At 47.5% G+C, this 72,089-nt stretch overlaps 2 protein-coding genes across 2 annotated transcripts in view; both read left to right on the top strand.

Moving 5' to 3' along the window:
- Positions 1-46,790: 46,790 nt before the first annotated feature.
- LOC139269194 (dentin sialophosphoprotein-like) lies at positions 46,791-55,255 on the top strand. Its single transcript, XM_070888286.1, has 4 exons — positions 46,791-47,507; positions 51,949-52,875; positions 53,790-54,129; positions 54,711-55,255. The coding sequence occupies exons 1-4, from the start codon at positions 46,791-46,793 to the stop codon at positions 55,253-55,255; spliced, it is 2,529 nt and encodes an 842-aa protein (XP_070744387.1).
- Positions 55,256-71,353: 16,098 nt separating this feature from the next.
- The window catches only part of LOC139269193 (dentin sialophosphoprotein-like), an 8,465-nt gene continuing 7,729 nt past the window's right edge, over positions 71,354-72,089 (top strand). The window contains exon 1 of the mRNA XM_070888285.1: positions 71,354-72,070. Within this exon, the coding sequence (XP_070744386.1) occupies positions 71,354-72,070 (717 nt within the window). The remainder of the gene's footprint in view (positions 72,071-72,089) is intronic.

Raw genomic sequence — 72,089 nt, 5'->3', positions numbered from 1 at the left:
CAATACCGACACACTATTCAGTAATTCCGTCACCCGGCGGTGTAATCCCGACACCCAGAGGAGTAATACCATCATCTAGAGGAGTAATACCGTCACCCAGAGGAATAATACCGTCACCCAGGGGAGTAATACTGATATCCACAACAGTAATACCGATACACAGAGGAGCAATGCCGACATCCAGAGGAGTAATACCAACACCCGGAGGAGAAATATCAACACCCAGAGGAGTAAAACCGACATCCAGAGGAGTAATTTCGTCACACAAAGGAGTAATACCGAACAGCAGAGGAGTGATATCGATATCCAGGCGAGTAATGCTGACATCCAGAGAAGTAAAACCGAAACAAGAGGAGTAATACCGACATCCAGGTGTGTAATACCGACACCCAGAGGAGTAATATCGACACCCAGAGGAGTAATACCGACAAGCAGCGGACAAATTTCGACACCCCGACGAGTAATACCAACCCAGAGGAGTAATACTGATAACCAGAGCTGCAATGCCGACAACCAGAGGAGTAATACTTTCACCCATAGGTGTAATATCTTCAACCAGAGGAGTAATACCGTAACGCAGAGGAGTAACACCGACAACCAGAGTAGTAATACCGACATCCAGTTGAGTAATATTGTCACCAAGAGGAGTAATACCGCTATCCAGAGGAGCAATACCGACACCAGAGGAGTAATACCGACACCCAGAGGAGTAATACAGACATCCAGAGGAGTAATACCGTCACAAAGTGGAGTAATACCGACACCCATAGGAGTAATACCGACATGCAGAGGAGTAATACCAACACCAAAGGAGTAATACCGTCACCCAGATGAGTAATACCGAAACCCAAACGAGTAATACCGACACCCTGAGGAGTAATACCGACATGCAGCGGAGCAATGCAGAGACCCAGAGGAGCAATACCGACAACCAGTTGAGTAATTCCGTCACCCGCCGGTGTAATCACGACACCCTGAGGAGTAATACCAACCCAGAGGAGTAATACCAACACCCAGATGAGTAATATCGACACACAGAGGATTCATACCGACATCCAGACGAGTAAGACCAAACCAGAGGAGTAATACCGCCACCCACAGGAATAATAGCTTCACCCCGAGTAGTAGTACCTAAATCGAGAGGACTAATACTGTCACCCAGAGGAGTACTACCGATATCCAGAGGGGTAATACGGACACCCAAGGGAGTTATACTGACAACAAGAGGAGTAACACTAACACCCAAAGGAATAATACCGATATCCAGAGGAGTAATACCATCACCCAGAGGAGTAATATCGTCACCCAGTGGAGTAATACCTTCACCTAGAGAAGTAATACTTTCACCCAGAGGATTAATACCGAAAAACAGAGGAGTAAAACCGTCGCGAAGAGGAGTAATACCGTCACCCAGAGGAGCAACAGCGACATCCAGAGAAGTATAACTGACATGCAGAGGAGTAATACCGACACCCAGACGAGTAATACCGTCACCCAGAGGACGAATACCGACATCCAGAGAAGCAATACCGACATCCAGGTGAGTAATACTTTCACCCATAGGATTAATAGCGAAAAGCAGAGGAGTAAAACCGGCGCGAAGAGGAGTAATACCGACACCCAGAGGAGTAAGACCGACACCAGAGGAGTAATACCGACACCGAGAGGAGTAAAACTGACATCCAGAGGAGTAATACCGTCACAACGTGGAGTAATACCGACACCCATAGGAGTAATACCGACATGCAAAGGAGTAATACCAACACCAAAGGAGTAATACCGTCACCCAGAGGAGTAATACCGAATCCCAAAAGAGTAATACCGACACCCTGAGGATTAATACCGACACGCAGCGGAGCAATGCAGAGACCCAGAGGAGCAATACCGAGACCCAGTTGAGTAATTCCATCACCCGGCGGTGTAATCCCGACACCCAGAGGAGTAATATTGTCACCCAGAGGAGTACTACCGAAACAGTGAGGAGTAATACTGTGACCCAGAGGAGTAATACTGTCAACCAGTGGAGTAATATCGAGACCCAGAGGAATAATACTGTCACGCAGAGAGTAATACCGACAGCCACAGGAGTACAATCGACATCTAGAGGAGTAGTACTGACACTGAGAGGAGCGAATCCATCACCCAGAGGAGTAATGTCGTCACCCAGAGGAGTAACACCGGTACCCAGAGGAGTAATGCCGTCACCGAGATGAGTAATCCCGACAACCAGAGGAGCAATATCAATACCAGAGGAGTAATACTGTCGACCAGATAAGTAATACCGAAACCCAGATGAGTAATGTCATCAGCCAGAGGAGTAATACCTACACCTAGAGCTGCAATAATGACACCCAGAGGGGCAAAACCGTCAGCCGTAGGAACAATAACGACACCGAGAGGAGTAATACCGACATCCAGAGGAGGAATAGCGACACCCAGAGGAGTAATAGCGACACCCAGAGGCGTAATACAGAAATCCATAAGGGTGATGCCCTCACCCAGAGAACTAATACTGTCATCCAGAGGAATAATATCGTCCAGCAGTGGAGCAAAACGGTCACGAAGAGGAGTAATACCTTCACCCAGAGGAGCAATATCGACACCCAGAGGAGTTATACCGACACCGAGAGGAGAAATACCGACACCCAGGGGAGTAATACCGATACCAAGATGAGTAATACCTATACCCAGGCGAGTAATACCAAACCAGAGGAATAATACAGCTACCCAGAGGAGTAATAGCGTCACCACGAGTAGTAATACCTTCATCCAGAGCAATACTACACCGAGAGGAATAATACCGACACACAGAGCAGTAATACCGACACCCAGATATGTAGTACCGAAACCCAGAGGTCTAATACCCTCAGCCAAAGGAGTAATACTGACATTTAGAGGAGGATTACCTACATCCAGAGGAGTAATGCCGACACCCAATGGAGTAATACCGACACCCAGATGATGAATACCGACATCCAGAGGAGTAATACCGACACGCAGTGGAGTAATATCGACAACCAAGCGAGTAATATCAACCCAGAGGAGTAATACCGTCAACCAGAGATGCAATATCGACACCCAGAGAAGTAATGCCGACACCCAGAGGACTAATGCCGTCACCCAGAGGAGTAATACCGACATGCAGAGAAGTAATACCAACACCCAGAGGTGTAATACCGTCATCCAGAGGAGCAATAACGAAACATAGAAGAGTCAATCCCACACCCAGAGGATTAATACCGACACCCACCGGAGCAGGACTGAGACGCAGGGGAGCAATACCGAGCAATACCGACGCCCAGTTGTGTAATACGATCACCCGGAAGAGTAATCACGACACCCAGAGGAGTAATATCAACCCAGAGGAGTACTACGGACACCCAAAGGGGTAATATCAAAACAGAGGAGTAATACCGCCACCCAGAGGAATAATAGCGTCACCCCGAGTAGTAATACCTTCATGCAGAATAGTAATACTGTCACCCAGAGGAGTAATACCGATATCCACAGGAGTAATACGGTCACTCATGGGAGTTAATCCGTCACCGAGAGGAGTAATACCGACACCCAGAGGAATAAGACCGACATCTAGAAGTTTAATACCATCACCCAGAGGATTAATACCGTCACTCAGTGGAGTACTACCGACATCCAGAGGAATAATACCGATACACAGATGAGTAATAGCGTCTCCCAGAGGAGTAATATCGAAACCCAGAGGAGTAATATCGACATCGAGATGAATACTACCGACATCCAGAGGAGTAATACCATCAGCCAGAGCAGTAATAACGACAACCAGAGATGTAGTACCTAAACCCAGAGGACTAATACCCTCAGCCAGAGGAGTAATACCGACATTTAGAGGAGGAATACCGACATCCAGAGGAGGAATTCCGACACCCAATGGAGTAATACCGACACCCAGATGATGAATACCAACATCCAGAGGAGTAATACCGACACGCAGTGGAGTAATATCGACAACCAGGCGCGAAATAACAACCCAGAGGAGTAATACCGTCACCCAGAGATGCAATATCGACACCCAAAGGAGTAATACCGACACCCAGAGGACTAATACCGTCACCCAGAGGAGTAATACCGACATTCAAAGAAGTAATGCCGACATCCAGAAGAGTAATACTTTCACCACGACGAATAATACCGACACACAGAGGGGTAATAGGACAACCAGAGGAGTAATACCGACACCCAGAGTAGTAATACCGACATCCAGAGGAGTAATACCGTCACCAAGTGGAGTAATACCGAAACGCAGAGGAATAATACCGAAATGTAGAGGAGTAATACCAACACCAAGACGTGTAATACCTTCACCCAGAGGAGTAATACCGACACCCGGAGGAGTAATACTGTCACGTAGAGGACTATTACCGATATCCAGAGGAGTAATACGATCAACCAGGGGAGTTATACCGTTACCGAGAGGAGTAATACCGACACGCAGAGGAATAATACAGACATTCAGAGGAGTAATACCATCACCCAGATGGGTAATACCGTCACCGAGAGGAGAAGTACTGTCACCCAGGGGAGCAATACCGACATCCAGATCAGTAATACTGATATCCAGATGAGTAATACCGTCATCCAGAGGAGTAATACCGACATCCAGATGAGTAATGCCGGCATCCAGAGTAGTAATACCGTCAGCCAGAGGGGTAATACCGACAGCCAGTGGTGTAGTACCGAGAGCCAGTGGAGTGATACCAAACCCCAGAGGAGTAACATATACATCAAGAGGAGTAATACCGTCACCCAGAGGAGTAATACTGTCATACATGGGAGTAGTTCCGACGTCCAGAGGAGTAAAACCAACACCCAAATGAGTAATACCGACATCCAGAGGAGTACTACCGTCACACAGAGGAGTAATACAAACACCCAGAGGACTAATATCGACACCCAGAAGTGTAATAGCGACACCCAGAGGAGTAATACCGACAACCAGGGCAGTAATTCCGAAATCCAGCGGAGTAATACCGTCACCCAGAGAAGTAATACTTTCACCCAGAGGATTAATACCGAAAAGCAGAGGAGTAAAACCGTCGCGAAGAGGAGTAATGCCGTCACCCAGAGGAGCAATACCGACATCCAGAGAAGTATGACTGACATGCAGATGAGTAATACCGACACCCAGACGAGTAATACCGTCAGCCAGAGGACGAATACCGACATCCAGAGAAGTAATACCGACATCCAGATGAGTAATACTTTCACCAAGAGGAGTAATACCGACACCCAGAGGAGTAAGACCGACACCAGAGGAGTAATACCGACACCCAGAGGAGTAATACCGTCACCCAGACGGCTAATATCGACACCCAGAAGTGTAATACCGACATTTAGAGGAGCAATACCGGCACCGAGAGGAGTAATACCGACACCCAGATGAGTAATAGGGACACCTAGAGGAGTAATAACGACAACCAGGGCAGTAATTCCGAAATCCAGAGGAGTAATACCGTCACCCAGAGAAGTAATACTTTCACCCAGAGGATTAATACCGAAAAGCAGAGGAGTAAAACCGTCGCGAAGAGGAGTAATACCGTCACCAAGAGGAGCTATACCGAGACCCAGAGGAGTGATACCGACACCGAAAGGAGAAATACCGACACCCAGAGGAGTAATACCGAAACCAAGTGTAGTAATAACGATACCCAGACGAGTAATACCAAACCAGAGGAATAATACCGCTACCCAGAGGATTATGAGCGTCACCACGAGTAGTAATACCTTCATCGAAAGGAGTAATACTGTCACCCAGAGGAGAAATACCGATATCCAGAGAAGTAATACGGTTACCCAGGGGAGTTAATCCGTCACTGAGAGGAGTAATACCGACAGCCAGTGGAATAATACCGACATCCAGAGGATTAATACCATCACCCACAAGAGTAATATCGTCACCCAGAGGCGTAATACCTTCACCCAGAGGAGCAATACTGACACCGAGAGGAATAATACCGACACACAGAGCAGTAATAGCGACACCCAGAGGAGTAATACCGACATGCAGAAAAGTAATACCAACACCCAGAGGAGTAATACCATCATCCAGAGGAGTAATAACGAAACCTAGGAGAGTCAATCCCACACCCAGAGGAGTAATAACGACACCCACCGGAGCAGGACCGAGACGCAGGGGAACAATACCGAAGCCCAGTTGTGTAATACGATCACCCGGAAGAGTAATCACGACACCCAGAGGAGTAATGTCAACCCAGAGGAGTACTACGGACACCCAGAGGAGTAATACCAAAACAGAGGTGTAAAACCGCAAACCAGAGGAGTAATAGCGTCACCCCGATTGGAATACTTTCATGCAGAGGAGTAATACTGTCACCCAGAGGAGTAAAACCGATATCCAGAGGAGTAATACGGTCACTCATGGGAGTTAATCTGTCACCGAGAGGAGTAATAGCGACACCCAGAGGAATAAGAACGACATCTAGAGGATTAATACCTTCACCCAGAGGATTAATACCGTCACCCAGTGGAGTAATACCGACACCCAGATGAGTAATACCGTCACCCAGAGGAGTAATATCGTCACCCAGGGGAGTAATACCGACATCCAGAGGCGTCATACCGACACGCAGAGTTGTAATACTGACACCTAGAGGAGCTATACCGACATCCAGACGAGCAATACTACACCGAGAGGAATAATATCGACACACAGAGCAGTAATACCGACACCCAGAGATGTAGTACCGAAACCCAGAGGACTAATACCCTCAGCCAAAGGAGTAATACCGACATTTAGAGGAGGAATACCTACATCCAGAGGAGTAATGCCGACACCCAATGGAGTAATACCGACACCCAGATGATGAATACCGACATCCAGTGGAGTAATACCGACACGCAGTGGAGTAATATCGACAGCCAGGCGAGTAAAAGCAACCCAGAGGAGTAATACCGTCACCCAGCGATGCAATATCGACACCCAGATGAGTAATACCGACACCAGAGGACTAATGCCGTCACCCAGAGGAGTAATACCGACATGCAGATAAGTAATACCAACACCCAGAGGAGTAATACTGTCATCCAGATGAGTAATAACGAAACCCAGAAGAGTCAATCCCACACCCAGAGGAGTAATACCGACACCCACCGGAGCAGGACCGAGACGCAGGGGAACAATACCGTAGCCCAGTTGTGTAATACGATCACCCGGAAGAGTAATCACGACACCCAGAGGAGTAATATCAACCCAGAGGAGTACTACGGACACCCAGAGGAGTAATACCAAAACAGAGGTGTAAAACCGCAAACCAGAGGAGTAATAGCGTCACCCCGATTGGAATACCTTCATGCAGAGGAGTAATGCTGTCACCCAGAGTTGTAAAACCGATATGCAGAGCAGTAATACGGTCAATCATGGGAGTTAATCCGTCACCGAGAGGAGTAATAGCGACACCCAGAGGAATAAGACCGACATCTAGAGGATTAATACCATCACCCAGAGGATTAATACCGTCACCCAGTGGAGTAATACCGACACCCAGATGAGTAATACCGTCAGCCAGAGGAGTAATATCGTCACCCAGGGGAGTAATATCGACATCCAGAGGCGTCATACCGACACGCAGAGTTGTAATACTGACACCTAGAGGAGAAATACCGACATCCAGACGAGCAATACTACACCGAGAGGAATAATATCGACACACAGAGCAGTAATACCGACACCCAGAGATGTAGTACCGAAACCCAGAGGACTAATACCCTCAGCCAAAGGAGCAATACCGACATTTAGAGGAGGAATACCTACATCCAGAGGAGTAATGCCGACACCCAAAGGAGTAATACCGACACCCAGATGATGAATACCGACATCCAGAGGAGTAATACCGACACGCAGTGGAGTAATATCGACAACCAGGCGAGTGATAACAACCCAGAGGAGTAATACCGTCACCCAGAGATGCAATATCGACACCCCGATGAGTAATACCGACACCCAGAGGACTAATGCCGTCACCCAGAGGAGTAATACCGACATGCAGAGAAGTAATACCAACACCCAGAGGAGTAATACTGTCATCCAGAGGAGTAATAACGAAACCCAGAAGAGTCAATCCCACACCCAGAGGAGTAATACTGACACCCATCGAACAGGACTGAGACGCAGGGGAGCAATACCGACACCCAGTTGTGTAATACGATCACCCGGAAGAGTAATCATGACACCCAGAGGAGTAATATCAACTCAGAGGTGTACTACGGACACCCAGAGTAGTAATATCAAAACAGAGGAGTAATACCGCCAACCAGAGGAATAATAGCGTCACCCCGAGTAGTAATACCTTCATGCAGAGGAGTAATACTGTCACTCAGAGGAGTAATGCCGATATCCAGAGGAGTAATACTGTCACTCATGGGAGTTAATCCGTCACGGAGAGGAGTAATACCGACACCCAGAGGAATAAGACCGACATCTAGAGGATTATTACCATCACCCAGAGGATTAATACCGTCACCCAGTGGAGTAATACCGTCACCCAGTGGAGTACTACCGACATCCAGAGGAATAATACCGATACACAGATGAATAATAGCGTCTCCCAGAGGAGTAATACCGAACCCCAGCGGAGTAATATCGACATCCAGATGAATACTACCGACATCCAGAGGAGTAATACCGTCAGCCAGAGCAGTAATACCGACAACCAGAGATGTAGTACCGAAACCCAGAGGACTAATAACCTCAGCCAGAGGAGTAGTACCGACATTTAGAGGAGGAATATCGACATCCAGAGGAGTAATGCCGACACCCAATGGAGTAATGCCGACATCCAGATGATGAATACCAACATCCAGAGGAGTAATACCGACACGCAGTGGAGTAATATCGACAACCAGGCGCGTAATAACAACCCAGAGGAGTAATACCGTCACCCAGAGATGCAATATCGACACCCAGAGGATTAATACCGACTCCCAGACGACTAATGCCGTCACCCAGAGGAGTAATACCGACATTCAGAGAAGTAATGCCGACATCCAGAGGAGTAATACTTTCACCAAGACGAATAATACCGACACACAGACGAGTAATACGACAACCAGAGGAGTAATACCGACAACCAGAGAAGTAATACCGACATCCAGAGGAGTAATACCGTCACCAAGTGGAGTAATACTGACACGCAGAGGAATAATACCGAAATGTAGAGGAGTAATACCAACACCCAGAGGAGTAATACCGTCAGCCAGAGGAGTAATACCGACATCCAGTGAAGCAATACCGAGACACAGAGGAGCAATACCGACACCCAGTTGAGTAGTACCTTCACCCAGAGGAGTACTACCGACACCCAGAGGAGTAATACCGACACCCGGAGGAGTAATACTGTCACGTAGAGGAATATTACCGATATCCAGAGGAGTAATACGATCACCCAGGGGAGTTATACCGTTACCGAGAGGAGTAATACCGACACGCAGAGGAATAATACAGATATTCAGAGGAGTAATACCATCACCCAGATGGGTAATACCGTCACCGAGAGAAGAAGTACCGTCACCACAGGGGAGCAATACCGACATCCAGAGAAGTAATACCGACATGCAGAGGAGTAATACCGACATCCAGAGGAGTAATACCGACACACATAGTAGTAATATAGACACCCTGATCAGTAATACCGACATCCAGATGAGTAATGCCGTCACCCAGATGAGTAATACCGACACCCAGAGGAGTAATGCCGTCACCCAGAGGAGAAATACCGAACATCAGAGGAGTAATATCAACATCCAGATGAGTAATGCCGACATCCAGAGAAGTAATACCGTCAGCCAGAGGAGTAATACAGACAGCCAGTGGTGTAGTACCGAGAGCCAGTGGAGTAATACCGTCATCCAGAGGAGTAATACTATCACACATGGGAGTAATTCCGACGTCCAGAGGAGTAGAACCAACACCCAGATGAGTAATACCGACATCCAGATGAGTAATACCGTCACGCAGATGAGTAAGACAAACACCCAGAGGACTAATATCGACACCCAGAAGTGTAATACCGACACTCAGAGGAGCAATACCGGCACCGAAAGGAGTAATACCGACACCCAGATGAGTATTAGCGACACCCAGAGGAATAATACAAACAACCAGAGGACTAATATCGACACCCAGAAGTATAATACCGACACTCAGAGGAGCAATACCGACACTCAGAGGAGCAATACCGGCACCGAAAGGAGTAATACCGACACCCAGATGAGTATTAGCGACACCCAGAGGAGTAATACAAACACCCAGAGGACTAATATCGACACCCAGAAGTGTAATACCGACACTCAGAGGAGCAAGACCGGCAACGTAAGGAGTAATACCGACACCCAGAGGAGTAATACCGACACCCAGGGCAGTAATTCCGAAATCCAGCGGAGTAATACCGTCACCCAGAGAAGTAATACTTTCACCCAGAGGATTAATACCGAAAAGCAGAGGAGTAAAACCGTCGCGAAGAGGAGTAATACCGTCACCTAGAGGAGCAATACCAACATCCAGAGAAGTATAACTGACATGCAGAGTAGTAATACGGACACCAAGACAAGTAATACCGTCACCCAGAGGACGAATACCGACATCCAGAGGAGTAATACCGACACCGGAGGAATAATATCGACACCCAGAGGAGTAATACCGACATCCAGATGAGTAATACCGTCACAAAGTGAAGTAATACCGACACCCATAATAGTAACACCGACATGCAGAGGAGTAATACCGTCACCCAGAGGAGTAATACCGAACACCAGGGGAGTAATACCGAAACCCAACAGAGTAATACCGACACCCTGAGGAGTAATACCGACACGCAGCGGAGCAATGCAGAGACCCAGAGGAGCAATACCGACAACCTATTGAATAATTCCGTCACCCGGCGGTGTAATCCCGACACCCATAGGAGTAATACCAACCCAGAGGAGTAATACCAACACCCAGATGAGTAATATCGACACACAGAGGAGTCATACCGACACCTAGACGAGTAATACCAAACCAGAGGAGTAATACCGCCACCTACAGGAGTAATAGCTTCACCCCGAGTAGTAGTACCTAAATCGAGAGGAGTAATACTGTGACCCAGAGGAGTAATACTGATATCCAGAGGGGTAATGCGGTCACCCAGGGGAGTTATACTGTCAACAAGAGGAGTAATACCAACACCCAGAGGAATAATGCCGATATCCAGAGGATTAATACCATCACCCACAGGAGTAATACCGTCACCCAGGGGTGCAATACCGACATCCACAACAGTAATACCGACACACAGAGGAGTAATACCGACATCCAGAGGAGTAATACCGACACCCGGAGAAGCAATATCAACACCCAGAGGAGTAAAACCGACATCCAGAGGAGTAATTTCGTCACACAGAGGAGTAATACCGACAATCAGAGGAGTAATGTCGTCACCCAGAGGAGTGATACCGAACAGCAGAGGAGTAATATCGATATCCAGGCGAGTAATGCTGACATCCAGAGAAGTAATACCGACATCCAGAGGAGTAATACCGTCATCCAGGTGTTTAATACCGATACCCAGAGGAGTAATATCGACACCCAGAGGAGTAATACCGACAAGCAGCGGATAAATACCGACACCCCGACGAGTAATACCAACCCAGAGGAGTAATACTGATATCCAGAGCTGCAATGCCGGCACCCAGATGAGTAATACTTTCACCCAGAGGTGTAATATTTTCAACCAGAGGAGTAATACTGTCACCCAGAGGAGGCACACCGACAACCAGTGTAGTAATACCGACATCCAGATGAGTAATAGTGTCACCAAGAGGAGTAATACCGCTATCCAGATGATTAATACCGACACCAGAGGAGTAATACCGGCACCCAGAGGAGTAATACAGACATCCAGAGGAGTAATACCGACAGCCAGAAGAGCAATACGGACACCCATAGGAGCAATACCGACATGCAGAGGAGTAATACCAACACCAAAGGAGTAATACCTTCACCCAGATGAGTAAGACCGAATCCCAAACGAGTAATACCGACACCCTGAGGAGTAATACCGACATGCAGAGGAGCAATGCAGAGACCCAGAGGAGCAATACCGACACCCAGTTGAGTAATTCGGTCACACGGCGGTGTAATCCCGACACCCAGAGGAGTGATACCAACCCATAGGAGTAATACCAACACCCAGATGAGTAATATCGACTCACAGAGGAGTCATATCGACACCCAGACGAGTAATACCAAACCAGAGGAGTAATACCGCCACCCACAGGAGTAATAGCTTAACCCCGAGTAGTAGTACCTAAATCGAGAGGAGTAATACTCTCACCCAGAGGAGTAAAACCGATATCCAGAGGGGTAATACGGTCACCCAGGGGAGTTATACTGTCAACAAGAGGAGTAATACCAACACCCAGAGGAATGATACCGATATCCAGAGGAGTAATACCATCACCCAGAGGAGTAATACCGTCACCCAGAGGAGTAATACCGTCACCCAGGGGAGTAATACCGACATCCACAACAGTAATTCCGACACACGGAGGATTAATGCCAACATCGAGAGGAGTAATACCGACACCCAGAGGAGTAATATCGACACCCAGAGGAGTAAATCCGACATCCAGAGGAGTAATTTCGTCACACAGAGGAGTAATACCGACAAACAGAGGAGCAATGCCGTCATCCAGAGGAGTAATACCGAACAGCAGAGGCGTAATATCGACATCCAGACGAGTAATGCTGACATCCAGAGGAGTAATACCGACATCCAGGTGTGTAATACCGACACCCAGAGGAGTAATATCGACACCCAGAGGAGTAATACCAACCCAAAGGAGTAATGCTGATATCCAGTGCTGGAATGCCGACACCCAGAGGAGTAATACTTTCACCCAGAGGTGTAATATTGTCAACCAGAGGAGTAATACCGTCACCCTGAGGAGTAACACCGACAACCAGAGTAGTAATACCGACATCCAGATGAGTAATAATGTCACCAAGAGGAGTAATACCGCCATCCAGAGGAGTAATAATGTGAACTAGAGCAGTAGGACCGATATCCAGAGGGGTAATGCGGTCACCCAGGGGATCTAAACCGTCACCGAGAGGTGTAATACCGACATCCGGAGGAGTAATACCGTCACCCAGATGATTAATTCCTTCACCCAGAGGAGTAATACCGATATCCAGAGGGGTAATACGGTCGCCCAGAGGAGTTATACTGTCAACAGGAGGAGTAATACCAACACCCAGAGGAATAATATCGATATCCAGAGTAGTAATACCATCACCCAGAGGAGTAATACCGTCACCCAGAGGAGTAATACCGTCACCCAGGGGTAATACCGACATCCACAACAGTAATTCCGACACACGGAGGAGTAATGCCGACATCCAGAGGAGTAATACCGACACCCAGAGGAGTTATATCGACTCCCAGAGGAGTAAAACCGACATCCAGAGGAGTAACTTCGTCACACAGAGGAGTAATACCGACACACAGAGGAGTAATGCTGTCACCCAGAGGAGTAATACCGAACAGTAGAGGAGCAATATCGACATCCAGACGAGTAATGCTGACATCCAGAGAAGTAATACCGACGTCCAGAGGAGTAATACCGTCATCCAGGTGTGTAATACCGACACCCAGAGGAGTAATATCGATACCCAGAGGAGTAATACCGACAAGCAGCGGATAAATTCCGACACCCCGACGAGTAATACCAACCCAGAGGAGTAATACTGATATCCAGAGCTGGAATGCCGACACCCAGAGGAGTAATACTTTCACCCAGAGGTGTAATATTTTCAACCAGAGGAGTAATACCGTCACCCAGAGGAGTAACACCTACAACCAGAGTAGTAATACCGACATCCAGATGAGTAATAGTGTCACCAAGAGGAATAATACCGCCATCCAGAGGAGTAATAATGTGAATTAGAGCAGTAGGACCGATATCCAGAGTGGTAATGCGGTCACCCAGGGGATCTAAACCGTCACCGGGAGGAGTAATACCGACATCCAGAGGAGTAATACCGTCACCCAGAGGATTAATACCTTCACCCCGAGGAGTAATACTGTCACCAAGGGAAGTAAATCTAACATTCAGAGGAGTAAAACCGACACTGAGAGGAGCAATACCGACATCCAGAGGAGAGATACTGTCACCCAGATAAGTAATACCGATATCCAGGGAAGTAATATCGACAGCCAGAGGAGTAATACCAACATCCAGATGAATGATACCGACACTCAGAGGATCAATACCGACAACGAGAGGAGTAATACCGACACCCAGATGAGTAATAGCGACACCCAGAGGAGTAATACCGACACCTAGAGCAGTAATACCGAAATCGAGAGCAGTAATACCGTCACCCAGATATGTAATACAATCACCTAGAGTATTAATACCGAAAAGCAGAGGAGTAAAGCAGTCGTGAAGCGGAGTTATACCCTCAACCAGAGGAGCAATACCGACACCCAGAGAAGTACATGTGGCATCCAGAAGAGTAATCCCGACATCCAGAGGAGTAATACCGACACCCAGACGAGTAATACCGTCACCCAGAGGAGTAATACCGACATCCACATGAGTAATAATTTCACCAAGAGGAGTATTACCGACACCCAGAGGAGTAATACCGACACCAGATTAGCAATACTGACACCAAAAGGAGTAATACCGACATCCAGAGGAGTAATACCGTCACCCAGGGGAGTAATACCGACATCCACAACAGTAATACCGACACGCAGAGGAGTAATACCGACATCCAGAGGAGTAATACCGACACCCAGAGAAGTAACATCGACACCTAGAAGAGTAAAACCGACATCCAGAGGAGTAATTTCGTCACACAGATGAATAATACCGACACCCAGAGGATTAATACCGACACCAGTGAATTAATACTGACACCCAAAGGAGTAATACCGACATCCAGAGGAGTAATACCGTCATACAGTGGAGTAAAACCGAAACCCAGAGGAGTAATACCGACATGCAGAGGAGTAATACCAACACTAAAGGAGTAATACCGTCAGACAGAGGAGTAATACCGAAACCTAGAAGAATAATACCGACATCCAGAGGATTAATTCTGTCACACGGACGTGTAATCCCGACACCCAGAGGAGTAATACCAACCCAGAGGAGTAACAACCAACACCCAGAGGACTACCGACACCAAGACGAGTAATACCAAACCGGAGGAGTAATACCGCCAACAAGAGGAGTAATAACGTCACCCCGAGTAGTAGCACCTACATCCAGAGGAGTAATATTGTCATCCAGAGGAGTAATACCGAAATCCAGAAGAGTACTACGATCACCCAGGGGAGTTATACTGTCAACAAGCGGAGTAATGCCGACAACCAGAGGAATAATACCGATATCCAGAGGAGTAATACCGACACCAGAGGAGTAATACCATCACCCAGAGGAGTAATACCGCCACCCAGGGGAATAATACCGGCATCCAGAGGAGTAATACAGACACACAGAGGCGTAATACCGACATCCAGAGGAGTAATACCGACACCAAAAGGAGTAATATCGACACCCAGAGGAGTAATACCGACATCCAGAGGAGTAAATTCGTCATCCAGAGGAGTAATATCTTCATCCAGTGGAATAATGTCGTCACCCAGAGGAGTAATGCCGCACAGCAGAGGAGTAATATCGACATCCAGAGGAGTAATGCTGACATCCAGAGAAGTAATACCTACATCCAGAGGAGTAATACCGACATCCAGGTGTGTAATACCGACACTCAGAGGAGTAATCTCGACACCCAGAAGAGTAATGCCGACAAGCAGTGGAGAAATACCGACACCCCGACGAGTAATACCAACCCAGAGGAATAATACCGATATCCAGAGCTGGAATACCGGCACTCAGAGGAGTAATACTTTCACCCAGAGGTGTAATATTGACAACCAGAGGAGTAATACCGTCACCCAGAGGAGTAACACCGACCAGCAGAGTAGTAATATCAACATCCAGATGAGTAATAGTGTCACCAAGAGGAGTAATACTGTCATCCAGAGCAGTAATACTGTCGAATAATATGGACACCAAGAGGAGTAACACCGTCACCCAGAGGAGTAATTCAGTCACCCAGAGGGGTAATACTGTCGAGTAATACTGTCACCCAGAGAAGTAATAGCGACATCCATATGAGTAATACCGACACCCAGAGAAGTAATACTGACTCCCAGAGGAGTAATACTGTCGAATACTACTGGCACCTAATGGAGTAATACAGTCACTCAGAGGTGCAATACCGATACTGAGAGGAGTAATACCGACTTCTAGGTGAGTAATTCCGAAACCAGAGGAATAATACCGAGACCCACAGGAGTAATACCATCATCCCGAGGAGTAACACCGACACCCAGAGGAGTAATACCGATATCCAGAGGATTAATACTCTCATCCAGAGGAGTAATATCGATATCCATATGAGTGATGCGGTCACCCAGGTGAGTTATACCGTCACCGATAGGAGTAATACCGATACGCAGCAGAGTAATAGCGACATCCAGAGGAGTAATACTGTCACCCAGGGGAGTAAATCCGACGTCCAGAGGAGTAAAACTGACACGCAAGGGAGTGATACCGACATCCAGAGGAGTAATACCTTCAGCCAAAGGAGCACTACTGACACCCAGAGGAGTAATTTCGACGCCCAGAGGAATAATACCGACACTAAGAGGAGTAACACCGTCACCCAGAGGAGTGATACCGACACCCAGTTGAGCAATAAAGACACCGAATGGACTAATACCGACTCCCAAATGAGCAATGGCGACATCCATAGGAGTAATACCGACATCCAGAGGAGTAATTGCGACATCCAGAGGAGTAATACAGACATCCGGAGGAGTAATACCGACACCCAGAGGAGCAATACCGACATCCAGAGGAATAATACCGACACCCAGACGTGTAATATCAAATCAGAGGAGTAATATCGACATCCAGAAGTGTAATACCGCCACCCAGAGGAGAAATACGGACAGCCAGAGGAGCAATACCGACACCCTGATGAGCAATACCGACACACAGTGGCGTAATACCGACAACCAGATGATTAATACCGTCACGAAGAGGAGTAATACCGACGTCCAGAGGAGCAATACCGATAACCAGAGGAGTAATACTGTCAACCAGAGGAGTAATACCGAAAACCAGATGCGTAATGTCGTCACCCAGAGGAGTAATACTGTCAACCAGAGGAATAATACCGAAAACCAGATGAGTAATGTCGTCACCCAGAGGAGTAATACCTACACCCAGAGGAGCAATACCAACACCCAGCGGAGCAATACCGATACCCAGAGGAGTAATACCTTCACCCCGAGGAGTAATACCGAAACGCAGGTTTGTAAAACCGTCACGAAGAGGAGTAATACCATCACACAGAAGAGAATTACTGTAAACCAGAGGAGTAATACAGACGCCACAGAACTAATACAGACACCCAGATGAGTAATATTGTCACCCAGATGAGTACTACCGACACACTGGGGACTAATACTGTGACCAGTGGAGTAATACCGAGACCCAGAGGAATAATACTGTCACCCAGAGAGTAATAACGACAGCCAGAGGAGTAATATCGATATCTATAGGAGTAGTACCGAGACTGAGATGAGCAATACTGTCACCCAGAGGAGCAACGCCATCACCCACAGAGTAATACCGATACCCAGAGGAGTAATGCCGTCACCCAGATGAGTAATCCCGGCACCCAGAGGAGCAATATCAACATCGAGAGGAGTAATAATGTCGACCAGACGGGTAATACCAAAACCCAGATGAGTAATGCCATCACCCAGGGGAGTAATACCTACATCCAGATAAGCAATACTGACACCCAGAGGAGCAAAACCGACAGCCAGAGGAGTAAGATCGACATCCACATGAGTAAAATCGTCACGCAGAGGAGCACAACAAACAGCGAGGAGTAATACCGACACCCAGAGGAGTAATACCGACACACAGAGGAGTAAAATGGACATCCAGAGGAGCAATACCGACAGCCGGGGGAACAACAATGGCACCTAGAGGAGTAATACCGACATCCAGAAGAGTAATTCCAACATCCAGGGGAGTAATTCAGACATCCGGAGGAGTAATACCGACACCCAGAGGCGCAATACCGACATCCAGAGGAGTAATACCGATATCCAGAGGAGTAATAGCGATACGCAGAGGAGTAATACCGATACCCAGACGTGTAATACCAAATCAGAGGAGAACTGCCGACATCCAGATGTGTAATACCGCCACCCAGAGGAGCAATACCGACAGCAGAGGAGCAATACCGACACCCAGATGAGCAATACCGACACCCAGTGGCGTAATACCGACAACCAGATGATTAATACCGTCACGAAGAGGAGTAATACCGACGACCAGAGGAGCAATACCTATAACCAGAGGAGTAATACTGTCAACCAGAGGAGTAATACCGAAAACCAGATGAGTAATTTCGTCACCCAGAGGAGTAATACTGTCAACCAGAGGAGTAATACCGAAAACCAGATGAGTAATGTCGTCACCTAAAGGAGTAATATCTACACCCAGAGGAGCAATACCAACACCCAGAGGAGCAATACCGATACCCAGGAGAGTAATACCTTCACCCTGAAGAGTAATACCGAAACGCAGGGGAGGAAAACCGTCACGAAGAGGAGTAATACCATCACACAGAAGATAATTACTGTGACCCAGAGGAGTAATACAGACGTCACAGGACTAATACAGACACCCAGATGAGTAATATTGTCAGCCAGACGAGTAATATAGACAGCCAGAGGAGTAATCCCGACACACACAGGAGTAATATTGTCACCCAGATGAGTATTACCGACACACTGAGGACTAATACTGTGACCAGTGGATTAATACCGAGACCCAGAGGAATAATACTGTCACCTAGAGAGTAATAACGACAGCCAGATGATTAATATCGACATCTAGAGGAGTACTAAGTAGACTGATGGGAGCAATACTGTCTCCAAGAGGAGTAATGCCATCACCCACAGGAGTAATACCGATACCCGGAGGAGTAATGCTGTCACCCAGATGAGTAATCCCGACAGCCAGAGGAGCAATACCAACACCTAGAGGAGCAATACTGTCGACCAAAAGAGTAATACCGAATCCCAGATGAGAAATGCCATCACCCAGAGGAGTAATACCTACATCCAGAGAAGCAATACTGACACCCAGAGGAGCAATACCGACAGCCAGAGGAGTAATACCGACATCCACAGTAGTAAAACCGTCACCCAGAGGAGCAAAACCGACACCAGAGGAGAGATACCGACACACAGATGAGTAATACAGACCCACAGAAGATTAATATCGACATCCAGAGAAGCAATACCGACACCCGGAGGAGCAATAACGACATCGAGAGGGGTAATACCGCCATCCAGAGGAGTAATTGCGACACCTAGAGGAGGAATACCGACACCGAGATGAGTAATACCGAAATCCAGAGGGATGGTGCCGTCACCCAGAGAAGTAGTACTGTCACCCAGAGGAATAATACCGAATAGCATGGGAGCAAAGCCATCACGTAGAGAAGTAATACCTTCACCCACTGGAGCAATACCGACACCCAGAAGAGTGATACGGTCACCCAGAGGAGTAATACCGACATCCAGAGAAGTAATACCACCATCCAGAGGAGCCATACTGTCACCAAGAGGAGAAATACTGACAGCCAGAGGACGAATACCAACACCCAGAAAAGTAATACCGAAACACAGAGGAGTAATACCGATACCCAGACGAGTAATACCGACACCCGGAGGAGCAATAACGACACCAAGAGGAGTAATACCGATATCCAGATGAGTAATACCAAACCAGAGGAATAATACCGCTACCCAGAGGAGTAATATAGTCACCCCCAGTAGTAATACCTTTAACCAGAGGAGTAATACTGTCACCCAGAGGAGAAATGTCGATATCCAGAGAAGTAATACGGTCCCCCAGTGGAGTTAATCCGTCACCGAGAGGGGTAATACCGACACCCAATGGAATAATAACGACATCCAGAGGATGTATACCATCACCCACAGGAGTAATACCGTCACCCAGAGGAGTAATACCGTCACCCAGAGGAGTAATACCGACATCCAGAGGCGTAATACCGACACGCAGAGGTGTAATAATGATATCTAGAGGAGCAATACCGACACCCAGAGGAGCAATACTGACGCCCAGACGAGTAATACCGACACCCAGTGGAATAGTACCGTCACCCAGAGGAGTAATACCATCACACAGAGGAGTAATACTGTCATCTAGAGGAGTAATACAGACACCAGAGGAGTAATACCATCACCCAACGGAGTATACCCACATCCAGATGAGTAATACCCCATCCAGAGCAGTAATACCAACATCCATATAGTAATACCGACAACCAGAGGAGTAGGAGTAATACCGGCATCCAGAGAGTAATACCGACACCCACACGAGCAATACCATCACCCAGAGGAGTAATACCGTCACCCAGAGGAGTAATACCATCACACAGCGGAGTAATACTGTCACCCAGAGGAGTAATACAGACGCCGAAGGAGTAATTCCGAAACCCAGAGGAGTAAAACTATCACCCAGCGGAGTAATATCCACATCCAGAGGATTAATACCCAATCCAGAGGTGTAAAACCGACATCCAGAGAGTAATACCTACAATCAGAGGAGTATGAGTAATACCGGCACACAGAGAGTAATACCGACACCCGGACGAGCAACACCATCACCCAGAGGAGTAATACCATCACCCAGAGGAGTAATACCATCACACAGGTGAGTAATACTCTCACTCAGAGGAGCAATACAGGCACCAGAGAATTTATACCGACAACCAGAGGAGTAATATTGTCAGCCAGAGGAGTAATACTGTTAACCAGAGGAGCACTACTCTCACCCGGAGGAGTAATATTGTCACCCAAAGGAGTAATACCGACAGCCAGAGGAGTAATCCCGTCAGCCAGAGGAGTAATATTGTCATCCAGAGGAGTAATACCATCACACAGAGGAGTAATACTGTCACCCAGAGGAGTAGTACCGAAACCCAGAGGAGTAATACTGTCAACCAGAGGAGTACTCCCGTCACCCAGACGAGTAATACCGACAGCCAGAGGAGTAATCCCGACATCCAGCGAGTAATACCTACAACCGGAGGAGCATGACCAACACACTGAGGATTAATACAGTGACCAAGAGGAGTAATAATGTCAACCTGTGGAGTAATACCGAGACACAGAGGAATAATACTGTCACCCACAGGGTAATACCGACAGCCAGAGGAGTAATATCGACATCTAGAGGAGTAGTACCTAGACTGAGGGGAGCAATACTGTCTCCCAGAGGAGTAATGCCATCACCCACAGGAGTAATACCGATACCCAGAGGAGTAATGCCGCCACGCAGATGAGTAATCCCGGCAGCCAGAGGAGAATTAACAACACCCAGAGGAGTAATGCTGTCGACCAGCGGAGTAATACCGAAGCCCAGAGGAGCAATACCGACAGCCAGAGGAGTAATGCCGATATCCACAGGAGTAAAATCGTCGCCTAGAGGAGCAAAACCGACACCAGAGGAGAAATACCGACTTCCAGATGAGTAATACCGACACACAAAGGTTTATTATCGATTTCCAGAGGAGCAATACTGACACCCGGAGGAGCAATAATGACTCCGAGGGAGTAATACCGACAAGCAGTGGAGTAATGCCGGCACCCAGAGGCTGAATACCGAAATCCAGAGGGGCGATTCTGTCACCCAGAGAATTAATACTATCACCCAGAGGAATAATACCGAATAGCAGGGGAGCAACTCCGTCACGAAGAGGAGCAATACCGTCACCCAGAGGATTAATTGCGACATCCAGAGAAGTAATACCACCATCCAGAGGAGCAATCCTGTCACCAATAGGAGAAATACCGACAGCCAGAGGAGTAATACCGGCATCCACAGGAGTAAAACCGTCACCCAGAGGAGCAATACCGACACCCAGAGGAGTAATACCGACAATACCAGAGGAGTAATACCGACACACAGAGGAGTAATACCGACATCCAGAGGAACAATACCGGCACCCGGAGGAGCAATAACGACACCAGAGTAGTAATACCGACACCCAGAAGAGTAATACCGACAAACAGAGGAGTAATACTGACGTCCAGAGGAACAATGGCGGCACCCGGAGGAGCAATAACGACACCGAGAGGAGTAATACCGACATCCAGAAGAGTAATAGCGACAAACAGAGGAGTAATACCGACAATACCAGAGGAGTAATACCGACACACAGAGGAGTAATACCGACATCCAGAGGAACAATACCGGCACCCGGAGGAGCGATAACGACACCAGAGTAGTAATACCGACACCCAGAAGAGTAATACCGACAAACAGAGGCGTAATACCGAAATCCAGAGGGGTGATGCCGTCACCCAGAGAAGTAATACTGTAATCCAGAGGAATAATACCGAATAGCATGGCAGCAAAATCGTCACGAAGAGGAGAAATACATCCAGAGGAGCAATCCTGTCACCAATAGGAGAAATACCGACAGCCAGAGGAGTAATACCGGCATCCACAGGAGTAAAACCGTCACCCAGAGGAGCAATACCGACACCCAGAGGAGTAATACCGACAATACCAGAGGAGTAATACCGACACACAGAGGAGTAATACCGATATCCAGAGGAATAATACCGATACCCAGACGAGTAATAACAAACCAGAGGAATAATACCGCTACCCAGCGGAGTAATAGCATCACTCCGAGTAGTAATATCTACATCCACAGGAGTAATACCGTCACCCAGAGGAGAAAAACCGATATCCAGTGGACTAATACCGACATCCAGAGGATTAATACCATCAGCCAGAGGAGTAATACCGTCAGCTAGAGGAGTAATACCGACATCCAGAGGCGTAATACCGACACTCAGAGGTGTAATACCGACATCTAGAGGAGCAATACGGACACCCAGAGGAGCAATACTGACACCGAAAGGAGTAATATCCACACCCAGAGAGTAATACCGGCACCCAGCCGAGTAATACCGTCACCATGATAAGTAATACCGTCAGCTAGAGGAGTAATACTGTCACCCAGAGGATTAATATAAACACCAGAGGCGTAATACAGACACCCAGAGTAGTAATACCGTCACTCGTCGGAATAATAACTACATCCAGAACATTAATACCCCATCCAGTGGAGTAATATCGACATCCAGAGAGTAATACCGACAACCAGAGGAGTAGGAATAATACCGGCACCCAGAGAGTAATACCGACACCCAGGCGAGCAATACCATCACGCAGAGGAGTAACACCGTCACACAGAGGAGTAATACCATCATATGGATGATTAATGCTGTCACCTAGATGAGTAATACAGACGCCAGAGGAGTAATACCGACACACAGAGTAATAGTACCATCACCCAGCGGAGGAATACACACGTCCAGAGGATTAATACCCCATCCAGAAGAGTCATACCGACATCCAGAGAATAATACGGACAACCAGAGAAGTGGGAGTAATACTGGCACCCAGAGAGTAATACCGATACCCAGACGAGCAATACCATCACCCAGATGAGTAATACCGTCACCCAGAGGAGTAATCCCATCACACAGAGGAGTAATACCGCCACACAGAGGAGTAATACCATCACACAGAGGAGTAATCCTGTCACCCAGATGAGTACTACAGACGCCAGTGGAGTAATACCGACACCCAGAGGAGTAATACCATCACCCAGCGGAGTAATACCCACATCCAGAGGATTAATACCCCACCCAGAGGCGTAATACCGGCATGCAGAGAGTATTACCGATAACCAGAGGAGTAGGAGTACTACTGGCACCAAGAGAGTAATACCGACACCCAGACGAGCAATACCATCACCCAGAGGAGTAATACTGTCACCCAGAGGAGTAATACAGACACCAGAGGATTAATACCGACACCCAGATGAGTAATATTGCCAGCCAGAGGAGTAATACTGATAACCAGAGGAGTAATAAAGTCACCCAGACGAGCAATATTGTCACCCAGAGGAGTAATACCGACAGCCAGAGGAGTAATCCCGACACCCAGAGGAGTAATACTATCACCCAGAGGAGTAATACTGTCACTCAGTGGAGTAATACCGAGACCTAGAGGAATAATACTGTCACCCAGTGGAGTAATACCGAAAGCCAGAGGAGTGATAGCGACATCTAGAGGAGTAGTGCCGACATCGAGAGGGCAATACCGTCAACCAGAGGAGTAAGACCGTCACCCAGAAGAGTAATACCGATACACAGAGGAGTAATGACGTCGCCCAGATCAGTAATACCGACAACCAGAGGAGCTATACCAACACCCAGAGGAGTAATACTGTCAAACAGAGGATTAATACCGAAACCCAGATGAGTAATGTCGTCACCCGGAGGAGTAATACCTACACCCAAAGGAGCAATACCAATACCCAGAGTAGCAATACCGATACCCAGATGAGTAATACCGATATCCAGAGGAGTAATGCCGTCACCCAGAGGAGTAATACATCACACAGAGGAGTAATACTGCCACGCAGAGGAGTAATACAGACACCAGAGGAATAATACCGTCACCCAGATGAGTAATATTGTCACCCAGACGAGTAATACCGACAGCCAGAGGAGTAATACCAACACCCAGAGGAGTAATATTGACACCCAGAGGAGTATTACCGACACACTGAGGATTAATACTGTCACCCAGGGGAGTAATACTGTCACCCAGTGGAGTAATATCGAGACCCAAAGGAATAATACTGTCACCCAGAGAGTACTACCGACAGCCAGAGGAGTAATATCGATATCTAGAGGAGAAGTACCGACACCGATAGGAGCAATACCTTCACCCAGACGAGTAATACCGTCTCCCAGAGGAGTAATAATGTCAACGAGAGGAGTAATACCGAAACACAGATGAGTAGTGTCGTCACCCAGAGGAGCAATACCAACACCCAGAGGAGTAATACTGTCAACCAGAGGAGTAATACCGAAACGCAGATGAGTAATGTCGTCACCCAGAGGAGTAATACCTACACCCAGAAGAGCAATACCAATGCCCAGAGGAACAATATCGATACCCGGAGGAGTAATACCGGTATCCATAGGAGTAATACCGTCACCCAGAAAAGTAATACCGAAACGCAGGGGGGTAAAACCGTCACGAAGAAGAGTAATACCATCGCACAGTGGAGTAATACTGTAACCCAGAGTAATACAGACGCCACAGGATTAATACAGACACCCAAATGAGTAATATAGTCATCCAGGCGAATAATACTGATAACCAGAGGAGTAATACCGTCACCCAGAGGAGTAATATTGTCACCTAGAGGAGTAATACCGACATCCACAGAAGTAATACCACCATCCAGAGGAGCAATACTATCACCAAGAGGAGAAATACCGACACCCAGAGGAGTAATACCGACATCCAGAGGAGTAATACCGATATCAAAATGAGTAATACCATCACCCAGTGGAAGAATACCGACACCCAGATGAGTGATACCGACATGCAGAGGAGTAATAACAACACCCAGAGGAGTAATACTTTCAGCCTGAGGATTAATGCAGCAACTAGAGGATTAATACCGACACCCAGATTAGTAATATTTTCAACTAGAGGAGTAATGCTGATAACCAGAGGAGTAATACCGTCACCCAGAGGAGTAATAGTGTCACCCATCGGAGTAATACTGATAGCCAGAGGAGTAATGACGATGCCCAGAGGAGTAATATTGTCACCCAGAGGTGTACTACCGAAACACTGAGCAGTAAAACTGTCACCCAGAGGAGTAATACTGTCACCCAGTGGAATAATACCGAGACCCAGAGGAAAAATGCTGTCACCCAGAGAGTAATACCGAAGCCGGGGGAGCAATACCAACAGCCAGAGGAGCAATAATGTCAACCAGAGGAGTAATACCGAAACCCAGATGAGTAATGTCGTCACCCAGAGGAGTAGTGCCTACACCCAGAGGAGCAATAACGACACCCAGAGGAGTAATACCGAAACCCAGAGGAGTAATACCGACACCTAGAGTAGTAATACCGATACCCAGACGAGTAATAACAAACCAGAGGAATAATACCGCTACCCAGAGGAGTAATAACATCACTCCGAGTAGGAATATCTTCATCCACAGGAGTAATACCGTCACCAAGGGGAGAAATACGGATATTCAGTGGACCAATACCGACATCCAGAGGATTAATACCAACAGCCAGAGGAGAATACCGTCAGCTAGAGGAGTAATACCGACATCCAGAGGCGTAATACCGACACTCAGAGGTGTAATACCGACATCTAGAGGAGCACTCCGGACACCCAGAGGAGCAATACCGACACAGAAAGGAGTAATATCGACACCCAGAGAGTAATACCGGCACCCAGCCGAGTAATATCATCAGCCAGAGGAGTAATACCGTCAGCTAGAGGAGTAATACCGACATCCAGAGGCGTAATACCGACACTCAGAGGTGTAATACCGACATCTAGAGGAGCAATACGGACACCCAGAGGAGCAATACCGACACAGAAAGGAGTAATATCGACACCCAGAGAGTAATACCGGCACCCAGCCGAGTAATACCGTCACCCAGAGAAGTAATACCGTCAGCTAGAGGAGTAATACCATCACCCAGAGGAGTAATACTGTCAGCCAAATGAATAATATAGACACCAGAGGCGTAATACCGACACCCAGAGGTGTAATGCCGTCACCCGGCGGAGTATTAACGACATCCAGAACATTAATACCCTATCCAGAGGAGTAATATCGACATCCAGAGAGTAATACCGACAACCAGAGGAGCAGGAATACTACCGGCACCCAGAGAGTAATACCGAAACCCAGGCGAGCAATACCATCACGCAGAGGAGTAACACCGTCACACAGAGGAGTAATACCATCATACAGATAATTAATGCTGTCACCCAGATGAGTAGTACAGACGCCAGAGGAGTAATACCGACATCCAGAGGAATAGTACCATCACCCAGCGGAGGTATACCCAAATCCAGAGGATTAATACCGCATCCAGAAGAGTCATACCGACATCCAGAGAATAATACCGACAACCAGAGGATTGGGAGTAATACTGGCACCCAGAGAGTAATACCCACACCGAGACGAGAAATACCATCACCCAGAGGAGTAATACCGTCAGCCAGAGGAGTAATCCCATCACACAGAGGAGTAATACCGTCACACAGAGGAGTAATGCCATCACACAGAGGAGTAATCCTGTCACCCAGATGAGTAATACAGACGCCAGTGGAATAATACCGACACCCAGAGGAGTAATACCATCACCCAGCAGAGTAACACCCACATACAGAGGATCAATACCCCATCCAGACGCGTAATACCGGCATCCAGAGAGTATTACCGACAACCAGAGAAGTAGGAGTAATACTGGCTCCCAGAGTGTAATACCGGCACCCAGACGAGCAATACCATCACCCAGAGGAGTGATACTGTCACCCAGAGGAGTAATACAGACACCAGAGGATTAATACCGACACCCAGATGAGTAATATTGTCAGCCAGAGGAGTAATACCGATAACGAGAGGAGTAATAAAGTCACCCAGACTAGCAATATTGTCACCCAGAGGAGTAATACCGGCAGCCAGAGGAGTAATCCCGACACCCAGAGGAGTAATACTTTCACCCAGAGGAGTAATAATGTCACTCAGTGGAGTAATACCGAGACACAGAGGAATAATACTGTCACCCAGTGGAGTAATACCGACAGCCAGATGAGTCATATCGACATCTAGAGGAGTAGTGCAGAAATGGAGGGCAATACCGTCACCCAGAGGAGTAAGACGGTCATCCAGAGGTGTGATACCGATACCCAGAGGAGTAATGACGTCACCCAGATCAGTAATACCGACAACCAGAGGAGCTATACCAACACCCAGATGAGTTATACTGTCAACCAGAGGAGTAATACCGAAACCCAGATGATTAAGTCGTCACCCGGAGGAGTAATACCTACACCCAAAGGAGCAATACCAACACCCAGAGTAGCAATACCGATACCCAGATGAGTAATACCGATATCCAAAGGAGTAATACCGACACCCAGAGGAGTAATACCGACACCTAGAGGAGTAATACCGATACCCAGACGAGTAATAACAAACCAGAGGAATAATACCGCTAGCAAGCGGAGTAATAGCATCACTCCGAGTAGTAATATCTTCATCCACAGGAGTAATACCGTCACCCAGAGGAGAAATACCGATATCCAGTGGACTAGTACCGACATCCAGAAGGTTAATACCATCAGCCAGAGGAGTAATACCGTCAGCTAGAGGAGTAATACCGACATCCAGAGGCGTAATACCGACACTCACAGGTGTAATACCGACATCTAGAGGAGCAATACGGACACCCAGAGGAGCAATACGGACACCGAAAGGAATAATATCGACACTCAGAGAGTAATACCGCCACCCAGCTGAGTAATACCGTCACCCAGAGAAGTAATACCGTCAGCTAGAGGAGTAATACCATCACCTAGAGGAGTAATACTGTCACCCAGAGGATTAATATAGACACCAGAGGCGTAATACCGACACCCAGAGGAGTAATACCGTCACCCGGCGGACACATAACTACATCCAGAACATTAATACCCCATCCAGATGAGTAATATCGACATCCAGAGAGTAATACCGACAACCAGAGGAGTAGGAATAATACCGGCACCCAGAGAGTAATACCGACACCAGGCGAGCAATACCATCATCCAGAGGAGTAACACCGTCACACAGAGGAGTAATACCATCATACAGATGATTACTGCTGTCACCCAGATGAATACTACAGACGCCAGAGGAGTAATACCGACACACAGAGGAATAGTACCATCACCCAGCGGAGGAATACCCACATCCAGAGGATTAATACCCCATCCAGAAGAGTCATACCGAAATCCAGAGAATAAAACCGACAACCAGAGGAGTGGGAGTAATACTGGCACCCAGAGAGTAATACCGACACCCAGACGAGCAATACCATCACCCAGAGGAGTAATACCGTCACCCAGAGGAATAAATCCATCACACAAGGAGTAATACCGTCACATAGAGGAGTAATACCATCACACAGCGGAGTAATACCCACATCCAGAGGATTAATACCCCATCCAGAAGAGTCATACCGACATCCAGAGAATAAAACCGACAACCAGAGGAGTGGGAGTAATACTGGCACCCAGAGAGTAATACCGACACCCAGACGAGCAATACCATCACCCAGAGGAGTAATACCGTCACCCAGAGGAGTAATCCCGTCACACAGAGGAGTAATACCGTCACACAGAGGAGTAATACCATCACACAGAGGAGTAATCCTGTCACCCAGATGAGTAATACAGACGCCAGTGGAGTAATACCGACACCCAGAGGAGTAATACCATCACCCAGCGGAGTAATACCCACATCCTGAGGATTAATACCCCACCCAGAGGCGTAATACCGGCATCCAGAGAGTATTACCGACAACCAGATGGGTAGGAGTAATACTAGCACCAAGAGAGTAATACCGACACCAAGACGAGCAATACCATCACCCAGAGGAGTAATACTGTCACCCAGAGGAGTAATACAGACACCAGAGGATTAATACCGACACCCAGATGAGTAATATTGTCAGCCAGAGGAGCAATACTGATAACCAGAGGAGTGATAAAGTCACCCAGACGAGCAATATTGTCACCCAGAGGAGTAATAGCGAGAGCCAGAGGAGTAATCCCGACACCCAGAGGAGTAATACTGTCACCCAGAGGAGTAATACTGTCACTCAGTGGAGTAATGCCGAGACCCAGAGGAATAATACTGTCACCCAGTGGAGTAATACCGACAGCCAGAGGAGTGATATCGACATCTAGAGGAGTAGTGCCGACATCGAGAGGGCAATACCGTCACCCAGAGGAGTAAGACCGTTACCCAGAGGAGTAATACCGATACCAAGATGAGTAATGACGTCACCCAGATCAGTATTCCGACAACCAGAGGAGCTATACCAACACCCAGATTAGCAATACCGATACCCAGATGAGTAATACCGATATCCAGAGGAGTAATACCGTCACCCAGAGGAGTAATCCTGTCACCCAGATGAGTAACACAGACGCCAGTGGAGTAATACCGACACCCAGAGGAGTAATACCATCACCCAGCGGAGTAATACCCACATCCAGAGGATTAATACCCCACCCAGAGGCGTAATACCGGCATCCAGAGAGTATTACCGACAACCAGATGAGTAGGAGTAATACTAGCACCAAGAGAGTAATACCGACACCAAGACGAGCAATACCATCACCCAGAGGAGTAATACTGTCACCCAGAGGAGTAATACAGACACCAGAGGATTAATACCGACACCCAGATGAGTAATATTGTCAGCCAGAGGAGCAATACTGATAACCAGAGGAGTGATAAAGTCACCCAGATGAGCAATATTGTCACCCAGAGGAGTAATAGCGACAGCCAGAGGAGTAATCCCGACACCCAGAGGAGTAATACTGTCACCCAGAGGAGTAATACTGTCACTCAGTGGAGTAATACCGAGACCCAGAGGAATAATACTGTCACCCAGTGGAGTAATACCGACAGCCAGAGGAGTGATATCGACATCTAAAGGAGTAGTGCCGACATCGAGAGGGCAATACCGTCACCCAGAGGAGTAAGACCGTCACCCAGAGGAGTAATACCGATACCAAGATGAGTAATGACGTCACCCAGATCAGTATTCCGACAACCAGAGGAGCTATACCAACACCCAGAGTAGCAATACCGAAACCCAGATGAGTAATACCGATATCCAGAGGAGTAATACCGTCACCCAGAGGAGTAATCCCATCACACAGAGGAGTAATACCGTCACACAGAGGAGTAATGCCATCACCCAGCGGAGTAATACCCACATCCAGAGGATCAATACCCCATCCAGAGGCGTAATACCGGCATCCAGAGAGTACTACCGACAGCCAGAGAAGTAGGAGTAATACTGGCACCCAGAGTGTAATACCAACACCCAGACGAGCAATAACATCACCCAGAGGAGTGATACTGTCACCCAGAGGAGTAATACAGACACCAGAGGATTAATACCGACAACCAGATGAGTAATATTGTCAGCCAGAGGAGTAGCACTGATAACCAGAGGAGTAATAAAGTCACCCAGACTAGCAATATTGTCTCCCAGGTGAGTAATATCGGCAGCCAGAGGAGTAATCCCGACACCCAGAGGAGTAATACTTTCACCCAGAGGAGTAATAATGTCACACAGCGGAGTAATACCGAGACCCAGAGGAATAATGCTGTCACCCAGTGGAGTAATACCGACAGCCAGAGGAGTCATATCGACATCTAGAGGAGTAGTGCAGAAATGGAGGGCAATACCGTCACCCAGAGGAGTACGACGGTCACCCAGAGGAGTGATACCGATACCCAGAGGAGTAATGACGTCACCCAGATCAGTATTGTCGACAACCAGAGGAGCTATACCAACACCCAGAGGAGTAATACTGTCAACCAGAGGAGTAATACCGAAACCCAGATGAGTAATATCGTCACCCGGAGGAGTAATACCTACACCCAAAGGAGCAATACCAACACCCAGAGTAGCAATACCGATAACCAGATGAGTAATACCGATATCCAAAGGAGTAATACCGACACCCAGAGGAGTAATACCGACACCTAGAGGAGTAATACCGATACCCAGACGAGTAATAACAAACCAGAGGAATAATACCGCTAGCAAGCGGAGTAATAGCATCACTCCGAGTAGTAATATCTTCATCCACAGGAGTAATACCGTCACCCAGAGGAGAAATACCGATATCCAGTGGACTAGTACCGACATCCAGAGGGTTAATACCATCAGCCAGAGGAGTAATACCGTCAGCTAGAGGAGTAATACCGACATCCAGAGGCGTAATACCGACACTCAGAGGTGTAATACCGACATCTAGAGGAGCAATACGGACACCCAGAGGAGCAATACGGACACCGAAAGGAATAATATCGACACCCAGAGAGTAATACCGCCAACAACCTGAGTAATACCGTCACCCAGAGAAGTAATACCGTCAGCTAGAGGAATAATACCATCACCCAGAGGAGTAGTACTGTCACCCAGAGGATTAATATAGACACCAGAGGCGTAATACCGACACCAAGAGGAGTAAAACCGTCACCCGGCGAACAACTAAGTACATCCAGAACATTAATACTCCATCCAGATGAGTAATATCGACATCCAGAGAGTAATACCGACAACCAGAGGAGTAGGAATAATACCGGCACCCAGAGAGTAATACCGACACCAGGCGAGCAATACCATCATCCAGAGGAGTAACACCGTCACACAGAGGAGTAATACCATCATACAGATGATTACTGCTGTCACCCAGATGAATAATACAGACGCCAGAGGAGTAATACCGACACCCAGAGGAATAGTACCATCACCCAGCCGAGGAATACCCACATCCAGAGGATTAATAGCCCATCCAGAAGAGTCATACCGACGTCCAGAGAATAAAACCGACAACCAGAGGAGTGGGAGTAATACTGGCACCCAGAGAGTAATACCGACACCCAGACGAGCACTACCATCACCCAGAGGAGTAATACCGTCACCCAGAGGAGTAATCCCGTCACACAGAGGAGTAATACCGTCACACAGAGGAGTAATACCATCACACAGAGGAGTAATCCTGTCACCCAGATGAGTAATACAGACGCCAGTGGAGTAATACCGACACCCAGAGGAGTAATACCATCACCCAGCGGAGTAATACCCACATCCAGAGGATTAATACCACACCCAGAGGCGTAATACCGGCATCCAGAGAGTATTACCGACAACCAGATGAGTAGGAGTAATACTAGCACCAAGAGAGTAATACCGACACCAAGACGAGCAATACCATCACCCAGAGGAGTAATACTGTCACCCAGAGGAGTAATACAGACACCAGGGGATTAATACCGACACCCAGATGAGTAATATTGTCAGCCAGAGGAGCAATACTGATAACCAGAGGAGTGATAAAGTCACCCAGACGAGCAATAGTGTCACCCAGAGGAGTAATAGCGACAGCCAGAGGAGTAATCCCGACACCCAGAGGAGTAATACTGTCACCCAGAGGAGTAATACTGTCACTCAGTGGAGTAATACCGAGAACCAGAGGAATAATAATGTCACCCAGTGGAGTAATACCGACAGCCAGAGGAGTGATATCGACATCTAGAGGAGTAGTGCCGACATCGAGAGGGCAATACCGTCACCCAGAGGAGTAAGATCGTCACCCAGAGGAGTAATACCGATACCAAGATGAGTAATGCCGTCACCCAGATCAGTAATACCGACAACCAGAGGAGCTATACCAACACCCAGAGTAGCAATACCGATACCCAGATTAGTAATACCGATATCCAGAGGAGTAATGCCGTCACCCAGAGGAGCAATACCCTCAGACAGAGGAGTAATACTGCCAAGCAGAGGAGTAATACAGACACCAGAGGAATAATACCATCACCCAGAGGAGTAATATTGTCACCCAGACGAGCAATACCGACAGCCAGAGGAGTAATCCCAACACCCATAGCAGTAATATTGTCACCCAGAGGAGTATTACCGACACACTGAGGATTAATACTGTCATCCAGGGGTGTAATACTGTAACCCATTGGAGTAATACCGGGACCCAAAGGAATAATACTGTCACCCAGAGAGTACTACCGACAGCCAGAGGAGTAATATCGAAATCTAGAGGAGAAGTACTGACACCGAGAGGAGCAATACCTACACCCAGAGAAGTAATACCGTTTCCCAGAGGAGTAATACTGTCAACCAGAGGAGTAATACCGAAACACAGATGAGTAGTGTCGTCACCCAGAGGAGCAATACCAACACCCAGAGGAGTAATACTGTCAACCAGAGGAGTAATACCGAAACCCAGATGAGTAATGTCGTCACCCAGGGAAGTAATACCTACATCCAGAAGAGCAATACCAACACCCAGAGGAACAATACCGATACCCAGAGGAGTAATACCGGTATCCAGAGGAGTAATACCGTCACCCAGAAAAGTTATACCGAAACGTAGGGGAGTAAAACCGTCACGAAGAAGAGTAATACCATCGAACAGTGGAGTAATACTGTAACCCAGAGTAATACAGACGTCACAGGATTAATACAGACACCCAAATGACTAATATAGTCATCCAGGGGAACAATACTGATAACCAGAGGAGTAATACCGTCACCCAGAGGCGTAATATTGTCACCTACAGGAGTAATACCGACAGCCAGAGGAGTAATCCCGACATCCAGAGAAGTAGTACCGACACTGAGAGGAGCAATGCCGTCAGCAAGAGGAATAATGCTGTCACGCATTGGAGTAATAGCGATTCCAAGAGGAGTAATGCCGTCACCCAGATGAGTAATCCCGACACCCAGAGGAGCAATACCAACACCCAGAGGAGCAATACTGTCGACCAGAGGAGTAATACCGAAACCCAGATGAATAATGTCATCGCAAAGACGAGTAATACCTACATCCAGAGGAGCAATACTGACACCCAGAGCAGCAAGACCGACAGCCAGAGGAGTAATACCGACATCCACAGGAGTAAAAGCCTCACCCAGAGGACAAAAACCGACACCCAGAAGAATAATACCGACACCCAGAGGAGTAAGACCGACACACAGAGGATTAATATCGACATCCAGAGGAGCAATACCGACACACGAAGGAGCAATAACGACACGGAGAGGAGTAATACCGACATCGAGAGGAGTAATACCGACACCCAGATGAGTAATACCGACACCCGGAGGCGTAATACCGAAATCCAGAGGGGTAATGCCGTCACCCAGACAAGTAATACTGTCACCCAGATGAATAATACCGAAGAGCAGGGGAGCACAAACGTCACGAAGAGGAGTAATACTGTCAGCCAGAGGAGCAATACCGATACCCAGAGGAGTGATACCGTCACCCAGAGGAGTAATGCCGACATCCACAGAAGTAATACCACCATCCAGAGGAGAAATACTGTCACCAAGAGGAGACATACCGACACCCAGAGGAGTAATACCGACATCCAGAGGAGTAATACTGTCACCCAGAGGAGTAATACTGTCACTCAGTGGAGTAAAACCGACAGCCAGAGGAGTGATATCGACATCTAGAGGAGCAGTGCCAACATCGAGAGGGCAATACCGTCACCCAGAGGAGTAGGACCGTCACCCAGAGGAGTAATACCGATACCCAGATGAGTAATGACGTCACCCAGATCAGTAATACCGACAACCAGAGGAGCTATACCAACACCCAGAGGAGTAATACTGTCAACCGGAGGAGTAATACCGAAACCCAGATGAGTAATGTCGTCACCCGGAGGAGTAATACCTACACCCAAAGGAGCAATACCAACACCCAGAGTAGCAATACCGATACCCAGATGAGTAATACCGATATCCAGAGGAGTAATGCCGTCACCCAGAGGAGTAATACCCTCAGACAGAGGAGTAATACTGCCACGCAGAGGAGCAATACAGACACCAGAGGAATAATACCGTCACCCAGAGGAGTAATATTGTCACCCAGACGAGTAATACGACAGCCAGAGGAGTAATCCCAACACCCAGAGGAGTAATATTGTCACCCAGAAGAGTATTACCGACACACTGAGGATTAATACTGTCATCCAGGTGTGTAATACTCTCACCCAGTGGAGTAATACCGAGACCCAATGGAATAATACCGTCACCCAGAGAGTACTACCGACAGCCAGAGGAGTAATATCGAAATCTAGAGGAGAAGTACCGACACCAAGAGGAGCAATACCTTCACCCAGAGGAGTAATACCGTCTCCCAGAGGAGTAATACTGTCAACCAGAGGAGTAATACCGAAACCCAGATGAGTAGTGTCGTCACCCAGAGGAGCAATACCAACACCCAGAGGAGCAATACTGTCAACCAGAGGAGTAATACCGAAACCCAGACGAGAAATGTCGTCACCAAGAGAAGTAATACCTACACCCAGAAGAGCAATACCAACACCATAGGAACAATACCGATACCCAGAGGAGTAATACCGGTACCCGGAGGAGTAATACCGTCACCCAGAAAAGTAATACCAAAACGTAGGGGAGTAAAACCGTCACGAAGAAGAGTAATACCATCGAACAGTGGAGTAATACTAAAACCCAGAGTAATACAGGCGCCACAGGATTAATACAGACACCCAAATGACTAATATAGTCATCCAGGGGAATAACACTGATAACCAGAGGAGTAATACCGTCACCCAGAGGAGTAATATTGTCACCTAGAGGAGTAATACCGACAGCCAGAGGAGTAATCCCGACACCCAGAAGAGTAGTACCGACACTGAGAGGAGCAATGCCGTCAGCAAGAGGAATAATGCTGTCACGCATTGGAGTAATAGCGATTCCCAGAGGAGTAATGCAGTCACCCAGATGAGTAATCCCGACACCCAGAGGAGCAATACCAACACCGAGAGGAGCAATACTGTCGACCAGAGGAGTAATACCGAAACCCAGATGAATAATGCCATCGCAAAGACGAGTAATACCTACATCCAGAGGAGCAATACTGACACCCAGAGCAGCAAGACCGACAGCCAGAGGAGTAATACCGACATCCACAGGAGTAAAAGCCTCACCCAGAGGACCAAAACCGACACCCAGAAGATTAATACCGACACCCAGAGGAGTAATACCGACACACAGAGGATTAATATCGACATCCAGACGAGCAATACCGACACACGAAGGAGCAATAACGACACGGAGAGGAGTAGTACCGACATCGAGAGGAGTAATACCGACACCCAGATGAGTAATACCGACACCCGGAAGCGTAATACCGAAATCCAGAGGGGTGATGCCGTCACCCAGACAAGTAATACTGTCACCCAGATGAATAATACCGAAGAGCAGGGGAGCACAAACGTCACGAAGAGGAGTAATACTGTCAGCCAGAGGAGCAATACCGACACCCAGAGGAGTGATACCGTCACCCAGAGGAGTAATGCCGACATCCACAGAAGTAATACCACCATCTAGAGGAGCAATACTGTCACCAAGCGGAGATATACCGACATCCAGAGGAGTAATACCGACATCCAGAGCAGTAATACCGACATCAAAATGAGTAATACAATCACCCAGTGGAAGAATACCGACACCCAGATGAGTGATACCGACATGCAGAGGAGTAATACCAACACCCAGAGGAGTAATACTGTCAGCCTGAGGATTAATACAGACACGAGAGGATTAATACCGACACCCAGATTAGTAATACTTTCAACCAGAGGAGTAATACTGATAACCAGAGGAGTAATACCGTCACCCAGAGGAGTAATATTGTCACCCACAGGAGTAATACTGACAGCCAGAGGAGTAATGACGATACCCAGAGGAGTAATATTTTCACCCAGAGGTGTAATTCTGACAGCCAGAGGAGTAATGACGATACCCAGAGGAGTAATATTGTCACCCAGAGGAGTACTACCGACACACTAAGCAGTAAAACTGTCACCCAGAGGAGTAATATTGTCACCCAATGGAGTAATACCGATACCAGAGGAAAATGCTGTCACCCAGCGAGTAATACCGACAGCCGGAGGAGTAATATCGACATCTAGAGGAGTAGTACCGACACCGAGAGGAGGAATACCGCCACCCAGAGGAGTAATAGTTTTACCCAGAAGAGAAATACCGATACCCAGAGGAGTAATGCTGTCACCCAGATGAGTAATACCGACAACCAGAGGAGCAATACCAACAGCCAGAGGAGCAATAATGTCAACCAGAAGAGTAATACCGAAACCCAGATGAGTAATGTCGTCACGCAGAGGAATAGTGCCTACACCCAGAGGAGCAATAACGACACCCAGAGGAGCAATACCGACACCGAGATGAGTAATGCCGACACCCGGAGGCGTAATACCGAAATCCAGAGGGGTGATGCGGTCTTCCAGACAAGTAATACTGTCACCCAGATGAATAATACCGAAGAGCAGGGGAGCACAAACGTCACGAAGAGGAGTAATACTGTCAGCCAGAGGAGCAATACCGACACCCAGAGGAGTGATACCGTCACCCAGAGGAGTAATGCCGACATCCACAGAAGTAATACCACCATCTAGAGGAGCAATACTGTCACCAAGAGGAGATATACCGACACCCAGAGGAGTAATACCGACATCCAGAGGAGTAATACAAACACCCAGAGGAGTAATACTGTCAGCCTGAGGATTAATACAGACACTAGAGGATTACTACCGACACCCAGATTAGTAATACTTTCAACCAGAGGAGTAATACTGATAACCAGAGGAGTAATACCGTCACCCAGAGGAGTAATATTGTCACCCACAGGAGTAATACTGACAGCCAGAGGAGTAATGCCGATACCCAGAGGAGTAATATTGTCACCCAGAGGTGTAATTCTGACAGCCAGAGGAGTAATGACGATACCCAGAGGAGTAATATTGTCACCCAGAGGAGTACTACCGACACACTGAGCAGTAAAACTGTCACCCAGAGGAGTAATACTGTCACCCAATGGAGTAATACCGAGACCCAGAGAAAAATGCTGTCACACAGAGAGTAATACCGACAGCCAGAGGAGTAATATCGACATCTAGAGGAGTAGTACCGACACCGAGAGGAGGAATACCGCCACGCAGAGGAGTAATACCTTTACCTAGAAGATAAATACCGATACCCAGAGGAGTAATGCTGTCACCCAGATGAGTAATACCGACAACCAGAGGAGCAATACCAACAGCCAGAGGAGCAATAATGTCAACCAGAAGAGTAATATCGAAACCCAGATGAGTAATGTCGCCAAGCAGAGGAATAGTGCCTACACCCAGAGGAGCAATAACGACACCCAGAGGAGCAATACCGACACCCAGAGGAGTAATACCGATACCCAGAGGAGTAATGCTGTCACCCAGATGAGTAATATCGACAACCAGATGAGCAATACCAACACCCATAGGAGTAATACTGTCAACTAGAGGCGTAATACCGACACGCAGAGGTGTAATACCGACATCTAGAGGAGCAATACGGACACCCAGTGGAGCAATACCGATACGAAGAGGAGTAATACCGACACCCAGAGAGTAATACCTTCACCCAGACGAGTAATACCGTCACCCAGAGGAGTAATACCGCCAGCTAGAGGAGTAATACCATCACCCAGAAGATTAATACTGTCAGCCAGAGGAGTAATGCAGACACCAGAGGAGTAATAGCGACACCCAGAGGAGTAATACCATCACCCGGCGGAATAATACCCACAGTCAGAATATTAATACCCCATCTAGAGGAGTAATATCGACATCCAGAGAGTAATACCGACAACCAGAGGAGTAGGAGTAATACCGGCACGCAGAGAGTAATACCGACACCCAGGCGAGCAATACCATCACCCAGAGTAGTAATACCGTCACACAGATGAGTAATACCATCACACAGAGGATTAATACTGTCACCCAGATGAGTAATACAGACGCCAGAGGAGTAATAGCGACACTCAGAGGAATATTATCTTCACCCAGCGAAGTAATGCCCACATCCAGAAGATTAATGCCCCATCCAGAGGAGTCGTATTGACATCCAGATGTAATACCGACAACCAGAGGAGTAATGCCATCACACAGTGGAGTAATACTGTCACCGAGTGGAGTAATAAAGACACCAGTGGATTAATACCGACATCCAGATGAGTAATATTGTCAGCCAGAGGCGTAATACTGTCAACCAGAGGCATGTTACCGACATGCAGAGGTGTAATACCGACATCTAGAGGAGCAATACGGACACCCAGAGGAGCAATACCGACACCGAGAGGAGCAATACCGACACCCAGAGAGCAATACCGTCACCCAGAGGAGTAATACCGTCAGCTAGAGGAGTAATATCATCACCCTTAGGATTAATACCGCCACACAGAGGAGTAATACTGTCACCCAGTGCAGTAATACAGACAACCAGGGGATTAATACCGACACCCATATGAGTAAAATTGTCAGCCAGAGGATTAATACTGAAAACCAGGGGAGTAATACCGTCACTCAGAGGAGTAATACCAGCACCCAGAGAGTAATACCGACACCCAAACGAACAATATAATCCCCCATAGGAGTAATACCGTCACACAGAGGAGTAATATCATCACACAGAGGAGCAATACCTTCACCCAGATGAGTAATAAAGACGCCGGACGAGTAATACCGACACCCAGAGGAGTAATACCATCATCCATCGGAGTAATACCCACATCAAGAGGATTAATACACCATCCAGAGGTATAATACCGACATCCAGAGAATAATACCGACAACCAGAGGAATAGGCGTAATTCCGGCACCCAGAGAGTAATACCGACATTCAGACGAGCAATACCATCACACAGTTGAGTAATACTGTCACCCAAAGGAGTAATGCAGACACCAGAGGATTAATACCAACACCCAGATGAGTCATATTGTCAGCCAGAGGAGTAATACTGATAACCAGAGGAGTAATACATTCACCCAGAGGAGCAATATTGTCACCCAGACGAGTAATACCGACAGCCAGAGGAGTAATCCCGACACCCAGAGGAGTAATACTGTCATCCAGAGGAGTAATACTGTCACTCAGTGGAGTAATACCGAGACCCATGGGAATAATACCGTCACCCAGTGGAGTAATATTGTCACCCACAGGAGTAATACTGACAGCCAGAGGAGTAATGACGATACCCAGAGGAGTAATATTTTCACCCAGAGGTGTAATTCTGACAGCCAGAGGAGTAATGACGATACCCAGAGGAGTAATATTGTCACCCAGAGGAGTACTACCGACACACTAAGCAGTAAAACTGTCACCCAGAGGAGTAATATTGTCACCCAATGGAGTAATACCGATACCCAGAGGAAAATGCTGTCACCCAGCGAGTAATACCGACAGCCGGAGGAGTAATATCGACATCTAGAGGAGTAGTACCGACACCGAGAGGAGGAATACCGCCACCCAGAGGAGTAATAGTTTTACCCAGAAGAGAAATACCGATACCCAGAGGAGTAATGCTGTCACCCAGATGAGTAATACCAACAACCAGAGGAGCAATACCAACAGCCAGAGGAGCAATAATGTCAACCAGAAGAGTAATACCGAAACCCAGATGAGTAATGTCGTCACGCAGAGGAATAGTGCCTACACCCAGAGGAGCAATAACGACACCCAGAGGAGCAATACCGACACCGAGATGAGTAATGCCGACACCCGGAGGCGTAATACCGAAATCCAGAGGGGTGATGCGGTCTTCCAGACAAGTAATACTGTCACCCAGATGAATAATACCGAAGAGCAGGGGAGCACAAACGTCACGAAGAGGAGTAATACTGTCAGCCAGAGGAGCAATACCGACACCCAGAGGAGTGATACCGTCACCCAGAGGAGTAATGCCGACATCCACAGAAGTAATACCACCATCTAGAGGAGCAATACTGTCACCAAGAGGAGATATACCGACACCCAGAGGAGTAATACCGACATCCAGAGGAGTAATACAAACACCCAGAGGAGTAATACTGTCAGCCTGAGGATTAATACAGACACTAGAGGATTACTACCGACACCCAGATTAGTAATACTTTCAACCAGAGGAGTAATACTGATAACCAGAGGAGTAATACCGTCACCCAGAGGAGTAATATTGTCACCCACAGGAGTAATACTGACAGCCAGAGGAGTAATGCCGATACCCAGAGGAGTAATATTGTCACCCAGAGGTGTAATTCTGACAGCCAGAGGAGTAATGACGATACCCAGAGGAGTAATATTGTCACCCAGAGGAGTACTACCGACACACTGAGCAGTAAAACTGTCACCCAGAGGAGTAATACTGTCACCCAATGGAGTAATACCGAGACCCAGAGAAAAATGCTGTCACACAGAGAGTAATACCGACAGCCAGAGGAGTAATATCGACATCTAGAGGAGTAGTACCGACACCGAGAGGAGGAATACCGCCACGCAGAGGAGTAATACCTTTACCTAGAAGATAAATACCGATACCCAGAGGAGTAATGCTGTCACCCAGATGAGTAATACCGACAACCAGAGGAGCAATACCAACAGCCAGAGGAGCAATAATGTCAACCAGAAGAGTAATATCGAAACCCAGATGAGTAATGTCGCCAAGCAGAGGAATAGTGCCTACACCCAGAGGAGCAATAACGACACCCAGAGGAGCAATACCGACACCCAGAGGAGTAATACCGATACCCAGAGGAGTAATGCTGTCACCCAGATGAGTAATATCGACAACCAGATGAGCAATACCAACACCCATAGGAGTAATACTGTCAACTAGAGGCGTAATACCGACACGCAGAGGTGTAATACCGACATCTAGAGGAGCAATACGGACACCCAGTGGAGCAATACCGATACGAAGAGGAGTAATACCGACACCCAGAGAGTAATACCTTCACCCAGACGAGTAATACCGTCACCCAGAGGAGTAATACCGCCAGCTAGAGGAGTAATACCATCACCCAGAAGATTAATACTGTCAGCCAGAGGAGTAATGCAGACACCAGAGGAGTAATAGCGACACCCAGAGGAGTAATACCATCACCCGGCGGAATAATACCCACAGTCAGAATATTAATACCCCATCTAGAGGAGTAATATCGACATCCAGAGAGTAATACCGACAACCAGAGGAGTAGGAGTAATACCGGCACGCAGAGAGTAATACCGACACCCAGGCGAGCAATACCATCACCCAGAGTAGTAATACCGTCACACAGATGAGTAATACCATCACACAGAGGATTAATACTGTCACCCAGATGAGTAATACAGACGCCAGAGGAGTAATAGCGACACTCAGAGGAATATTATCTTCACCCAGCGAAGTAATGCCCACATCCAGAAGATTAATGCCCCATCCAGAGGAGTCGTATTGACATCCAGATGTAATACCGACAACCAGAGGAGTAATGCCATCACACAGTGGAGTAATACTGTCACCGAGTGGAGTAATAAAGACACCAGTGGATTAATACCGACATCCAGATGAGTAATATTGTCAGCCAGAGGCGTAATACTGTCAACCAGAGGCATGTTACCGACATGCAGAGGTGTAATACCGACATCTAGAGGAGCAATACGGACACCCAGAGGAGCAATACCGACACCGAGAGGAGCAATACCGACACCCAGAGAGCAATACCGTCACCCAGAGGAGTAATACCGTCAGCTAGAGGAGTAATATCATCACCCTTAGGATTAATACCGCCACACAGAGGAGTAATACTGTCACCCAGTGCAGTAATACAGACAACCAGGGGATTAATACCGACACCCATATGAGTAAAATTGTCAGCCAGAGGATTAATACTGAAAACCAGGGGAGTAATACCGTCACTCAGAGGAGTAATACCAGCACCCAGAGAGTAATACCGACACCCAAACGAACAATATAATCCCCCATAGGAGTAATACCGTCACACAGAGGAGTAATATCATCACACAGAGGAGCAATACCTTCACCCAGATGAGTAATAAAGACGCCGGACGAGTAATACCGACACCCAGAGGAGTAATACCATCATCCATCGGAGTAATACCCACATCAAGAGGATTAATACACCATCCAGAGGTATAATACCGACATCCAGAGAATAATACCGACAACCAGAGGAATAGGCGTAATTCCGGCACCCAGAGAGTAATACCGACATTCAGACGAGCAATACCATCACACAGTTGAGTAATACTGTCACCCAAAGGAGTAATGCAGACACCAGAGGATTAATACCAACACCCAGATGAGTCATATTGTCAGCCAGAGGAGTAATACTGATAACCAGAGGAGTAATACATTCACCCAGAGGAGCAATATTGTCACCCAGACGAGTAATACCGACAGCCAGAGGAGTAATCCCGACACCCAGAGGAGTAATACTGTCATCCAGAGGAGTAATACTGTCACTCAGTGGAGTAATACCGAGACCCATGGGAATAATACTGTCACCCAGTGGAGTAATACCGACAGCCAGAGGAGTGATATCGACATCTAGAGGAGTAGTACCGACACCGACAGGAGCAATACCGTCACCCAGAGGAGTAAGACCGTCACCCAGAGGAGTAATACCGATAACCAGAGGAGTAATGACGCCACCCAGATCTGTAATACCGACAACCAGAGGAGCTGTACCAACACGCAGAGGAGTAATACTGTCAACCAGAGGAGTAATACCGAAACGCAGATGAGTAATCTATTCACCCGGAGGAGTAATACCTACACCCAAAGGAGCAATACCAACACCCAGAGTAGCAATACCGATAACCAGATGAGTAATACCGATATCCAGAGGAGTAATGCCGTCACGCAGAGGAGTAATACCCTCACACAGAGGAGTAATACTGCCACCCAGAGGAGTAATACAGACACCAGAGGAGTAATACCGGCACCCAGAGAGTAATACCAACATCCAAACGAGCAATACCATCCCCCAGAGGTGTAATATTGTCACACAGAGGAGTAATATCATCAAACAGAGGAGTAATACTTTCACCCAGATGAGTAATACAGACGCCAGAGGAGTAATACCGACACACAGATGAGTAATACCATCATCCATCGGAGTAATACCCACATCAAGAGGAGTAATACCCCATCCAGAGGAATAATACCGACATCCAGAGAATAATACCGACAACCAGAGGAGTAGGAGTAATACCGGCACCCAGAGAGTAATACCGACACCCAGACAAGCAATATCATCACAGTGGAGTAATACTGTCACCCAGAGGAGTAATACAGACATCAGAGGATTGATACCAACACCCAGATGATTAATCTTGTCAGCCAGAGGAGTAATACTGATAACCAGAGGAGAAAGAAAGTCACCCAGACGAGCAATATTGTCACCCAGAGGAGTAATACCGACAGCCAGAGGATTAATCCCGACACCCAGAGGAGTAATACTGTCACCCAGAGGAGTAATACTGTCACTCAGTGGAGTGATACCGAGACCCAGAGGAATAATACTGTCACACAGTGGAGAAATACCGACAGCCAGAGGAGTGATATCGACATCTAGAGGAGTAATGCCGACACCGAGAGGAGCAATACCGTCACCCAGAGTAGTAAGACCGTCACCCAGAGGAGTAATACCGATACGCAGAGGAGTAATGACGTCACCCAGATCAGTAATGCCGACAACCGGAGGAGCTATACCAACACCCAGAGGAGTAATACTGTCAACCAGAGGAGTAATACCGAAACCCAGATGAGTAATGTCGTCACTCTGAGGAGTACTACCTAAAGCCAAAGTAGCAATACCAACACCCAGAGTAGCAATACCGATACCCAGATGAGTAATACCGATATCCAGAGGAGTAATGCCATCACCCAGAGGAGTAATACCCTCACACAGAGGAGTCATACTGCCACCCAGAGGAGTAATACAGACACCAGAGGAATAATACCGTCACCCAGAGGAGTAATATTGTCACCCACAGGAGTAATACCGACAGCCAGAGGAGTAATCCCGGCACCCAGAGGAGTAATATTGTCACCCAGAGGAGTATTACCGACACACTGAGGATTAGTACTGTCACCCAGGGGAGTAATACTGCCACCCAGTGGAGTAATACCGAGACCCAAAGGAATAATACTGTCACCCAGAGAGTAATACCGACAGCCAGAGGAGTAATATCGACATCTAGAGGAGAAGTACCGACACCGAGTGGAGCAATACCTTCACCCAGAGGAGTAATACCTTCTCCCAGAGGAGTAATACTGTCAACCAGAGGAGTAATACCGAAACCCAGATGAGTAGTGTCGTCACCCAGAGGAGTAATACCTATACCCAGAAGAGCAATACCATCGCACAGTGGAGACATTCTGTAACCCAAGTAATACAGACGTCACAGGATTAATGCAGACACCCAAATGAGTAATATAGTCAGCCAGGGGAATAATACTGATAACCAGAGGAGTAATACCGTCACCCAGAGGAGTAATACTGTCACCTAGAGGAGTAATACCGACAGCCAGAGGAGTAATCCCGACACCCAGAGGAGTAGTACCGACACTGAGAGGAGCAATGCCGTCAGTAAGAGGAAAAATGCTGTCACGCATTGGAGTAACAGCGATTCCCAGAGGAGTAATGCCATCACCCAGATGAGTAATCTCGACACCCAGAGAAGCAATACCAACACCCAGAGGAGTAATACTGTCGACCAGAGGAGTAATACCGAAATCCAGATGAATAATGCCATTGCACAGAGGAGTAATACTACATCCAGAGGAGCAATACTGACACCCAGAGGAGCAATACCGACAGCCAGAGGAGTAATACCGACATCCACAGGAGTAAAGCCCTCACCCAGAGGACCAAAATCGACACCCAGAAGATTAATACCGACACCCAGAGGAGTAATACCGACACACAGAGGATTACTATCGACATCCAGAGGAGCAATACCGACACACGGAGGAGCAATAACGACACGGAGAGGAGTAATACCGACATCGAGTGGAGTAATACCGACACCCAGATGAGTAATACCGACACCCGGAGGCGTTATACCGAAATCCAGAGGGGTGATGCCGTCACCCAGAGAAGTAATACTGTCACCCAGCGGAATAATACCGAAGAGCAGGGGAGCAAAAACGTCACGAAGAGGAGTAATACCGTCACCCAGAGGAGCAATACCGACATCCACAGAAGTAATACCACCATCCAGAGGAGCAATACTGTCACCAAGAGGCGAAATACCGACACCCAGAGGAGTAATTCCGACATCAAAATGAGTAATACCATCACCTATTGGAAGAATACCGACATCCAGAGGAGTGATACCGTCACCCAGAGGAGTAATACCGACATCCACAGAAGTAATACCACCATCCAGAGGTGCAATACTATCACCAAGAGGAGAAATACCGACACCCAGAGGAGTAATACCGACATCCAGAGGAGTGATACCGTCACCCAGAGGAGTAATATCGACATCCACAGAAGTAATACCACCATCCAGAGGTGCAATACTATCACCAAGAGGAGAAATACCGACACCCAGAGGAGTAATACCGACATCCAGAGGAGTAATACCGACATCAAAATGAGTAATACCATCACCCAGTGGAAGAATACCGACACCCAGATGAGTGATACCGACATGCAGAACAGTAATACCAACACCCAGAGGATTAATACTTTCAGCCTGAGGATTAATACAGACACTAGAGGAATAATACCGACACCCAGATTAGTAATATTTTCAACCAGAGGAGTAATACTGATAACCAGAGGAGTAATACCGTCACCCAGAGGAGTAATAGTGTCACCCATCGGAGTAATACTGATAGCCAGAGGAGTAATGACGATACCCAGAGGAGTAATATTGTCACCCAGAGGTGTACTACCGACACACTGAGCAGTAAAACTGTCACCCAGAGGAGTAATACTGTCACCCAGTGGAATAATACCGAGACCCAGAGGAAAAATGCTGTCACCCAGAGAGTAATACCGAAGCCGGAGGAGCAATACCAACAGCCAGAGGAGCAATAATGTCAACCAGAGGAGTAATACCGAAACCCAAAGGAGTAATGCGGACACCTAGAGGAGTAATACCGATACCCAGACGAGTAATAACAAACCAGAGGAATAATACCGCTACCCAGCGGAGTAATAGCATCACTCCGAGTAGTAATATCTACATCCACATGAGTAATACCGTCACCCAGAGGAGAAATACCGATATTCAGTGGACTAATACCGACACCCAGAGGATTAATTCCATCAGCCAGAGGAGTAATACCGTCAGCTAGAGGAGTAATACCGACATCCAGAGGCGTAATACCGACACTCAGAGGTGTAATACCGACATCTAGAGGAGCAATACGGACACCCAGAGGAGCAATACCGACACCGAAAGGAGTAATATCGACACCCAGAGAGTAATACCGGCACCCAGCCGAGTAATATCGTCACCCAGAGAAGTAATACCGTCAGCTAGAGGAGTAATACCATCACCCAGAGGAGTAATACTGTCACCCAGAGGATTAATATAGACACCAGAGGCGTAATACCGACACCCAGAGGAGTAATGCCGTCATCCGGCGGAGTAATAACTACATCCAGAACATTAATACCCCATCCAGAGGAGTAATATCGACATCCAGAGAGTAATACCGACAACCAGAGGAGCAGGAATACAACCGGCACCCAGAGAGTAAAACCGACACCCAGGCGAGCAATACCATCACGCAGCGGAGTAACACCGTCACACAGAGGAGTAATACCATCATACAGATAATTAATGCTGTCACCCAGATGAGTAATACAGACGCCAGAGGAGTAATACCGACACCCAGAGGAATAGTACCATCACCCAGCGGAGGAATACCCACATCCAGAGGATTAATACCCCATCCAGATGAGTCATACCGACATCCAGAGAATAATACCGACAACCAGAGGAGTGGGAGTGATACTGGCACCCAGAGAGTAATACCCACACCCAGACGAGCAATACCATCACCCAGAGGAGTAATACCATCACCCAGAGGAGTAATCCCATCACACAGAGGATTAATACCGTCACACAGAGGAGTAATGCCATCACACAGAGGAGTAATCCTGTCACCCAGATGAGTAGTACAGACGCCAGTAGAATAATACCGACACCCAGAGGAGTAATACCATCACCCAGTGGAGTAATACCCACATCCAGAGGATCAATACCCCATCCAGAGGCGTAATATCGCCATCCAGAGAGTATTACCGACAACCAGAGGAGTAAGAGTAATACTGGCACCCAGAGTGTAATACCGACACCCAGACGAGCAATACCATCACCCAGAGGAGTGATACTGTCACCCAGAGGATTAATACAGACACCAGAGGATTAATACCGACACCCAGATGAGTAATATTGTGTGCCAGAGGAGTAATACTGATAACCAGAGGAGTAATAAAGCCATGCAGACGAGCAATATTGTCACCCAGAGGAGTAATACCGGCAGCCAGAGGAGTAATACCGACACCCAGAGGAGTAATACTGTCACCCAGAGGAGTAATACTGTCACTCAGTGGAGTAATACCGAGACCCAGAGGAATAATACTGTCACCCAGTGGAGTAATACCGAGAGCCAGAGGAGTCATATCGACATCTAGAGGAGTAGTGCAGAAATGGAGGACAATACCGTCACCCAGAGGAGTAAGACCGTCACCCAGAGGAGTGATACTGATACCCAGAGGAGTAATGACGTCGCCCAGATCAGTAATACCGACAACCAGAGGAGCTATACCAACACCCAGAGGAGTAATACTGTCAACCAGAGGAGTAATACCGAAACCCAGATGAGTAATGTCGTCACCCGGAGGAGTAATACCTACACCCAAAGGAGCAATACCAACACCCAGAGTAGCAATACCGATACCCAGATGAGTAATACCGATATCCAAAGGAGTAATACCGATACCCAGACGAGAAATAACAAACCAGAGGAATAATACCGCTAGCAAGCGGAGTAATAGCATCACTCCGAGTAGTAATATCTTCACCCACAGGAGTAATACCGTCACCCAGAGGAGAAATACCGATATCCAGTGGACTAGTACCGACATCCAGAGGGTTAATACCATCAGCCAGACGAGTAATACCGTCAGCTAGAGGAGTAATACCGACATCCAGAGGCGTAATACCGACACTCAGAGGTGTAATACCGACATCTAGAGGAGCAATACGGACACCCAGAGGAGCAATACGGACACCGAAAGGAGTAATATCGACACCCAGAGAGTAATACCGCCACCCAGCTGAGTAATACCGTCACCCAGAGAAGTAATACCGTCAGCTAGAGGAGTAATACCATCACCCAGAGGAGTAATACTGTCACCCAGAGGATTAACATAGACACCAGAGGCGTAATACCGACACACAGAGGAGTAATACCGTCACCCGGCGGACAAATAACTACATCCAGAACATTAATACCCCATCCAGATGAGTAATATCGACATCCAGAGAGTAATACCGACAACCAGAGGAGTAGGAATAATACCGGCACCCAGAGAGTAATACCGACACCAGGCGAGCAATACCATCATCCAGAGGAGTAACACCGTCACACAGAGGAGTAATACCATCATACAGATGATTACTGCTGTCACCCAGATGAGTAATACAGGCGCCAGAGGAGTAATACCGACACCCAGAGGAATAGTACCATCACCCAGCGGAGGAATACCCACATCCAGAGGATTAATACCCCATCCAGAATAGTCATACCGTCATCCAGAGAATAAAACCGACAACCAGAGGAGTGGGAGTAATACTGGCACCCAGAGAGTAATACCGACACCCAGACGAGCAATACCATCACCCAGAGGAGTAATACCGTCACCCAGAGGAGTAATCCCGTCACACAGAGGAGTAATACCGTCACACAGAGGAGTAATACCATCACACAGAGGAGTAATCCTGTCACCCAGATGAGTAATACAGACGCCAGTGGAGTAATACCGACACCCAGAGGAGTAATACCATCACCCAGCGGAGTAATACCGACATCCAGAGGATTAATACCCCACCCAGAGGCGTAATACCGGCATCCAGAGAGTATTACCGACAACCAGATGAGTAGGAGTAATACTAGCACCAAGGGAATAATACCGACACCCAGACGAGCAATACCATCACGGAGAGGAGTAATACTGTCACCCAGAGGAGTAATACAGACACCAGAGGGTTAATACCGACACCCAGATGAGTAATATTGTCAGCCAGAGGAGCAATACTGATAACCAGAGGAGTGATAAAGTCACCCAGACGAGCAATATTGTCACCCAGAGGAGTAATAGCGACAGCCAGAGGAGTAATCGCGACACCCAGAGGAGTAATACTGTCACCCAGAGGAGTAATACTGTCACTCAGTGGAGTAATACCGAGACCCAGAGGAGTAATATTGTCACCCAGACGAGTAATACCGACAGCCAGAGGAGTAATCCCAGCACCCATAGGAGTAATATTGTCACCCAGAGGAGTATTACCGACACACTGAGGATTAATACTGTCATCCAGGGGTGCAATACTGTCACCCAGTGGAGTAATACCGAGACCCAAAGGAATAATACTGTCACCCCGAGAGGTCTACCGACAGCCAGAGGAGTAATATCGAAATCTAGAGGAGAAGTACTGACACCGAGAGGAGCAATACCTTCATCCAGAGAAGTAATACCGTCTCCCAGAGGAGCAATACTGTCAACCAGTGGAGTAATACCGAAACCCAGATGAGTATTGTCGTCACCCACAGGAGCAATACCAACACCCAGAGGAGTAATACTGTCAACCAGAGGAGTCATACCGAAACCCAGATGAGTAATGTCGTCACCCAGGGAAGTAATACCTACACCCAGAAGAGCAATACCAACACCCAGAGGAACAATACCGATACCCAGAGGAGTAATACCGGTATCCAGAGGAGTAATACCGTCACCCAGAAAAGTTATACCGAAACGTAGGGGAGTAAAACCGTCACGAAGAAGAGTAATACCATCGAACAGTGGAGTAATACTGTAACCCAGAGTAATACAGACGCCACAGGATTAATACAGACACCCAAATGACTAATATAGTCATCCAGGGGAACACTACTGATAACCAGAGGAGTAATACCGTCACCCAGATGAGTAATATTGTCACCTAGAGGAGTAATACCGACAGCCAGAGGAGTAATCCCGACACCCAGAGGAGTAGTTCCGACACTGAGAGGAGCAATGCCGTCAGCAAGAGGAATAATGCTGTCACGCATTGGAGTAATAGCGATTCCCAGAGGAGTAATGCCGTCACCCAGATGAGTAATCCCGACACCCAGAGGAGCAATACCAACACCCAGAGGAGCAATACTGTCGACCAGAGGAGTAATACCGAAACCCAGATGAATAATGCCATCGCAAAGACGAGTAATACCTACATCCAGAGGAGCAATACTGACACCCAGAGCAGCAAGACCGACAGCCAGAGGAGTAATACCGACATCCACAGGAGTAAAAGCCTCACCCAGAGGACCAAAACCGACACGCAGAAGATTAATACCGACACCCAGAGGAGTAATACCGACACACAGAGGATTAATATCGACATCCAGAGGAGCAATACCGACACACGAAGGAGCAACAACGGCACGGAGAGGAGTAATACCGACATCGAGAGGAGTAATACCGACACCCAGATGAGTAAAACCGACACCCGGAGGCGTAATACCGAAATCCAGAGGGGTGATGCCGTCTTCCAGACAAGTAATACTGTCACCCAGATGAATAATACCGAAGAGCAGGGGAGCACAAACGTCACGAAGAGGAGTAATACTGTCAGCCAGAGGAGCAATACCGATACCCAGAGGAGTGATACCGTCACCCAGAGGAGTAATGCCGACATCCACAGAAGTAATACCACCATCCAGAGGAGAAATACTGTCACCAAGAGGAGAAATACCGACACCCAGAGGAGTAATACTGTCACCCAGAGGAGTAATACTGTCACTCAGTGGAGTAATACCGACAGCCAGAGGAGTGATATCGACATCGAGAGGATTAGTGCCAACATCGAGAGGGCAATACCGTCACCCAGAGGAGTAAGACCGTCACCCAGAGGAGTAATACCGATACCCAGATGAGTAATGTCGTCACCCGGAGGAGTAATACCTACACCCAAAGGAGCAACACCAACACCCAGAGTAGCAATACCGATACCCAGATGAGTAATACCGATATCCAGAGGAGTAATGCCGTCACCCAGAGGAGTAATACCCTCACACAGAGGAGTAATACGACAGCCAGAGGAGTAATCCCAACACCCAGAGGAGTAACATTGTCACCCTGAGGAGTATTACCGACACACTGAGGATTAATACTGTCATCCAGGGGTGTAATACTGTCACCCAGTGGAGTAATACCGAGACCCTAAGGAATCATACCGTCACCCAGAGAGTACTACCGACAGCCAGAGGAGTAATATCGAAATCTAGAGGAGAAGTACCGACACCGAGAGGAGCAATACCTTCACCCAGAGGAGTAATACCGTCTCCCAGAGGAGTAATACTGTCAACCAGAGGAGTAATACCGAAACCCAGATGAGTAGTGTCGTCACCCAGAGGAGCAATACCAACACCCAGAGGAGTAATACTGTCAACCAGAGGAGTAATACCGAAACCCAGATGAGTAATGTCGTCACTAAGAGAAGTAATACCTACACCCAGAAGAGCAATACCAACACCCATAGGAACAATACCGATACCCAGAGGAGTAATACCGGTACCCGGAGTAGTAATACCGTCACCCATAAAAGTAATACCAAAACGTAGGGGAGTAAAACCGTCACGAAGAAGAGTAATACCATCGAAAAGTGGAGTAATACTGAAACCCAGAGTAATACAGACGCCACAGGATTAATACAGACACCCAAATGACTAATATAGTCATCCAGGGGAATAATACTGTTAACCAGAGGAGTAATACCGTCACCCAGAGGAGTAATATTGTCACCTAGAGGAGTAATACCGACAGCCAGAGGAGTAATCCCGACACCCAGAAGAGTAGTACCGACACTGAGAGGAGCAAAGCCGTCAGCAAGAGGAATAATGCTGTCACGCATTGGAGTAATAGCGATTCCCAGAGGAGTAAGGCCGTCACCCAGATGAGTAATCCCGACACCCAGAGGAGCAATACCAACACCCAGAGGAGCACTACTGTCGACCAGAGTAGTAATACCGAAACCCAGATGAATAATGCCATCGCAAAGAGGAGTAATACCTACATCCAGAGGAGCAATACTGACACCCAGAGCAGCAAGACCGACGGCCAGAGGATTAATACCGACATCCACAGGAGTAAAAGCCTCACCCAGAGGACCAAAACCGACACCAGAAGATTAATACCGACACCCAGAGGAGTAATACCGACACACAGAGGATTAATATCGACATCCAGACGAGCAATACCGACATCAAAATGAGTAATACAATCACCCAGTGCAAGAATACCGACACCCAGATGAGTGATACCGACATGCAGAGGATTAATACCAACACCCAGAGGAGTAATACTGTCAGCCTGAGGATTAATACAGACACTAGAGGATTAATACCGACACCCAGATTAGTAATACTTTCAACCAGAGGAGTAATACTGATAACCAGAGGAGTAATACCATCACCCAGAGGAGTAATATTGTCACCCGCAGGAGTAATACTGACAGCCAGAGGAGTAATGACGATACCCAGAGGAGTAATATTGTCACCCAGAGGTGCAATTCTGACAGCCAGAGGAGTAATGACGATAACCAGAGGAGTAATATTGTCACCCAGAGGAGTACTACCGACACACTGAGCAGTAAAACTGTCACCCAGAGGGGTAATATTGTCACCCAATGGAGTAATACCGAGACCCAGAGGAATTTGCTGTCACCCAGAGAGTAATACCGAAAGCCGGAGGAGTAATATCGACATCGAGAGGAGTAGTACCGACACCGAGAGGAGGAATACCGACACCCAGAGGCGTAATACCTTTACCCAGAAGAGAAATACCGATACACAGAGGAGTAATGCTGTCACCCAGATGAGTAATACCGACAACCAGAGGAGCAATACCAACAGCCAGAGTGGCAATAATGTCAACCAGAAGAGTAATACCGAAACCCAGATGAGTAACGTCATCACGCAGAGGAATAGTGCCTACACCCAGAGGAGCAATAACGACACCCAGAGGAGCAATACCGACACCCAGATGAGTAATACCGACACCCGGAGGCGTAATACCGAAATCCAGAGGGGTGATGCCGTCACCCAGACAAGTAATACTGTCACCCAGATGAATAATACCGAAGAGCAGGGGAGCACAAACGTCACGAAGTGGAGTAATACTGTCAGCCAGAGGAGCAATACCGACACCCAGAGGAGTGATACCGTCACCCAGAGGAATAATGCCGACATCCACAGAAGTAATACCACCATCTAGAGGAGCAATACTGTCACCAAGAGGAGATATACCGACACCCAGAGGAGTAATACCGACATCCAGAGGAGTAATACCGACATCAAAATGAGCAATACAATCACCCAGTGGAAGAATACCGACACCCAGATGAGTGATACCGACATGCAGAGGAGTAATACCAACACCCAGAGGAGTAATACTGTCAGCCTGAGGAATAATACAGACACTAGAGGATTACTACCGACACCCAGATTAGTAATACTTTCAACCAGAGGAGTAATACTGATAACCAGAGGAGTAATACCGTCGCCCAGAGGAGTAATATTGTCACCCACAGGTGTAATACTGACAGCCTGAGGAGTAATGACGATACACAGAGGAATAATATTGTCACCCAGAGGTGTAATTCTGACAGCCAGAGGAGTAATGACGATACCAGAGGAGTAATATTGTCACCCAGAGGAGTACTACCGACGCACTGAACAGTAAAACTGTCACCCAGAGGAGTTATACTGTCACCCAATGGAGTAATATCGAGACCCAGAGGAAACATGCTGTCACCCAGAGAGTAATACCGACAGCCAGAGGAGTAATATCGACAATTAGAGGAGTAGTACCGACACCGAGAGGAGGAATACCGCCACCCAGAGGAGTAATACCTTTACCCAGAAGAGAAATACCGATACCCAGAGGAGTAATGCTGTCACCCAGATGAGTAATACCGACAACCAGAGGAGCAATACCAACAGCCAGAGGAGCAATAATGTCAACCAGAAGAGTAATATCGAAACCCAGATGAGTAATGTCGCCACGCAGAGGAATAGTGCCTACACCCAGAGGAACAATAACGACACCCAGACGAGCAATACCGACACCCAGAGGAGTAATACCGATACCCAGAGGAGTAATGCTGTCACCCAGATGAGTAATATCGACAACAAGATGAGCAATACCAACACCCATAGGAGTAATACTGTCAACTAGAGGCGTAATACCGACACGCAGAGGTGTAATACCGACATCTAGAGGAGCAATACGGACACCCAGTGGAGCAATACCGACACGAAGAGGAGTAATACCGACACCCAGAGAGTAATACCTTCACCCAGACGAGTAATACCGTCACCCAGAGGAGTAATACCACCAGCTAGAGGAGTAATACCATCACCCAGAGGAGTAATACTGTCAGCCAGAGGAGTATTACAGACACCAGAGGAGTAATACCGACACCCAGAGGAGTAATACCGATATCCAGTGGACTAGTACCGACATCCAGAGGGTTAATACCATCAGCCAGAGGAGTAATACCGTCAGCTAGAGGAGTAATACCGACATCCAGAGGCGTAATACCGACACTCAGAGGTGTAATACCGACATCTAGAGGAGCAATACGGACACCCAGAGGAGCAATACGGACACCGAAAGGAATAATATCGACACCCAGAGAGTAATACCGCCAACAACCTGAGTAATACCGTCACCCAGAGAAGTAATACCGTCAGCTAGAGGAATAATACCATCACCCAGAGGAGTAGTACTGTCACCCAGAGGATTAATATAGACACCAGAGGCGTAATACCGACACCAAGAGGAGTAAAACCGTCACCCGGCGAACAACTAAGTACATCCAGAACATTAATACCCCATCCAGATGAGTAATATCGACATCCAGAGAGTAATACCGACAACCAGAGGAGTAGGAATAATACCGGCACCCAGAGAGTAATACCGACACCAGGCGAGCAATACCATCATCCAGAGGAGTAACACCGTCACACAGAGGAGTAATACCATCATACAGATGATTACTGCTGTCACCCAGATGAATAATACAGACGCCAGAGGAGTAATACCGACACCCAGAGGAATAGTACCATCACCCAGCCGAGGAATACCCACATCCAGAGGATTAATAGCCCATCCAGAAGAGTCATACCGACGTCCAGAGAATAAAACCGACAACCAGAGGAGTGGGAGTAATACTGGCACCCAGAGAGTAATACCGACACCCAGACGAGCACTACCATCACCCAGAGGAGTAATACCGTCACCCAGAGGAGTAATCCCGTCACACAGAGGAGTAATACCGTCACACAGAGGAGTAATACCATCACACAGAGGAGTAATCCTGTCACCCAGATGAGTAATACAGACGCCAGTGGAGTAATACCGACACCCAGAGGAGTAATACCATCACCCAGCGGAGTAATACCCACATCCAGAGGATTAATACCACACCCAGAGGCGTAATACCGGCATCCAGAGAGTATTACCGACAACCAGATGAGTAGGAGTAATACTAGCACCAAGAGAGTAATACCGACACCAAGACGAGCAATACCATCACCCAGAGGAGTAATACTGTCACCCAGAGGAGTAATACAGACACCAGGGGATTAATACCGACACCCAGATGAGTAATATTGTCAGCCAGAGGAGCAATACTGATAACCAGAGGAGTGATAAAGTCACCCAGACGAGCAATAGTGTCACCCAGAGGAGTAATAGCGACAGCCAGAGGAGTAATCCCGACACCCAGAGGAGTAATACTGTCACCCAGAGGAGTAATACTGTCACTCAGTGGAGTAATACCGAGAACCAGAGGAATAATAATGTCACCCAGTGGAGTAATACCGACAGCCAGAGGAGTGATATCGACATCTAGAGGAGTAGTGCCGACATCGAGAGGGCAATACCGTCACCCAGAGGAGTAAGATCGTCACCCAGAGGAGTAATACCGATACCAAGATGAGTAATGCCGTCACCCAGATCAGTAATACCGACAACCAGAGGAGCTATACCAACACCCAGAGTAGCAATACCGATACCCAGATTAGTAATACCGATATCCAGAGGAGTAATGCCGTCACCCAGAGGAGCAATACCCTCAGACAGAGGAGTAATACTGCCAAGCAGAGGAGTAATACAGACACCAGAGGAATAATACCATCACCCAGAGGAGTAATATTGTCACCCAGACGAGCAATACCGACAGCCAGAGGAGTAATCCCAACACCCATAGCAGTAATATTGTCACCCAGAGGAGTATTACCGACACACTGAGGATTAATACTGTCATCCAGGGGTGTAATACTGTAACCCATTGGAGTAATACCGGGACCCAAAGGAATAATACTGTCACCCAGAGAGTACTACCGACAGCCAGAGGAGTAATATCGAAATCTAGAGGAGAAGTACTGACACCGAGAGGAGCAATACCTACACCCAGAGAAGTAATACCGTTTCCCAGAGGAGTAATACTGTCAACCAGAGGAGTAATACCGAAACACAGATGAGTAGTGTCGTCACCCAGAGGAGCAATACCAACACCCAGAGGAGTAATACTGTCAACCAGAGGAGTAATACCGAAACCCAGATGAGTAATGTCGTCACCCAGGGAAGTAATACCTACATCCAGAAGAGCAATACCAACACCCAGAGGAACAATACCGATACCCAGAGGAGTAATACCGGTATCCAGAGGAGTAATACCGTCACCCAGAAAAGTTATACCGAAACGTAGGGGAGTAAAACCGTCACGAAGAAGAGTAATACCATCGAACAGTGGAGTAATACTGTAACCCAGAGTAATACAGACGTCACAGGATTAATACAGACACCCAAATGACTAATATAGTCATCCAGGGGAACAATACTGATAACCAGAGGAGTAATACCGTCACCCAGAGGCGTAATATTGTCACCTACAGGAGTAATACCGACAGCCAGAGGAGTAATCCCGACATCCAGAGAAGTAGTACCGACACTGAGAGGAGCAATGCCGTCAGCAAGAGGAATAATGCTGTCACGCATTGGAGTAATAGCGATTCCAAGAGGAGTAATGCCGTCACCCAGATGAGTAATCCCGACACCCAGAGGAGCAATACCAACACCCAGAGGAGCAATACTGTCGACCAGAGGAGTAATACCGAAACCCAGATGAATAATGTCATCGCAAAGACGAGTAATACCTACATCCAGAGGAGCAATACTGACACCCAGAGCAGCAAGACCGACAGCCAGAGGAGTAATACCGACATCCACAGGAGTAAAAGCCTCACCCAGAGGACAAAAACCGACACCCAGAAGAATAATACCGACACCCAGAGGAGTAAGACCGACACACAGAGGATTAATATCGACATCCAGAGGAGCAATACCGACACACGAAGGAGCAATAACGACACGGAGAGGAGTAATACCGACATCGAGAGGAGTAATACCGACACCCAGATGAGTAATACCGACACCCGGAGGCGTAATACCGAAATCCAGAGGGGTAATGCCGTCACCCAGACAAGTAATACTGTCACCCAGATGAATAATACCGAAGAGCAGGGGAGCACAAACGTCACGAAGAGGAGTAATACTGTCAGCCAGAGGAGCAATACCGATACCCAGAGGAGTGATACCGTCACCCAGAGGAGTAATGCCGACATCCACAGAAGTAATACCACCATCCAGAGGAGAAATACTGTCACCAAGAGGAGACATACCGACACCCAGAGGAGTAATACCGACATCCAGAGGAGTAATACTGTCACCCAGAGGAGTAATACTGTCACTCAGTGGAGTAAAACCGACAGCCAGAGGAGTGATATCGACATCTAGAGGAGCAGTGCCAACATCGAGAGGGCAATACCGTCACCCAGAGGAGTAGGACCGTCACCCAGAGGAGTAATACCGATACCCAGATGAGTAATGACGTCACCCAGATCAGTAATACCGACAACCAGAGGAGCTATACCAACACCCAGAGGAGTAATACTGTCAACCGGAGGAGTAATACCGAAACCCAGATGAGTAATGTCGTCACCCGGAGGAGTAATACCTACACCCAAAGGAGCAATACCAACACCCAGAGTAGCAATACCGATACCCAGATGAGTAATACCGATATCCAGAGGAGTAATGCCGTCACCCAGAGGAGTAATACCCTCAGACAGAGGAGTAATACTGCCACGCAGAGGAGCAATACAGACACCAGAGGAATAATACCGTCACCCAGAGGAGTAATATTGTCACCCAGACGAGTAATACGACAGCCAGAGGAGTAATCCCAACACCCAGAGGAGTAATATTGTCACCCAGAAGAGTATTACCGACACACTGAGGATTAATACTGTCATCCAGGTGTGTAATACTCTCACCCAGTGGAGTAATACCGAGACCCAATGGAATAATACCGTCACCCAGAGAGTACTACCGACAGCCAGAGGAGTAATATCGAAATCTAGAGGAGAAGTACCGACACCAAGAGGAGCAATACCTTCACCCAGAGGAGTAATACCGTCTCCCAGAGGAGTAATACTGTCAACCAGAGGAGTAATACCGAAACCCAGATGAGTAGTGTCGTCACCCAGAGGAGCAATACCAACACCCAGAGGAGCAATACTGTCAACCAGAGGAGTAATACCGAAACCCAGACGAGAAATGTCGTCACCAAGAGAAGTAATACCTACACCCAGAAGAGCAATACCAACACCATAGGAACAATACCGATACCCAGAGGAGTAATACCGGTACCCGGAGGAGTAATACCGTCACCCAGAAAAGTAATACCAAAACGTAGGGGAGTAAAACCGTCACGAAGAAGAGTAATACCATCGAACAGTGGAGTAATACTAAAACCCAGAGTAATACAGGCGCCACAGGATTAATACAGACACCCAAATGACTAATATAGTCATCCAGGGGAATAACACTGATAACCAGAGGAGTAATACCGTCACCCAGAGGAGTAATATTGTCACCTAGAGGAGTAATACCGACAGCCAGAGGAGTAATCCCGACACCCAGAAGAGTAGTACCGACACTGAGAGGAGCAATGCCGTCAGCAAGAGGAATAATGCTGTCACGCATTGGAGTAATAGCGATTCCCAGAGGAGTAATGCAGTCACCCAGATGAGTAATCCCGACACCCAGAGGAGCAATACCAACACCGAGAGGAGCAATACTGTCGACCAGAGGAGTAATACCGAAACCCAGATGAATAATGCCATCGCAAAGACGAGTAATACCTACATCCAGAGGAGCAATACTGACACCCAGAGCAGCAAGACCGACAGCCAGAGGAGTAATACCGACATCCACAGGAGTAAAAGCCTCACCCAGAGGACCAAAACCGACACCCAGAAGATTAATACCGACACCCAGAGGAGTAATACCGACACACAGAGGATTAATATCGACATCCAGACGAGCAATACCGACACACGAAGGAGCAATAACGACACGGAGAGGAGTAGTACCGACATCGAGAGGAGTAATACCGACACCCAGATGAGTAATACCGACACCCGGAAGCGTAATACCGAAATCCAGAGGGGTGATGCCGTCACCCAGACAAGTAATACTGTCACCCAGATGAATAATACCGAAGAGCAGGGGAGCACAAACGTCACGAAGAGGAGTAATACTGTCAGCCAGAGGAGCAATACCGACACCCAGAGGAGTGATACCGTCACCCAGAGGAGTAATGCCGACATCCACAGAAGTAATACCACCATCTAGAGGAGCAATACTGTCACCAAGCGGAGATATACCGACATCCAGAGGAGTAATACCGACATCCAGAGCAGTAATACCGACATCAAAATGAGTAATACAATCACCCAGTGGAAGAATACCGACACCCAGATGAGTGATACCGACATGCAGAGGAGTAATACCAACACCCAGAGGAGTAATACTGTCAGCCTGAGGATTAATACAGACACGAGAGGATTAATACCGACACCCAGATTAGTAATACTTTCAACCAGAGGAGTAATACTGATAACCAGAGGAGTAATACCGTCACCCAGAGGAGTAATATTGTCACCCACAGGAGTAATACTGACAGCCAGAGGAGTAATGACGATACCCAGAGGAGTAATATTTTCACCCAGAGGTGTAATTCTGACAGCCAGAGGAGTAATGACGATACCCAGAGGAGTAATATTGTCACCCAGAGGAGTACTACCGACACACTAAGCAGTAAAACTGTCACCCAGAGGAGTAATATTGTCACCCAATGGAGTAATACCGATACCAGAGGAAAATGCTGTCACCCAGCGAGTAATACCGACAGCCGGAGGAGTAATATCGACATCTAGAGGAGTAGTACCGACACCGAGAGGAGGAATACCGCCACCCAGAGGAGTAATAGTTTTACCCAGAAGAGAAATACCGATACCCAGAGGAGTAATGCTGTCACCCAGATGAGTAATACCGACAACCAGAGGAGCAATACCAACAGCCAGAGGAGCAATAATGTCAACCAGAAGAGTAATACCGAAACCCAGATGAGTAATGTCGTCACGCAGAGGAATAGTGCCTACACCCAGAGGAGCAATAACGACACCCAGAGGAGCAATACCGACACCGAGATGAGTAATGCCGACACCCGGAGGCGTAATACCGAAATCCAGAGGGGTGATGCGGTCTTCCAGACAAGTAATACTGTCACCCAGATGAATAATACCGAAGAGCAGGGGAGCACAAACGTCACGAAGAGGAGTAATACTGTCAGCCAGAGGAGCAATACCGACACCCAGAGGAGTGATACCGTCACCCAGAGGAGTAATGCCGACATCCACAGAAGTAATACCACCATCTAGAGGAGCAATACTGTCACCAAGAGGAGATATACCGACACCCAGAGGAGTAATACCGACATCCAGAGGAGTAATACAAACACCCAGAGGAGTAATACTGTCAGCCTGAGGATTAATACAGACACTAGAGGATTACTACCGACACCCAGATTAGTAATACTTTCAACCAGAGGAGTAATACTGATAACCAGAGGAGTAATACCGTCACCCAGAGGAGTAATATTGTCACCCACAGGAGTAATACTGACAGCCAGAGGAGTAATGCCGATACCCAGAGGAGTAATATTGTCACCCAGAGGTGTAATTCTGACAGCCAGAGGAGTAATGACGATACCCAGAGGAGTAATATTGTCACCCAGAGGAGTACTACCGACACACTGAGCAGTAAAACTGTCACCCAGAGGAGTAATACTGTCACCCAATGGAGTAATACCGAGACCCAGAGAAAAATGCTGTCACACAGAGAGTAATACCGACAGCCAGAGGAGTAATATCGACATCTAGAGGAGTAGTACCGACACCGAGAGGAGGAATACCGCCACGCAGAGGAGTAATACCTTTACCTAGAAGATAAATACCGATACCCAGAGGAGTAATGCTGTCACCCAGATGAGTAATACCGACAACCAGAGGAGCAATACCAACAGCCAGAGGAGCAATAATGTCAACCAGAAGAGTAATATCGAAACCCAGATGAGTAATGTCGCCAAGCAGAGGAATAGTGCCTACACCCAGAGGAGCAATAACGACACCCAGAGGAGCAATACCGACACCCAGAGGAGTAATACCGATACCCAGAGGAGTAATGCTGTCACCCAGATGAGTAATATCGACAACCAGATGAGCAATACCAACACCCATAGGAGTAATACTGTCAACTAGAGGCGTAATACCGACACGCAGAGGTGTAATACCGACATCTAGAGGAGCAATACGGACACCCAGTGGAGCAATACCGATACGAAGAGGAGTAATACCGACACCCAGAGAGTAATACCTTCACCCAGACGAGTAATACCGTCACCCAGAGGAGTAATACCGCCAGCTAGAGGAGTAATACCATCACCCAGAAGATTAATACTGTCAGCCAGAGGAGTAATGCAGACACCAGAGGAGTAATAGCGACACCCAGAGGAGTAATACCATCACCCGGCGGAATAATACCCACAGTCAGAATATTAATACCCCATCTAGAGGAGTAATATCGACATCCAGAGAGTAATACCGACAACCAGAGGAGTAGGAGTAATACCGGCACGCAGAGAGTAATACCGACACCCAGGCGAGCAATACCATCACCCAGAGTAGTAATACCGTCACACAGATGAGTAATACCATCACACAGAGGATTAATACTGTCACCCAGATGAGTAATACAGACGCCAGAGGAGTAATAGCGACACTCAGAGGAATATTATCTTCACCCAGCGAAGTAATGCCCACATCCAGAAGATTAATGCCCCATCCAGAGGAGTCGTATTGACATCCAGATGTAATACCGACAACCAGAGGAGTAATGCCATCACACAGTGGAGTAATACTGTCACCGAGTGGAGTAATAAAGACACCAGTGGATTAATACCGACATCCAGATGAGTAATATTGTCAGCCAGAGGCGTAATACTGTCAACCAGAGGCATGTTACCGACATGCAGAGGTGTAATACCGACATCTAGAGGAGCAATACGGACACCCAGAGGAGCAATACCGACACCGAGAGGAGCAATACCGACACCCAGAGAGCAATACCGTCACCCAGAGGAGTAATACCGTCAGCTAGAGGAGTAATATCATCACCCTTAGGATTAATACCGCCACACAGAGGAGTAATACTGTCACCCAGTGCAGTAATACAGACAACCAGGGGATTAATACCGACACCCATATGAGTAAAATTGTCAGCCAGAGGATTAATACTGAAAACCAGGGGAGTAATACCGTCACTCAGAGGAGTAATACCAGCACCCAGAGAGTAATACCGACACCCAAACGAACAATATAATCCCCCATAGGAGTAATACCGTCACACAGAGGAGTAATATCATCACACAGAGGAGCAATACCTTCACCCAGATGAGTAATAAAGACGCCGGACGAGTAATACCGACACCCAGAGGAGTAATACCATCATCCATCGGAGTAATACCCACATCAAGAGGATTAATACACCATCCAGAGGTATAATACCGACATCCAGAGAATAATACCGACAACCAGAGGAATAGGCGTAATTCCGGCACCCAGAGAGTAATACCGACATTCAGACGAGCAATACCATCACACAGTTGAGTAATACTGTCACCCAAAGGAGTAATGCAGACACCAGAGGATTAATACCAACACCCAGATGAGTCATATTGTCAGCCAGAGGAGTAATACTGATAACCAGAGGAGTAATACATTCACCCAGAGGAGCAATATTGTCACCCAGACGAGTAATACCGACAGCCAGAGGAGTAATCCCGACACCCAGAGGAGTAATACTGTCATCCAGAGGAGTAATACTGTCACTCAGTGGAGTAATACCGAGACCCATGGGAATAATACCGTCACCCAGTGGAGTAATATTGTCACCCACAGGAGTAATACTGACAGCCAGAGGAGTAATGACGATACCCAGAGGAGTAATATTTTCACCCAGAGGTGTAATTCTGACAGCCAGAGGAGTAATGACGATACCCAGAGGAGTAATATTGTCACCCAGAGGAGTACTACCGACACACTAAGCAGTAAAACTGTCACCCAGAGGAGTAATATTGTCACCCAATGGAGTAATACCGATACCCAGAGGAAAATGCTGTCACCCAGCGAGTAATACCGACAGCCGGAGGAGTAATATCGACATCTAGAGGAGTAGTACCGACACCGAGAGGAGGAATACCGCCACCCAGAGGAGTAATAGTTTTACCCAGAAGAGAAATACCGATACCCAGAGGAGTAATGCTGTCACCCAGATGAGTAATACCAACAACCAGAGGAGCAATACCAACAGCCAGAGGAGCAATAATGTCAACCAGAAGAGTAATACCGAAACCCAGATGAGTAATGTCGTCACGCAGAGGAATAGTGCCTACACCCAGAGGAGCAATAACGACACCCAGAGGAGCAATACCGACACCGAGATGAGTAATGCCGACACCCGGAGGCGTAATACCGAAATCCAGAGGGGTGATGCGGTCTTCCAGACAAGTAATACTGTCACCCAGATGAATAATACCGAAGAGCAGGGGAGCACAAACGTCACGAAGAGGAGTAATACTGTCAGCCAGAGGAGCAATACCGACACCCAGAGGAGTGATACCGTCACCCAGAGGAGTAATGCCGACATCCACAGAAGTAATACCACCATCTAGAGGAGCAATACTGTCACCAAGAGGAGATATACCGACACCCAGAGGAGTAATACCGACATCCAGAGGAGTAATACAAACACCCAGAGGAGTAATACTGTCAGCCTGAGGATTAATACAGACACTAGAGGATTACTACCGACACCCAGATTAGTAATACTTTCAACCAGAGGAGTAATACTGATAACCAGAGGAGTAATACCGTCACCCAGAGGAGTAATATTGTCACCCACAGGAGTAATACTGACAGCCAGAGGAGTAATGCCGATACCCAGAGGAGTAATATTGTCACCCAGAGGTGTAATTCTGACAGCCAGAGGAGTAATGACGATACCCAGAGGAGTAATATTGTCACCCAGAGGAGTACTACCGACACACTGAGCAGTAAAACTGTCACCCAGAGGAGTAATACTGTCACCCAATGGAGTAATACCGAGACCCAGAGAAAAATGCTGTCACACAGAGAGTAATACCGACAGCCAGAGGAGTAATATCGACATCTAGAGGAGTAGTACCGACACCGAGAGGAGGAATACCGCCACGCAGAGGAGTAATACCTTTACCTAGAAGATAAATACCGATACCCAGAGGAGTAATGCTGTCACCCAGATGAGTAATACCGACAACCAGAGGAGCAATACCAACAGCCAGAGGAGCAATAATGTCAACCAGAAGAGTAATATCGAAACCCAGATGAGTAATGTCGCCAAGCAGAGGAATAGTGCCTACACCCAGAGGAGCAATAACGACACCCAGAGGAGCAATACCGACACCCAGAGGAGTAATACCGATACCCAGAGGAGTAATGCTGTCACCCAGATGAGTAATATCGACAACCAGATGAGCAATACCAACACCCATAGGAGTAATACTGTCAACTAGAGGCGTAATACCGACACGCAGAGGTGTAATACCGACATCTAGAGGAGCAATACGGACACCCAGTGGAGCAATACCGATACGAAGAGGAGTAATACCGACACCCAGAGAGTAATACCTTCACCCAGACGAGTAATACCGTCACCCAGAGGAGTAATACCGCCAGCTAGAGGAGTAATACCATCACCCAGAAGATTAATACTGTCAGCCAGAGGAGTAATGCAGACACCAGAGGAGTAATAGCGACACCCAGAGGAGTAATACCATCACCCGGCGGAATAATACCCACAGTCAGAATATTAATACCCCATCTAGAGGAGTAATATCGACATCCAGAGAGTAATACCGACAACCAGAGGAGTAGGAGTAATACCGGCACGCAGAGAGTAATACCGACACCCAGGCGAGCAATACCATCACCCAGAGTAGTAATACCGTCACACAGATGAGTAATACCATCACACAGAGGATTAATACTGTCACCCAGATGAGTAATACAGACGCCAGAGGAGTAATAGCGACACTCAGAGGAATATTATCTTCACCCAGCGAAGTAATGCCCACATCCAGAAGATTAATGCCCCATCCAGAGGAGTCGTATTGACATCCAGATGTAATACCGACAACCAGAGGAGTAATGCCATCACACAGTGGAGTAATACTGTCACCGAGTGGAGTAATAAAGACACCAGTGGATTAATACCGACATCCAGATGAGTAATATTGTCAGCCAGAGGCGTAATACTGTCAACCAGAGGCATGTTACCGACATGCAGAGGTGTAATACCGACATCTAGAGGAGCAATACGGACACCCAGAGGAGCAATACCGACACCGAGAGGAGCAATACCGACACCCAGAGAGCAATACCGTCACCCAGAGGAGTAATACCGTCAGCTAGAGGAGTAATATCATCACCCTTAGGATTAATACCGCCACACAGAGGAGTAATACTGTCACCCAGTGCAGTAATACAGACAACCAGGGGATTAATACCGACACCCATATGAGTAAAATTGTCAGCCAGAGGATTAATACTGAAAACCAGGGGAGTAATACCGTCACTCAGAGGAGTAATACCAGCACCCAGAGAGTAATACCGACACCCAAACGAACAATATAATCCCCCATAGGAGTAATACCGTCACACAGAGGAGTAATATCATCACACAGAGGAGCAATACCTTCACCCAGATGAGTAATAAAGACGCCGGACGAGTAATACCGACACCCAGAGGAGTAATACCATCATCCATCGGAGTAATACCCACATCAAGAGGATTAATACACCATCCAGAGGTATAATACCGACATCCAGAGAATAATACCGACAACCAGAGGAATAGGCGTAATTCCGGCACCCAGAGAGTAATACCGACATTCAGACGAGCAATACCATCACACAGTTGAGTAATACTGTCACCCAAAGGAGTAATGCAGACACCAGAGGATTAATACCAACACCCAGATGAGTCATATTGTCAGCCAGAGGAGTAATACTGATAACCAGAGGAGTAATACATTCACCCAGAGGAGCAATATTGTCACCCAGACGAGTAATACCGACAGCCAGAGGAGTAATCCCGACACCCAGAGGAGTAATACTGTCATCCAGAGGAGTAATACTGTCACTCAGTGGAGTAATACCGAGACCCATGGGAATAATACTGTCACCCAGTGGAGTAATACCGACAGCCAGAGGAGTGATATCGACATCTAGAGGAGTAGTACCGACACCGACAGGAGCAATACCGTCACCCAGAGGAGTAAGACCGTCACCCAGAGGAGTAATACCGATAACCAGAGGAGTAATGACGCCACCCAGATCTGTAATACCGACAACCAGAGGAGCTGTACCAACACGCAGAGGAGTAATACTGTCAACCAGAGGAGTAATACCGAAACGCAGATGAGTAATCTATTCACCCGGAGGAGTAATACCTACACCCAAAGGAGCAATACCAACACCCAGAGTAGCAATACCGATAACCAGATGAGTAATACCGATATCCAGAGGAGTAATGCCGTCACGCAGAGGAGTAATACCCTCACACAGAGGAGTAATACTGCCACCCAGAGGAGTAATACAGACACCAGAGGAGTAATACCGGCACCCAGAGAGTAATACCGACATCCAAACGAGCAATACCATCCCCCAGAGGTGTAATATTGTCACACAGAGGAGTAATATCATCAAACAGAGGAGTAATACTTTCACCCAGATGAGTAATACAGACGCCAGAGGAGTAATACCGACACACAGATGAGTAATACCATCATCCATCGGAGTAATACCCACATCAAGAGGAGTAATACCCCATCCAGAGGAATAATACCGACATCCAGAGAATAATACCGACAACCAGAGGAGTAGGAGTAATACCGGCACCCAGAGAGTAATACCGACACCCAGACAAGCAATATCATCACAGTGGAGTAATACTGTCACCCAGAGGAGTAATACAGACATCAGAGGATTGATACCAACACCCAGATGATTAATCTTGTCAGCCAGAGGAGTAATACTGATAACCAGAGGAGAAAGAAAGTCACCCAGACGAGCAATATTGTCACCCAGAGGAGTAATACCGACAGCCAGAGGATTAATCCCGACACCCAGAGGAGTAATACTGTCACCCAGAGGAGTAATACTGTCACTCAGTGGAGTGATACCGAGACCCAGAGGAATAATACTGTCACACAGTGGAGAAATACCGACAGCCAGAGGAGTGATATCGACATCTAGAGGAGTAATGCCGACACCGAGAGGAGCAATACCGTCACCCAGAGTAGTAAGACCGTCACCCAGAGGAGTAATACCGATACGCAGAGGAGTAATGACGTCACCCAGATCAGTAATGCCGACAACCGGAGGAGCTATACCAACACCCAGAGGAGTAATACTGTCAACCAGAGGAGTAATACCGAAACCCAGATGAGTAATGTCGTCACTCTGAGGAGTACTACCTAAAGCCAAAGTAGCAATACCAACACCCAGAGTAGCAATACCGATACCCAGATGAGTAATACCGATATCCAGAGGAGTAATGCCATCACCCAGAGGAGTAATACCCTCACACAGAGGAGTCATACTGCCACCCAGAGGAGTAATACAGACACCAGAGGAATAATACCGTCACCCAGAGGAGTAATATTGTCACCCACAGGAGTAATACCGACAGCCAGAGGAGTAATCCCGGCACCCAGAGGAGTAATATTGTCACCCAGAGGAGTATTACCGACACACTGAGGATTAGTACTGTCACCCAGGGGAGTAATACTGCCACCCAGTGGAGTAATACCGAGACCCAAAGGAATAATACTGTCACCCAGAGAGTAATACCGACAGCCAGAGGAGTAATATCGACATCTAGAGGAGAAGTACCGACACCGAGTGGAGCAATACCTTCACCCAGAGGAGTAATACCTTCTCCCAGAGGAGTAATACTGTCAACCAGAGGAGTAATACCGAAACCCAGATGAGTAGTGTCGTCACCCAGAGGAGCAATACCAACACCCAGAGGAGTAATACTGTCAACCAGAGGAGTAATACCGAAACCCAGATGTGTAATGTCGTCACCCAGAGGAGTAATACCTATACCCAGAAGAGCAATACCATCGCACAGTGGAGACATTCTGTAACCCAAGTAATACAGACGTCACAGGATTAATGCAGACACCCAAATGAGTAATATAGTCAGCCAGGGGAATAATACTGATAACCAGAGGAGTAATACCGTCACCCAGAGGAGTAATACTGTCACCTAGAGGAGTAATACCGACAGCCAGAGGAGTAATCCCGACACCCAGAGGAGTAGTACCGACACTGAGAGGAGCAATGCCGTCAGTAAGAGGAAAAATGCTGTCACGCATTGGAGTAACAGCGATTCCCAGAGGAGTAATGCCATCACCCAGATGAGTAATCTCGACACCCAGAGAAGCAATACCAACACCCAGAGGAGTAATACTGTCGACCAGAGGAGTAATACCGAAATCCAGATGAATAATGCCATTGCACAGAGGAGTAATACTACATCCAGAGGAGCAATACTGACACCCAGAGGAGCAATACCGACAGCCAGAGGAGTAATACCGACATCCACAGGAGTAAAGCCCTCACCCAGAGGACCAAACTCGACACCCAGAAGATTAATACCGACACCCAGAGGAGTAATACCGACACACAGAGGATTACTATCGACATCCAGAGGAGCAATACCGACACACGGAGGAGCAATAACGACACGGAGAGGAGTAATACCGACATCGAGTGGAGTAATACCGACACCCAGATGAGTAATACCGACACCCGGAGGCGTTATACCGAAATCCAGAGGGGTGATGCCGTCACCCAGAGAAGTAATACTGTCACCCAGCGGAATAATACCGAAGAGCAGGGGAGCAAAAACGTCACGAAGAGGAGTAATACCGTCACCCAGAGGAGCAATACCGACATCCACAGAAGTAATACCACCATCCAGAGGAGCAATACTGTCACCAAGAGGCGAAATACCGACACCCAGAGGAGTAATTCCGACATCAAAATGAGTAATACCATCACCTATTGGAAGAATACCGACATCCAGAGGAGTGATACCGTCACCCAGAGGAGTAATACCGACATCCACAGAAGTAATACCACCATCCAGAGGTGCAATACTATCACCAAGAGGAGAAATACCGACACCCAGAGGAGTAATACCGACATCCAGAGGAGTGATACCGTCACCCAGAGGAGTAATATCGACATCCACAGAAGTAATACCACCATCCAGAGGTGCAATACTATCACCAAGAGGAGAAATACCGACACCCAGAGGAGTAATACCGACATCCAGAGGAGTAATACCGACATCAAAATGAGTAATACCATCACCCAGTGGAAGAATACCGACACCCAGATGAGTGATACCGACATGCAGAACAGTAATACCAACACCCAGAGGATTAATACTTTCAGCCTGAGGATTAATACAGACACTAGAGGAATAATACCGACACCCAGATTAGTAATATTTTCAACCAGAG

Source organism: Pristiophorus japonicus, chromosome 8 (genome assembly GCF_044704955.1).
Source record: "Pristiophorus japonicus isolate sPriJap1 chromosome 8, sPriJap1.hap1, whole genome shotgun sequence".
Classification (NCBI taxonomy): domain Eukaryota; kingdom Metazoa; phylum Chordata; class Chondrichthyes; family Pristiophoridae; genus Pristiophorus; species Pristiophorus japonicus.
The sequence above is the reverse complement of the archived record's forward strand: the minus strand, read 5'-3'. Positions and strand labels throughout refer to the sequence as shown.

What these genes read in the sequence shown, in the direction of transcription:
- LOC139269194 (XM_070888286.1), top strand. Translation starts at nt 46,791, where the DNA reads ATGAGTAATACCGACACCCGGAGGCGTTATACCGAAATCCAGAGGGGT. An exon ending in TAATACCGACACCCAGATTA is followed by an intron (nt 47,508 to 51,948) that starts GTAATATTTTCA and finishes ATTGTCACCTAG; the next exon opens with AGGAGTAATACCGACAGCCA. An exon ending in TAATACCGACATCCACAGGA is followed by an intron (nt 54,130 to 54,710) that starts GTAAAAGCCTCA and finishes GCTGTCACCCAG; the next exon opens with AGAGTAATACCGAAAGCCGG.